Source organism: Mercenaria mercenaria, chromosome 1 (assembly GCF_021730395.1).
Source record: "Mercenaria mercenaria strain notata chromosome 1, MADL_Memer_1, whole genome shotgun sequence".
Taxonomy (NCBI): domain Eukaryota; kingdom Metazoa; phylum Mollusca; class Bivalvia; order Venerida; family Veneridae; genus Mercenaria; species Mercenaria mercenaria.
Genome location: NC_069361.1, coordinates 20,826,872 through 20,898,960, shown reverse-complemented (window position 1 = coordinate 20,898,960; position 72,089 = coordinate 20,826,872). Strand labels below are relative to the sequence as shown.

The following is a 72,089-nucleotide window of genomic DNA, read 5'->3' as shown; positions in this document are numbered from 1 at the left end:
ACACAGGGTATCATGTACTGATAACTTGCAAACAAGCTAAAATGTACAGAGATTGGTAGGAAACCAAATTCACTTTAACCTTGAGACTGTAGATTTATGTGAGGTCATCTTCTGATTCAACTACTGGAATACCGACGAACCTATGGACCGACCGGCACAAGCAAAACACTGTACCTACTTCTTGCAAGCCGACATTGTTCGATAAAGTAAAACATAATTGATAATTCTTCAGCTGATAAAAATACATCGAAAGGTTACAAATATTCAAGCTTTTACTATTTGTTGAAAAATTGATTGAATTTTGGATTATTACGAATTTTGAATAGAATTTCCTACAATAAGTGCTTCTTTTACGAACAGTGCGACTTTATACACATTTTGTTTATTAGCACTATTCAGTAACTCTCAAATCTTATGCATAGATGGCTTTTTTATAATAGTATTTTTCAACATATTGCTTATGATGCAAAGGAAGGATATGTGATATGTAGTATTCTTCTTCTATATCATATAAGGAACAATATGAGCATTTTCTATATTTTCTTGGAATATTGTTTCCAGCATTAACATCCAGTTTGTATACTAGTACGTAGCGGATGAACTGGAAGTCTTAGTCTGCTGAAGTAGCAGAAGTATGTGCAGACAGTGTATCAAATACTTTTCGTAACACAAGTCAACCTATGTTGACTTGAACTGAATTTCTTTCTATCGATCCATGGCATTATTGTATATAATCATTTAGATTTATAACTATATTTTAAAAAATAATTGGAAACATCTAAACATAAAAATTATCACTATCAAATATGTATGCAAATCCTTATTCATTTAATAACTTTTTAAGCTATCCCTATTACAACCAAGCAAACCCTGTTCGTCAAAATATTGTCAAACGTTTTTACTTTACAATAGTTTTTAATCATTCAAACATATCGTAAAGTATACAAAGGGTATCGGCCAAGTTAAACATAAATAAAAATGACCTATTGTGAAATAGATTCTATACAAAAATTAATCAAATTTGACGGTTAGTGATAATGGCATAAAACTTATATCGAAAAAGCAAGAAATGCTCGCATCGCATGTTCTCTTGGACCTCGTGGCACAGGATAAGGAAATGCGTCCACAAATCAAATAGAAATAAAGTAAATACACGGCCTTCCCACATAGATACCATTTTTGAACAGAACTGTATGGTCATGTATAATATCAATTGTTCATGTTCAACCTCAGCCGACGATATAGTTTTACTTTCTTTCTCCAGACGTGGCTTTACAAAACTCATGAAAATATAAAAATATGCTAGAAATATAGATAATAGATATTTTTATAATGCCGATACATCTGCAGTAATTGTTAAACAAACTAACAAGAGCACCGCCTTGCGGGTGCAGACGCTCACCTGATTTGTTTTTGTTTCTGTATAATACACGCCCGGTAATCTCCAGAATCATAACCTTTCGGTTATGTATAAAAATGCTTCTGTTGTGATTTCCGGTTATGATGGTTTTCACGTAAAAACAGTGACACAGGCAAAGAATTCTTACGTTTTCTTTCTAATATTGCTATAAATGAAAAATCGGCTAATGCTATTCGATGCACGATTGAACAATGATTACACACATACAAGATTTTCCGTGCAATGACCAACTGTTTGCTTTCTGTCAACTTTAGAAGTTGTACACATGATGACATTTCAGCATTTCTGTGCCACCTATACCGCTTTTTGCTATTGTTTTCGAACACATACGTTTTCTTGCAGCAAATAGTAACGGTCATGTCTCTAAGAATGACTTATATAAGTTAGAAGTTGCCCAAAGATTCTGTGTAAAATTTATGCAAGGGCTTCCTAGAGCTACTAATAATAACGTGTCATTGCATTTACTTTGGGTTTTACCTAAAGAATCTGAAATTGATAAGAGAAAATTATTTTTTTAAGCCAATTATGTTTCTTGCATCCTTTGAAAACAATGGTTAAAAATAACATCAAAATTGTTTTCAAGACTATTTTTCTTCAGCATATTGAATCAAGGGATTCATTTAACTTTCTTATGGTACATGACATTACAAAATACGATATTTACCTGCAGTGGAGTCTATCTTCTAGTAACCGCTCTTTGTTAAGATAAATGTGAACGTCTTGCGCTGTTCTAAAAGCATTACAGTGTCAATGCCACAGAGTGAACTACAATCTGGCTCAGCATACAGTGCTATTTTATTGTATGAACAACAGGAAAAACGAAAAGGGAAATATTGGAGACAAGTATATTTAATATGGTATGACATGCAATTGCATTCATGCAAATGCAACCTTATGTATTGAACAGTTATCCCATCTTATTACAGTTATGTCACAGCATTTGTCTGAAAACGAATCTCTGGAATGCTTACACATTGTCAGTAAAGCAATTTATTTTATGTATGATGATATAATATAAATGTCACAAATTTACTATACTAGCAATTTGTGAAACTATAATATTGTTTCGTTGCATTGTCGATATATTTAAAGACATGTTTGTATACATTCAAACATTTTTAATCAAAAGGAGCTGTCCGCAGTACATATAATTGTGAAATTTCTTTGTGGGAGGTTTGATCATAGCCCATCTACCTTGTATTTCGTTTCGGCAAGTTATTTGGTCAGTGGTGTATGTTTTCCCCGACTCATTTTGCAAAATTATGCAAGTTAATATTCACAAACTGTTATTGAATATGTTTTTTAATATGATCATGTCATTGTATATTTGTAAATACTCCGATTGCTGAATATCTGTGTAGCTAAAATTGCTGTATACACGGTACTTTAAATAATTACTTAAATGTTAACTGTATATACGCATGTGTAAAATACTATGTACTCGTCATGTGTGGAGGTAATAAAGAATTAATATTTTATCTAATTTCGTGTATTTGATAAAGAACACTGCGCTATAACGCGGATGAAATAAAATCAATACATCTGAGCATTCTCAGCAGTTTGTATGTTTTCTGCGTTTCATTACAGACTGTTCTAGAGCGCGGCATATAGTTGGAATAAATGTATACACTGCATGTGTTTATAAGTGCAACACAATTGGTACACCTAATATAATGAAATGTTTCTGCTATCAACGGTCAGTAAGATATGGAATTTTGGTTTGCATCGCCTTATTCATTGTTCTAAAATGTACAAGAAAAGAAACTATATCTGTCTTATACAAACCTTTCAATACATCAAATACACATGTATTCGGATATAAAGGATACGAAGAAGGTTTGTCATATGATACGAATAACATAAGTGATACTAAAAATGGTGTAAATAGTAACACATATAGTGACAATAATAATGAAATTCTGAATTTAGCAAGAAAAATTAGTTCATATAATAAGACAGTTTTAGTCAGCGTGGTAAATGACGCTTATTTACCATTTGCTTACAGTTGGCTTTGTAACACGAAGACCATGGGAGTTCACAAATCTGTATTAGTCATTACAACGGATAACGAATCTAAATTAAGCTCAGTAGAGACTGGCCTAATGTGTCAGTTGTCCATCTAAAACTTGATATGCCCAATGGTGATCAGGAATATAGTCATGCTGGATATGTCAAAATTATGATTCGTAGGACAGATATTACTGGCAAATATTGACTTGTTTTTACTAGAATTTGATTACGTTTGGTTTTCAAACCCAATACCCGGCTTGCAAAGGCGATCTGGTGTTGATATGTTGGTGAATCCAGTTTCTACTACAAAAGGAACTATTTTCAATGGAGGACTACTTTATCTTTTTGCAACACATCGCACTAAAGCCCTCTGGACTAAGCTAACAGAAATGATGCGTAATCTTGGACGAGATATGAAGAAGAAACCAGATAAAAATACAACATCTCCTGCGGAAAATGACCAAAGATTCTTATCTAAGTTAATTCGTGAAAGGTTAGTGCAGCAGAAAGTCTAACTTTATTTTTACACGATTCCTTTATTATACAAATCGCCCTTAAACTGTATGTGCTATTGAACCGGTCTATACTTCGTTATGGTCTATAGTTTGCTCGTCGGTCCGTAGCTCCCAATTTCCTTACGGGGATCACTTTGCTATCACATTACATGCGCATTATCCGAAGCTTCTCTATAGAAATGGAGGATTATTAAATATTTGTAGGTAATGACATAATTAAGGTCGTGTAGTGTAATTTCGAACAGATTCGAAGGAAACATTCCTGTATGTAATGAGTAATTGAGTAGGTTTTTTGAAAGATTTATATTATGTTTGGGCATATAAAGCTCACATAAGCAATTCAAACAAATCAAAACAAAAATCAGCGTTTAACGTTGATGATATTTGGGGCCTGAAAAAGTTTGATGTTTCCCAGTAATTTCACTTACATTATGCACCACCCCCACCCCCTCCATTCGAAGAAGGTTGGGTATATTGTTTTGCAAGTTTGTCGGTCGATCCGTCTCTCCGTAGACCAATCCGTTTTCGGATGAAAAGTCAAGAACGCTTGGGCCGCCTAGGATCATGAAGGTTAATAGGCAGGTTGATCATGACCATCAGATGACCCTTATTGATTTTAAGGTCAGTAGGTCAGAGGTCAAGGTCAAAGTGACCCGGAACATTTAAACAGTTTCCGGATGACAACTCAAGGACGCTTGGGTCTAGGATCATGAAAGTTGATAGGGGGGGGGGGGGGTTGGTCAGGACCAGCAAATTACTCTTATTGAGGTCAGTAGGTCAAAGGTCAAGATCACAATGACCCGGAACAGTTCAACCGTTTCCGGATAATAACTTGAGAACGCTTGGGCCTAGGATCATGAAAATTGATAGAGATGTTGGTCATGGCCAGCAGATGACCCCTATTCATTTTGAGGTCAAAGGTCAAGGTCACAGTGACCCAGAAATGTTAAACCTTTCTGGATGATAACTTGAGAACGACTGGACTTAAGGTGGAATGCGCCCCAAATTTTTGTGTGCCGAATTCTGTATAAAGTTCAAGATATATGCGATTGAGTTCCGGTTTTACTTTTTCGCCATATTGTTCGTGATTTTTGCTATTGTGTCATGAAAGTTGATAGGGAGGTTGGTCAGGACTAGCAAATTACTCTTACTGAGGTCAGTAGGTCAAAGGTCAAGGTCACATTGACTCAGAACAGTAGAATTTTATTGCAAAATAACTAGAGAATGAGGAGTTTTCTTATGACTGGTAAATGACCCATAATTATTGATTTAAGGTCAGTATGTTAAACGTCCAATGCACTGTGACCAAATAATTTCTATTCCCTGTGCAAATACTGAATGCACCAAGGAGGGCATTTCATATTCTACGAGCTACAGCGTGTGTCTCCCTCTTGACTTCAGGTATGCAAATATCACTATACAATTACTGACCCTAGATGTATACGCTGATGGTATATGGTACAGTATGACTTACGCCCAGAGACAGAAATTACACCCTATTGTTATCAGCAACAACTTTATAATAGGTATTTTTGTTTGTTTGGTTTTCTCAACTTTTCTGTACCTATACATATTTAACTAATTAGGTGTATGAACAATTGTCAGTGTCATGCTTGCATATTTAATCATTTATACCCGTACGTTAAAAAACTAATGTTTTTAAGGACATTGTCTTCTTCATTGATTAGCTTTAAGCTGTTCCCGCCGCAACGTTTCTGATAACTTTGCAACTATTTTCATGTTGTTGTTTTTTTCAGCAAAATTTAAATGGACCTTTATCTTTAAACAAACTGGCTGACATGTGATATTATGATTTAGGTGCGAGAAGTCGCTTTGATGTGAATTGATCAAAAATAGAAATGTGTATAATACGAGACACTTTTCAGATAGTGTTTCATACATTACAAAAAAGATCTAAGGGTAAGGTACTATTATCATCATACGAAAAATGCTTGTTTAACAAGGCTATGACACATTATTTTTCTTTCTAAATGTCAACCTTTATAGTCATTTATCATATACAATTGATCTTTGAAAGTTTAATAGCATATATTTATAAATTCATAAATTGGAAGGACTTTTTTTAGCGGCGGAGTTGTAATATAAAAGACAAACGAATTATCTCGGACATTATTTGATAGCAGCTTCAACGATAATACGGCATATGGACGTAGTGATGATTTGATTAAACTTGGGGACGAGAAACTTATAACAAATTACTATTGAGATAATACATTCTAGGAATATCCATTGGCACTTACTGAAAAAAGAATCTTACTTTTTTCCGGATTGAATAGCAACGTTTTAAAATTTTTGACAATACGTTTTTGCTTTTCTGAAGTGAGAAAACTAAATATTTGTTTAGTTGTTAAACTAACAAGTTACCTGCTATAGGCTATTTTACGATAATATTGATGACTGGTTTCGTATACATGTGCATTCGAAACAAGCGATATTGACTTTCAAAGACCGTAAGAACATGATATATCGTTTTTTTTCCTTCAGGAAACAAGAATAAAATCAACAGAGCAAAAAGATGGAAGCATCTACGTCCTGATAATACATGCGATATGGACACTGTGAAAAAAATTGTGAAGACAGCAGTGTAGTAAAACTATATTGAATAGTTTATGTCAAGGATATCTACAACAATGTCACGTTAGAATTTAGAAATCGGCCACCTAGGTTATGGCATTATAATGAAATTATTACGAATTCAATGCATTTTCTTTTTTTTTTTTTTAATTCTATGTCTGATCTTCGAATACTTTGTCCACACCTTCTTATGAATACTACCCATCAATTATAAATCATGAACCTGCTTGACGATCATGTCAATTTTTTTGATAGATCTAACTGACAGCCTATTTACGGGAATATTCACATTTATGCGTCAGGCCAGTGGTCAGTCAGCATCGGAATATGAGATTATATAAATAGTTTTTATATCCTTTCTGGGTAAAATTTTAGTTTTACAGGACTAGATACATGTATTAAATATGTCGCCTTTTACTTCCGCTCCAATTTCACTTCTTTTGCAAAGTAAATCGAGTATTTTTTTACAGAAGTGTTATCAAAGAGACTATTTTAAAGGACTTGATCAACAAATGTCAGACTTTTATTCAGCTAGACCCGTTTAATTAATGTTAAAGTCATTCTTGTTTTGATATGGAATATGTCTTGATCGTGGTTTTTTAATAACATTAAGTTATAAGTGTTAATCCTCACCCTGCTAAATTTCTATGATGAACTTGTCCATCTTTCAATTTGGACTGTCCCATTAACTGTTAAAAAGGGTGCTTACCAAAAGGATACTGACTGAATGGCGACAGTGCAGATCTTGATCAGGCTGATAGCAGGTGCAGGCTGGTCAAGATCTACACTGGTCGCAAAGGCAGATACAATTGTGTCCAGCTTAATAAAATTATAAGAGTATACATATTTGTTTGTCATATCTAGTCCAATATCTCAGTATTATATGATCCGGAATACTCATATGTTTTATTACTTTTGTCATTCCATAGTTAGCAAGTGTACACACCAAGTGATATTAAATCCATAAAATTACATGCATGTCTTATATAGGTGATCTACATTGTATAATAAATGAACAGAAATGGTATAGGAGTGTATTCTTAAAGTAATCAGGGGTATTTAAAGTACAATAATTTACATAAGTATGGGAATATAATAATGATATATGAATGATATGTGGGATATGTAACACTCTGGTGACATGCATGTTCAGTTACCTTTAGATAATTTTTTCATGTTTATATCGGCAAGGTTCTGTCGAGCTTTTAGGAAACAAACTCATGAACTATACTAGTTTTGGAAGTAACATTACAACCTAATTAAACATATCCAGTTTAAGAAACGGATGTTGTTAAGGCTCTATGTTACATATTCTCCAGTTATGTATAAAGGCTTAAATAGTATTATATATGAAACAAAGTGGCATATCTTGAAAAGCAGGGATGCCACAAAACATGAAAAAATAAACTTGAACGAAAACCATGTATATTTGTCTATCAAAATTCTGTGTTAAGCCAGTTTTTATGGAAAACTGATAAATCTTTTCTTTTTCTGATAAAGAAACATTTTCTTTGACTTTCAAACCTATACTAATCACTATATTATCACTAGTGTTTTCGTTTCGAGTAAGAGTTTAACACATGTGACTAACAAAAGTTATTTACAATAATTTGTTTTTCTAGGTTGCTGACGTAATTGTTATAGTAAGTTATATTCTCATAATTTATAAGAAATAAACGGGTACGCTCACTTTGAGCGTAAAAAAGGAAACAATAAAAGGTTCCATGTTGTAGTTGCAGTAGCCAGTAAACACTGAGGGTATAATATTTTGCATTAGACGCACTTATTTTCACTTAATTTGCTAGGAGGTTCGCTAACAATCATTTATAACGACACGTCGTCCGCGGCAATACATGACAATTGTACCGTGTACAGATCGATAAAACGTTAGATTTAAAGACAACCTGGGTTCTCAACGCATCCTACAACATGTACCTGAATTAAATCAATTGTAAGATCAGTTAATAACAAGGTTTTGCTACTTCAGTCACTAATCAATACCATCGCTAATTGAAAAGACTTGAAACTGGCAATACATACCACTTTATCGTTTTGCTTGATTAGCATAATAGATACTTCTTTTGATGTGAAATGCAATACATGTCGTGACTAGAAGATGCTTCTGTAGAAAGCGCATGTCTCCCCAATGCAAAGTCGTATAGCAAGAAGTCAGTAGGGGACAGGAGCAACAGTCAAAGAGATTAGCTGCAATAGGGATCATATGCTTGGCATGTTCAATCATCCCACTAAGTTTCAATATTCTGGGCCGAGTAGTTCACAAGTCATGAATTGGAAAAAGTTTTCCCTCTTCAGACCCTTGTGACCTTGACCTTTGATCGAGTGACCGCAAAATCAGTAGGGGTCAGCTACTCTACATGTCTAATCATCCTATTAAGTTTCAACATCCTGGGTGGAGTGGTTATCATTTTATTAATTGGGAAGTATTTTCTATGTTCAGGTCCCTGTGACCTTGACCTTAGCTCAAGTGACCCAGCAAACGATAAAGGTCTTCTGCTCTTTAAGTCCTATCATCCTTTGAAGTCTGATTGTTCTGGATCGAATGGTTCTCAAGTTATTTGTCTGTAACCTTATTCCATGTTTTTGTCCCTGTGACCTTGTCTTTGGATCATGTGACCCACAAAGTAATAGGGGTCATCAACTAGATACATGTTTAATCATCCTATGAACTTTCAACATTCTGGGTCAAGTGGTTCTGAAGTTATTGATCAGAAACGGCTTTCCATGTTCAGGACCCTGTGACCTTGACCTTTGATCTACTAAGCACAAAAATAATAGGGGTCATCTTCTCTGTAAGCCTTATCAACCTATGAAAATTGAAGGCTGTATGGTTCTCCGGTAATTGATAGAAAACGAAGTGTGACGGGTGGCCCCTGTGACCTTGACCTTTCATGGAGTGATACCAAAAACAATAGGGGTCATTTATTGTGTAAGTCCTATCATCCTATGAAGTTTGAAGGTTCTAGGTCAAATTTTTCCCAAGTTACTGACCAGAAATGGATTTCCATGTTCTGTCAGCTGTGACATTAACCTTTAATAAATTGACCCCAAAATCAATAGGGATCATCAACTCTGAATGTCCAATCACCCTATGAAGTTTTAACGTTCTTGGTCAGGTGGTTTTCAAGTTATTGATCGGAAATGTGTTTCCATGTTCAGGCCCTGTGACCTTGACCTTTAACAGAGTTACCCCAAAATCAAAGGGGTCATCTACTCTGCATGTCTAATCATCTTATTAAGCTTCAACATTCTTGGTCAAGAGGTTATCATCGTATTAATTGGAAAGAGTTTTCTATGTTCTGGTCCCTATGACCTTGACCTTAGCTTAAGTGACCCTAAAAACGATAAGGGTCATCTACTCTTTGATTTCTATCATCATATGAGCTTTGAATGTTCTAGATCAAATGGATTTCCGTGTTCAGTCAGCTGTGACCTTGACCTTTAATAGTGTGACCCCAAAATCAATAGGGATCATCTACTCTGCATGTCCAATCACCCTATGATGTTTTAACGTTATGGGTCAAGTGGTTCTCAAGTTATTGATCGGAAATTGTTTTCCATGTCCAGGCCATGTGACCCTGACCTTTGACAGATTGACCTCAAAATCAAAAGGGGTCATCTAATGTGCATGCCCAATCATCCTATGAAGTTTCAACATTCTTGGTCGAGTGGTTCTTAAGTTATTGATCGGAAATGGTTTTCCATGTTCAGGCCTCTGTTACCTTGACCTTTGATGGAGTTACCCCCACCCACTCCCAAAAAAAAGGGGGTCGTCTTCTCAATAAGCCCTGCTATCTTATGATATTTGAAGGTTCTCGGTCAAATGGCTCTCCAGTCATTGATTTGATCGTGAATGAAGTGTTACGAACGGACGGACGGAAGGGCAAACACAATATGTCTCCTCTAGTGGGGGAGACATAAATAAGAATCCGCTGACCTATACTTATGGAAGGCCGTCGCGCCATGAAAATTAACTGACAATTAGCAATAAATAATTGGCACTTATCATAAACTATGTTAATGCAAAATGCTTTCGCAAAATGCTCGAAGTCAAATATTGACCGTCAAATGGAAATTGTCAGATGATAAATGCTGAATGTTAATCGTAAAATGAAAATGTGAAACAATAAATGGCAAATGCTTAATTCTAAGGTTTCTTTATAGACCTCAAACTTTATATTTTCATTGCCCTTTGTTACATAATTTATTTTTGAGTATACCTTTATAATATTTGACGATGGATGCCAATTTAACAAACACGACCTTGAACTGATCTGTATCAGATTGTGTATGAGCGGAATAAGCCATTCTACTTAGATAAACATGAATTATACACCATTATATGTCATTGTGGCAACGTTAAATGTCGCAACGCCGCTAAATGTCGCAATCACCGTTAACTGTCGCAACGTTGACGTTAAATGTCGCAACCACCGCTAAATGTCGCAAAATCGTCTGCCGCTAAATGTCGCACCTTTAACGTTAAATGTTGCAAAAATTTGCCCACCGTTATATGTCGCAACACCAACGCTAAATGTCGCACAGCAAAATAAGGTAAGTTAAACAGTCTTTACAACTTAGAGATAAGACTTGGTAATGCATGCTTGATTTGGGAAGGGCTGAATTGACCTTTCATTCTAATCTGCACGTTTGCTTTTCAGTGGTTCTGCATCATACATACGTTATATATTCATATCTAAAAGTTTGAGCACTAACATGGTACTCGCCACAGTACTAGATTTATTTCAGGTCTGAACTATGTAATTCTATGGAGTCCTCTTTAGCTCATGAGACACTAAGCTCGTGCTCCGTATTCATTGGCGCGCGTTGTACCGCATGTCTTTAGTCGACCTGAATTTCGTTACACAACAGGCCGGGGGCCAGAAATTGTTGATGGAGGATGGAGGGGAGAGGGGGGGGGGGGGGGGGGGGGAAGAAGAGGGGCACCAGTTTAAAACAAAAGCATCACAGGCGACGTGCGGTGGGTACGGGGTTCCTCTGTCCGTATTTGTGGGAAAGTTTTTTTATATACAGGTATGAAATGTTGGCCTGTGGTGCATTTTTGTCTATTTTTAGGTACGTACTAGAGGGGCACTCTCCCCTTATTTTAGGTGGTTAGGGTCTTTTCCCGTTGACAATTTTGAAACACAAGTATGGAATGCTGGACTTTTATTGCATTTTTGTTCAAAATTTCGGTGTATGGGAGGGGTTATCCCTGTCATTTTCGAGGGCTCAGGGTCTCTCGCCTGGAAAATTTGAAAAAACAGGTATAAAATGATTGCCTTTGGTGCACTTTTTTTCTTAATTTTAAGGTACTGGAGGGGTACTCTCCCCATTTTAAGGGGTCAATGGTTCTTCCCCCTGGGGAATTTTGAAATATAACTATAAAATGTTCGCCTCTGGGGCGTTCTGGGTCTACATTTTGAAAAAATTTGATTTCCAAAATAGTTGGGTGCAACTTTGATGAGTATAAGTCACTAGTAAGCCAACAAGGGTGGGGTTTGGGGTTGATGGAATCGGCTCAGGCAACAATCCAAGCCTGTTATACAACTGGATATTCAACTACGCGACACGAAAACTTTGTGTTGTACCAGCTGTAGAAAACGAAGATTTTCTATTAATCAGCCATGGGTTCTATTTCTTTGTTTGGAGGTTTACATTTAGAGTCATAAGGTAACTATCAAGCTTCAATTGCAGAGAAAGATCCTATGTGGCCCTCTGTACATTCTTTCAGGTAAAGCGGGAATTTTGATGTTATTTTACGTTAATTTTAAATCTCTTAAAATTGTTCGGTTTAGTCTCATTATCCTACTTTTCCGCCTTCCCACACATAACCCCCTCTCTCTCCCACCGCCCCCACCCTCCCCCACTTCAAAAATGTGAATATTTATATTTTCTATTAATTGTCTTGGTGCTGTGTGTTTGTGTCTTAGATTTCTGTGTCGTTATTCGCCCTGTTCCCCACCCATACCCAACCCCCACAAACATACAACACTATGACCAAATCGTATTTAGTTAGAAGAAACCTCAGAATACTTCTGTCCTAAAACACTGGCCCTATTACAAAATAATTTCACAAATATTTTTCTTGCGTGACTGTTCAAGCAAGGTGTGGAACTCAGGTGAGCGATCTAGGGCCAACAAGGCCCTCTTGTTGCTATACGTAACAACACTTATCATTAAGATAATTATTTGTATTACATAAACCTGTTAATTTTTCTTCCCTCCAAAAAGTAAATGTACACAAGGAATTGATAATCATAGTGGCAGATAGGAAGTGCGACATTTAGCGTTGGTGTTGCGACATATAACGGTGGGCGAATTTTTGCGACATTTAACGTTAAAGGTGCGACATTTAGCGACAGACGACTTTGCGACATTTAGCGGTGGTTGCGACATTTAACGTCAACCTTGCGACATTTAACGGTGGTTGCGACATTTAGCGGCGTTGCGACATTTAACGTTGCCACAGTCATGATGGCCACAGAGAATTCAAATTTGCTTTACACAATGAAGGAAAACAGAGTTGGCATAATTTAGGCCCCTGAGATCCGTAAATATTGACATATTGTGATATTTCTACAAATTAAGGGAAACAACTCAATGAAAGGCTTTTAATGTTTTACTATCTCTAGTTGCTTCGCGTAGTGTAGTCCTAGTCATACCAACAAAAGCGAGGTGGGGAATCAATTCAAGCGGACATAGCTTTTATCTTGCTCCGTGGCTCTATTAGCTTCGGTATACACCTCTTTTTCACTGGTATACTGCTGTCAAAAATCTTTGACTACATCAATAACCCTACTCATGAAAATCTAGATAATGTACTTTTCTTTACTATCTGGACTCCGTTTCAGGTTTATAACTGACTTTATATGGTTTCACTGTCTTCTTTGAGGTTAATGAAATAGTTTAAATAAATAAAACAAATACAATGAGCGTGAAAGTGTGATGGCAAATATAAACTGCATGGAATTGAACAGATTCTTTTTTTCTGTGTAGCGTTCCTTCGAAAGTACATTTTGTATAACAGTAACCTAACTGATTGTGTAAGCTGATGCAACGGCAGTAAGTGTATATCAATAAGATAACGAAGTTAAAACAACTGATAGAACCATAGAACCATCTATAATTATGTATATAGGGAATATGATAGAACCATCTATAATTTTCAAAACAAACTTTATTCATCAACGATATGTACAACTCGTACAGTAACTAAGTGTATGCATTTATTATGCTGGAAAGGACAAAAACGTATCTCAATGGTAATACTACACGTTAAGGGATATGTATTCACATTCAGGCCGTATACGTGACGGCCGTACCTCCAGTGGAATATGATATTTGTATACGGGGAACAAAAAACTACTCATTGCTTAGCCTTTCCTTTAAATATTGTTAAAAAATGAGATACTTTATTAAATATGTTACTAAACTCACCGGATATTTCGTTTTACATTTTAATAAAAAAAAGTCAAATAGGACCCCTTTTAAAAGTTGCAGCACCGTAGCACTGCAAACAAAAATGCATGCTCTTTGTCTGACTTAATATTGCGAACGAAGGAAACCGATAGTCTTTAGACTGCATCAGACAGTCCGCTAGCAACGTCTATGGACAGTTGTCAGAATTAGACCCCCAAGAACATTGTATTACATTAGTAGTACTAAACAGCTGTGAGTACGAAAATGCAAAATAACAAAATTGTTCGTCAGATCTACACAAAAACGTTCATACACAATTTTTAATTATTTTCGTTAATTACTGGTTCTGTTAAATCTTCCCCAGGGTTAACCCCGTGATGGAGAACACCCTCCTTTGCCCATGCCCACGCCATCCTCTCTGTCGTGAAGGACGTGATGTGATCGCCATTACTTCCAAGAACGATAACTCCTCCAAATCCATGAACCCTCTTAGCCATGTTGGCTAAAGCTTTGTCTGCCGCTTCCTGAGCTGATACACCTGCAGATAGGTTATATAAAAACTGAATAAGAAATGCTTTAAACTTCAGCTGATGTTCATCAATGTACGTTTCGAGGAGCAAAAGCAAACGATGTCTAAACGCTCCTTTTAACACTTTTCATATCTCAGTATGCTCCTAAGCATTAACAGGGAAAAGTCATTTTATAGTAAATTTGTCAAGTCATAGAATAAACAATAGTGCATATTTATAGGCAATATATCGGCTAGTGTAACTGATAACTGGGCATGGAAATAATGCAAGCTGAATTTACAAGGCAACTCCGTCCTGAAACGTGTGAAAATAAAACATGATGATAATTTCTGTGACGGAAACATTTCAGAAATTTAATTTCAGATCATGGACTTACCCATTTTCATTTGTGTGATAATCTGGTATGCTAAAACAACTTTGAAGATGGACTCGCCATGCCCTGTACAAGATACAGCGCCGACCTCATTGTCTGCATAACCACCGGCACCTATAATGAAAAGAATAACGGTTAAAATGTAACGGTACCAGTTAACTATATAGTACAATGATTATTTATAATGTTAGCCAAATGCCAGCAATCCCGTCAATAGGATACTAGTTGTTCTCAGAATGTTTGACACCTATCAAGTATTCCCTACCGCAAACTTCTATTCAGCAAAACGACAGAAATATAAAAATGGATATCTATCCCTTGATAACAAGAGAACAAACAGGAGTCTTATTTTGAAAAGCATCAATGATCCATACACGTCCGCCTTCCGAACAAAATTGCGGCTTAAGGTAATTCAAAATAAAGATATCTACCGAAGACAGACAAATAATATCCGAACGATCAATGCATACTCCGCTCGTTTTGAGTCTCAATGTACCTATGACTTTGTTCTTTGACATATGGACCCTAAATTTATACAATGACCAGTACCAAGTAACCGATTTAGTTTGGGAACAGCAATTAACCTATTAAATATGACAACCATTGACAAAGTCGTTCTCAAATTACCGATCACAAATCAATTGTTTTATCAAACAGATATTAGTTGGACATGACTCTGTGACATTCATCTTGAATATTGACAACAAATTAGATTATCATCCAGTCAAGTTTGATAGACATACTGTTTCTGCCGACCATATATTGATTAAAATGTCACTGCGTCGACAACATCATGGACAACTAGAAAAGGTAGATTCTTGATTAACGTTCTCTAGTTAATGGTGTTCGCGGTCAATATCCAGATCAGTATAACATTAACAAAATAACCCGGCACACATGGTACCATATACGGCCATATACTGACCACTTGTCTGTGTTCAGACCCTGTGTTTTGTTCCTGAGGCTACTCAAATTTTGTATAATTATGTCTCTTCTCAAAACACTGTAGATAATCAGAGCCAAGACTGATGAAGTCAGTATATTTAACGGAATATTTTTTCTAAAATAAAAAAGATTATCTAGTCGGTAGCCAGACTAACTGACCACATGCAAACAACCAACCACGAATAACACAGCTGTACAGAAATTGGTCGGAAACCGTTTCCAGACACCACTTGAGACTATAGATTTATCTGAGGACATCTACTGAGGTCATAACGGTCAGCCTAAAGCATATTTTTACTTAGCTAATGGAATACTGACGGACGTATGCACTGATCGGCATGGGCAAAGCACTTTACCCACTTCTTGGAAGTCTATATTTTGAAACTGGCTGATAAAAATATACGAGTATTAACAGGGTAATTACTCTTCGTTGAAACAAGAAATTGTGGGATCACAAGTAGCGAGGTAATAAGCTAAGAGAAATGGATATTTATGACCACTTACCAATGATAGGGCTATCTCCTACACGACCAGGCTTCTTGCATGAGATTCCGCCGGTTGAAGTTCCAAACGCTATATTTCCTTGACTGTCGATTGCAACCGCCCCAACAGTGTCGTGCCCTGTTCCTCTGTAAAAACGATATATCTACATGATTCTCAAAGTTCTCAAAAATGCTTTGACTGATCACATATCGGGGGGGGGGGGGGGGGGGGGGGGGGGGGGGGACTTAGGTGTATTACAGGCGATGTACCAGGCATGTCCAGCAACAGCACAAGATTTATTGAGCTAAAGGGCATTATAGAAAAAGAACTCCATACATACATACATACATACATACATACATACACCCAACATTAAATTGGAAGAAACATTGCAGGATGAAAAGAATGATAAATCATTTGAACAGTTTATGATCAGGATATGTCAACAGGTCATTGTTTTTACCGGTTTCTACCAAACTAACCGAACACTTGCCCCGTAATTCTATAAGCCAAACAAGGCAATAGAAATAAAAGGTTCGGTATCGCCACCATAGAAACTAATGCTTTATCTAAATTAATATCGGCTATGACTGTACTGACTGAGCCATAATGACCGACATCTATTTTCAGTCAGATGCTTGTGCCAACGAAACGTGTCATATCATACTTTGTGCTTGTCTTCCCCTGACCTGTCTTATAATAGGCTCATAACTTTATGCATATACAAACGTGAACTTATTTAACCTACCATTCAGTTAAATATTTAATCCTAACTATAGTTTAAATAGTTAAATATAGTTCAAGGGCTAAGTAGCCTGTTATTTTAAAACCGCACCATGTTTACATTAAATATATATTCAATATTAACTCTTTGCCAAAACAGGTCTTCCCTCTATATAAAGGAGATATACGTGCTCTTTTCGCATGCGAATTTCCATCCTGCACGTGAAAACTGCCACATCCACCGAAACTAAACTAAAGGTATTTACCCAAACGCTATACATATTCATTACAATACTATCTGCAGTAACGTTGTGATGAAACGTGTGCCAACATGTGACTACTCTTCAACAGATATTTTTTCTTGCCAAAAATGATCTAAGTACACTCAATCTGACACAATCTTACTAATATAAGATCTGAGGACAAGATATTCACGCTCATCTGCTTGAAAACATCACTTCATTAACTGTAATAAAATATTTACAGGTCTTCAAGAAGCTTACCGATATTCAAAATTTATATTTTCAAGACTTCATTTATGTATGATTACATCTGCGTTTTTATTGGCTCCATTTAATTTTAATTTGTGCATACATGGTATTTACAGTTTATATGCACTTATATACATTTCAGTGTGGAGTGCGCTGTGGATAATTGTATTCTTCGAATGATAGTCTTTTGTCTAAATGAAAATGCTTTTCCTGGGTTTCAATTAAATATGGGTTTTAGATGTAACATATAATCCTTCTTTCACTTACGAAACTTTGTTTGGCTTAGAGGAATTCCATCGGCTGTCCTAAGATCGTATGCAGATGATTTTAATTAAACTGTTCATTTTTAAGAGCCTTAAGTTTGTGAACTATTTTATAAGTAAACTCAAAATAAACACAAGAAGTAGGGTTCCATTGTCATTGATAATACTACAAATAAGGCAAAGTTTCCTTGACCCCATCAATTATATAGATAAGTGCTAGTGAGTCAATAACTTTGCAAGACCTTGACTATAGTATATTATCTATTACGGCTGCGAACTAATAATGGCAACTATTCTGCAGTTTCATGAAAATCAAATAGAAAATGTGGTCCCTAGGGTGTTATTACATTATTTTAAGTATTTCAACATCCAAGACGACCCAGTTACAAACTTGATCTTGGCTGTACTAAGACAAACATTCTGGTCATATTTCATGACGATCACGTAGGAAATATTTATTTAGTTGTTAATGCAAACAGGTACTTGTTTCACATTTACGTGACAAAACTTTTGCGTTCGAAGTTCGTAAAATATTTCCCACGCCAAACGTACGAAACATTTGCGAAGTTGGTACACTGTCGTACGAATTCAGTGCGAATGTTGACGAAATTAGTTCATACGAACATTTTTACAGAAGGTGACCAGGACTATCCATGTGATAAACCTTTAGACAACCTTTATGCACCTGTCAATATTTTGCCCGCCCGGGGGAGCGGCGGGCATACACGGGACTTTAGACAGAAGGCCATTCCCGACAGGCGGGAATTAGACAAACATTTGATGTACCAACAAGGCTCTAGGGTGGGATTTAGACAAAAAATGTTGTCTCTAGGGTGGGGATTTAGACAACATTTTTTTTGAAATGTCAAATTCCCCTGGGTCAGCCCGCCGCCCTCCTGGGCGGGCAAAATATTGACAGGTGCATTAGTTATCAGGTTACAGCACATGTGACACAGAAGGCACAAATGAAAAAGTATTATACAGGCGATATATCCATGTAAGAAGTGTTCCAAAGAGGGTACGTCTCACGGCTGAAGTGTCCTTTTTAGAAAGTAAATTAGATTTATTCGGTGACTACTATAGATACCCACCAGGATTATGCCGTCTATTTAATTTTTAGCAGTAAGAAACAAACAAAAGTGTTCTCCTTTAAAACAAAAAAAAGATATACAAAATTAACTATGAGTAGATGGAAAAGAAATCGTTTTGTAGTGATACTTTGAACGGTTCGAATTTTGCATCCCTCCAAAACATATTTTCTTTTTATTTTGCATTACACACCTTGTGTAAGTTTTTTCTCCGCTCACACATTCTTTTGTTGTTTTTTTTGTATCAAATCGGCAGAATCTTTACTTAAATTGTTTGTAGTGTAATTAAAACTGAATGTAAAATGTCACTTCTATCGTGCTCACAAGGTAAAAATTAACAAGTTTTTGCTCTTTCAGGGGTCAATCAGGGGCTGTAACTGACGGATTCATCATTGATTCCAAGATCTATTGTTGTTAAAGATATTTTGCAAGTTTGTATCAAATCAAACCATACATGAAGTCTCCGGAACCCATGATAGGATCTGGCCAGTTTTTAAAAGGATCGAGATATTATGCCAATACATGTTGTGTGCAAGTTTGATTAAAATCACTTGTAAAATGCGATCCCTATCGTGTTCACAAGCCAAAGTAGCAAAGCTTTGGCCTTTAAGGGGCCATAACTCTGGGAAACATGATGGGATCTGACCAGTTTTCGAAAGGAACCGATATATTATGCCAATACAAGTGCAAGTTTGAATAAAATCGATAGCAAAATGTGGTCTCTATCGTGTTTACAAGAAATTGTTGACGGACAACGAAGGACGACGGAGGAAGGGCGATCACAAAAGCTCACCTTGTCACTACGTGGCAAGTGAGCTAATACCTATCGTACGAAATTTGTGAAACAGGCCCAAGGTTTCTATTACTAATTATTGGACGATTAGTTTTAATACTCTCGGCATAGTCCGAAAATTTTAAAACTGACAGGGTTTCAAATCAAGATTCGCTTTGTAAAGTAACAAGACTTTAGTATGCATAATGCCCAGAGTTTATTACATACTCATTTGTAAACTCAGTCAAGTTACAGTGGATCCTGAAACGTCAATCTTTTTCCATACTGACGTTCAAATTTCATGTCGGATGCGTGACGTCATTTGTGACGTCAGTTTCATGCATTCCGTCGCGTTTAAAAGTTCTTTAACGACATTATTTTCAATTTTACTTAGACTGAAGAACAAATTGTATCATTTATATAATAGTATAAGTGAAGTATATGTATGTAATAACAAGAGCTGCCACTATTGGAGGCAAATGCTCCCGAAGCGTGCCCAAGAAAGCTACAGTTATCTTCGCAAAAAATCACACATTTTGTGACCTTGACCTAGACCCGAGAGATCCGGGTCATAAACGTGACACACCTTCTCAATATGGTTAATGTTTGTGTCAAATTATTTTCAAATCCCTTGATAAACGGCAGAGTTATGGACCAGAGAAGAAACACCTTTGACTTCTAAGTGTGCCCTTGACCTTGGAGTTAGAGGTCTGGGTCTTGCGCATGACAAGTCATCTCAATATAGGGTATATTTATGCCAAGTAATTTTGAAATCCCTTCATCAATGGCAGAGTTATGGACCGTACAAGAAATAGGCCATGTTAACCTATAAGCTCTAAGTGAACCTTCAACCTCTAAGTGTGACCTTGACCTTAGAGCTAGGGCTCTGGATCTTGCGCATGACACGTCGTCTCATTATGCCAAGTTATTTTAAAATCTCTTCATCAATGGCAGATTTATGGACCGGACACGAAACAGACCCTGTTAACATTTGACCTTTAAGTGTGACTTTGACCTTGGAGCTAGGGGGTCTGGTCTTGTGCAAGACATACTGTCTCATTATGGTAAACATTTATGCCAAGTAATTTCAAAATTGGATGACAGAGATATGGACCAGACACGAAACAGACCTTGTTAACCTTTGACCTCTAAGTGTGAGCTTGACCTTGGAGCTAGGGGTCTGGGTCTTGCGCAAGACACATCGTCTCTTTATGGTGAATATTATGCCAAGTTATTTCAAAATGAGAGTTAGAGCCCGAACAAGAGTTTACACGTACGCACGGACGGACAGTGCTATTTTAATATAGCCACCTTCGGTGGCATAAAAAGATTATTAGATTTGCATCGAGATATTTGCACTCGTGCTTTTGCGGAATGATATTGCGCTCCTAAAGTCACTGCAGAAACTCGTTCATATTTCTCGATACAGATCTAATAACCTATAAATACTGGATAACACGAATCTTTTCGCGCTTACCATTTAACATGTTTAATAACTAGTATGCGAAAACTCGAATCTAAATGGATGTATGTAGGGGGAAACTTAACTGGTGGCACTGGCTTTTATTTGTGTTGAAATATTTATCCTACTTGGAAAAAAAAATCGCAAGCATTAACTAGATGACAAGACAATGTTCTCGATATTTATCTAGATCATATGAGACGGTCTTGGAGAAACCTTACGCAGGAATAAGCCGCCATACTGGTCCGCCTCTTGGCTCCTTTTGCAGACATTACACAAAACCGATGAGTATTTAAATCTAAAACATACTCAGACAGCTCGAGCTCTGAGTAAAAATAAATGAGCAAGAATTCTATTTGGAAGAAGTTAATACCGTTGTCTGAAGAGATCGTCAACTGTGTTCCCGTATACTTTATAACACTCAAGTTCTCGTAAAGCTTCGTCCGACACGAGAGATTCTGTTGGTACCTTTTTGATCCCTACTTCCTCAGCGAATAAATTTGCCCCTGGTCCCACAAGTAAACAGTGGTCTGTCTATGAATAAAAAATGCACATCTATTAGTTTATGAAACAATAGCAAGAGGGCAAATGATAACCTGTTTCGCTGAACATGACATTTCGTACTTTATTTTAACAAAAACATTCTGACAAAGTATCATGGAGAAAATATGGCTTTATGATTTTATTGAAGAAAACATTCTGACCAAGTTTCATTTGGATTCGGCCGAAATTGTGCCCTCTAATGTGTTAACATTAAAACTGTTGGCGAGGGACACAGTGTGATCAAAACTGCTCACCTTGCGTACTTTATGCTCAGCTCAGGTGAGCTAAAAATTGATCACGTTCAACTAACAGAAAGGGCTCCATACAATAAGTTTGATTAATTGCTGAGGCTACAACTGGTCTATATCATACTATTAACAGAAGATGGAATGGACTTATTGATTTAAACATGGTTCTTTAGATTAATTATTCATTGTTTGTCTGTCTATATCACAATCCCTGGATACCTACCAGGATATACTTCCCGTAAATGTTTTTTAGCCTTATATACATGTTTCATAAAGAAGTTTGGGTCTACATTACATTCAAGTAGATTTTTTATCCACATGACCAGTATTTATGAATTAAAAATGTTTGCCTTTGATCTTTATTCAAGTTCACTAAGGATTTAGATAAAATCCACATGAATTTACATGTACATCTAAAAGGAACGCTATTAAAATGCGAAAATTGTACTGGGATAATGTTATAATACATGTATATAAAATTGAACGGCATTTAAGAAATCTTTAATTATAATTCCACTTAAAACTTATCAAGTATCAAAATCAAAAGTTACCATACCTTTTCCATTACCTCCCTTGCTAGGTTAATTGGATTTTGTATATTATGAACACAGGCCACGCCTCCAGACTTCAACGTCTTTCCGTCCATTATAACGGCGTCCATTTCTACGTCACCATTTGCTGTTAATACCGACCCTGTTCCTGTAAGTGAGGTAAACCTTAAATGTTAGTGAACAGTGAACACGATTGCTAGTATTTTCGCCCCCGCCAAAGAAAAGGGCAGGTTAGGCATTTCTTGTCCATAAACTGACTTGAACAATCAAAGCCTTGAGATGTCTGGTGGTTGCGGGATTAGGTAGATTTATTTTCTGTTTAAATGTCACTCTATAAATATACATGAATGAGAAACAAATACATATGTGCCTCATATCTAAGACTGATTAACTCTGCCTGACCTAGCTAGTGATGTAACCATGGGCTGGAAAACCTTATCATTGATAGATCTGGTCAGTGTAAATGGATACAGGTTGAATCAGAACTGCTTGATCATTGATAATTTATCCGCATTGTTCATGAATGGGACTATTTTTTGTAGCGCATGAACATCCTTTGGATGCGATTTGGAATAAAATAAAGATGCTATATGATTGTCAGAAAAACATGTAACTTTGGTAGCAGGAGAGTAAACCCGCAACCAAAAACAACATGAAAAAGTTTCGTCAGGCAGACAGACATAAAAATAACAAATATATATCAAAGCTTGTCATGCTTAGGCAACTGTCCTTGAACAGTTTCATCCTCGCCATGATGCCCTCGGTAATATCATCAAAACATAACCACACTTCCCCTTTTTGCTTTGCGACAACAATCCTGCTAGCAATTCAGCTCTATCCATATATACGTATATTCTAGCAAACGGTACCATGTACATGTGCTTCTCATTCGGAAGGCCGTTGGTACTATTCGCTGGATAGTAAAAGATACAGAAGACGTCTCAATTTCAGAAGCTTTCCTTATTCTTTATCCTGCCAGGTATGAAACACGCCTACATAATGTTTGTATTTTCAGCTGGAGGAGCGGGGACTCGAACGCACGAGCTTGGACTATTGCGTCCGCTCTCAACTCATAATCAAAGCTTGCAGTATTTATTCTATATGACTCCGTTAACTTTGATGGATTTTAACCATAGTCAGTATTAGGATTTTCATTATACCTCCAGACACTTGATCTAGCGGATATATTTGGGGTTATGCGGGTTTTTGTTTTATATGTGCCATTTCTGAAGATTCAGTGAATTAACTTGTGCTTGATAAAAAGAAAGAAAATAAAAGATCTGCAGAATTTAACCGGCGTGTGTAAAATACATGTCCCGTCTTCGCGTCCATACATAATAATCGTTCAAACAGTGCGTGTTTAAACCAGGCAAATAAAAGAAGTATGAAACGTTAACCCATAAAATATGTTATTGCAGTTGCACACCGATACACTCTATCAATAAAATACAAAATAAAGTTAAATTTATTGCCTGATGTAGTTCAAATAAGTTTTTGGCACTCTGAATTACGGTCACTCGGTATATAAAACAATAATTGTTACTATTTGGAGGCGGAAATCTATACAGCGGGAAACTATGTAATACTAATGGAGGAGTGCCAAGAATGAAAAAAAGTTTCATCATCATACAGAATGAGTGCATTTTACTTTCGGTTCCTCGTAATGAAATAGAAATAGATACACGTATTAAAATTGTCTCATCACATTTTATTGTATTTGTTCTGAAAATTGTTAAGCGTCCAAGTTGTGCGAGTTATACATGTATAAAGTATTATAATTTACTCTTATTGAATAACTTGCCGGTCAGTAGTCAAAACTATTGTCCGTGGTCAGAATGTTCGAGGGCCAAAAGTTTTGAATTTCGACCCGGGTTTTTCAATAAGGCGTGCATATCTAGTTTCGGTGATATTATCTAAAACGGATAGAAACAAGCTGTACTAAACCAAAAAAGTCAAAGTAACATTTTCATGCTAATTAGACTAGCTCATAGACTATGATATACCGTATCATTTTTTTATAAATCAGTGGTTCAGTGTAGTGATTTAAGCCAGTCTATTATGCTCAATAACACATTCTAACTTTCTCATCGCTCTCTTCAACAGACTAGCCTTTGACCCTATGGATTGGAATAAGACGAAATAAATTTAGAATATGTAGATAAAGTTGTATAATCTAGGCTAATGAAACAGGCTATTCATGAGAAACCGGTTCTCTATCAATTTTTCTTGTTTTTAGCACAAGCAAGTGAAAGGTTAGGGTAGATTTCTCGGAAGCACAGAGCATCCATAACATGGAACTCATGAAAACTTGACTGATAATTGAAAATCAAAATGTAGCGAGATAAAAAATGTACTCACCAGCGTCAAATGTTGGGTCATTCTCCAGTTCGAGAACTGCGGCTTGTACAGCGTCCAAGGCCGATCCTCCACTGTCTAAAACGGCATAACCGGCTCGTGCAGCACATTTCGTACCGTCACGTGACGGCTGAACGAGATTGTCTGGAATAGTCCAAGCGCCTCCGTGTACTATGATAACTGGTGTTGCCATTTAATAAAATGAAAATTTCCGCCTTTCACAAGTGATATCCTCTAATATATTTTGAAGGACGAATAATGCCGTGTGAGTCGCTGATTTTCTATCACTAAATATATCAGACAGCAACAGCGAGCGAATGTTTAGCATACATGTAATTCCCAATAACCGATAGATCCAAGCCGGTTCACTCCGGTCTTTTATCGTTTTACTAACTTATGGCTTCTTCGATCTATGTACATGAATGGCTTGGTGACCTTAACTGGTGACGTCAGGATTAAGGAGGATGAATTAGAATCTGAAACAGAAAATAGAATGAAGTGGTTACACACGTGCTTTGTGGTTATGATGAAATGCACTCCCAGCTTACAGCAGATTTGTACAATATATCGATCCGAGTACATGACTACGAGCATGTTCGCTAATCATGAAAATACAATCTCATCTGAACAGAAACTTATACAATCGCTCAGGATTCAGTCTTAATCTTTTAGTGAAATGAAAATTTAATCCGTTAAATTAAATGACGAAATAAAATACAGTCAGAATTAAAACATATCAGAATTTCAGATTATTGTTCGAAACGCAGCCTTTATAATCTAAAAAAAAAAAATAAAAAAAAATATCAATCTGGTAACTATATATTAATACATAAAATAAATACAAAAAGCACGAGACACAAATCGCTTTACATTTATTTGCCTTAGGCAAAGAAGGCCAGTCTTTTGTAAAATAACAAAACATGGTAAGTATTATGTAACTTTTAGTAGAAGTTCGGGTCAGGTCAGTTTAGTATTTTACAAAGTACACGACCGATTTTAATATTATTTAACAAATACACTGTCTGGTTCGTAAAGGTTGTAAAATGTAATCACATACCAGTTTCTGCTTCAATTATCCTGTACTAGTGTAAACAAACGCGCACACCTCCACCTATATACCGAAACGATTGGTAGACAAGCGCACACCTTCGAATTTGATTGGTTAAAAGTGGAACACCTCACACAAATCCACTACGGAAGCGGATATAACCCATATTCCGGAAGAGCTACTTCAATTATTCGCTCCAAAAGTTATTCATTTTATTTATGTAATTTTAACATACAGTTAAGATTTTGAGTAATATTCAACTACCACCAATCTCCAGGACCGTTTCTCATATATTTAGATTTATCATCTGTATATACATGTACTATGCTATTTAAGACTTGTTATCAATTGCTGCTGCTGATGATGATGGCGATTACAGCGATAGCCTGGTTTGTTGTTACTGCAGCTGATGATGACGGTTAAAGCGATAGCCTGGTTTGTTGTTGCTGCTGATGTTAATAATGATTACAGCGATAGCCTGGTTTATTCTTGCTGCTGCTGATGATGACGATTATGGCTTTAGTCAGTTTTGTATTTTGTGATGATAAGATGACAATTATAGCGAAAGCATGATTTGTTGTTGTTGCTGATGGCGATAATGATAATAGCGATAGCCTGGTTGATTGTTGCTGAAACTGAAACTGAATAATTTGATTAAACGCCTATTTTTATACAATAACATATTCAATGGCGTTGTACCTAATACTACTACTACTACTACTAATAATAATAATAACAATAATAGCAGCTTTATTTTAACAATAGTCATGACCGCAACCCTCCCCTTGAGGTCATTTTACCCTTATTGCGAATACCAGTGCTTAAAGCATCACATGGTACGCCCAGACGGGCTGCATATAGAGGTTCAAATCCCCCGGTTAATTGTGCCATCATATACTATTTAAGAAAGAAATACTACACACTTTCCTACCCATAGAGCCTGTACCAACAAGTGCGTTTAATGATACAAACCTTGGAAATATAAATGTGATTATGGTTTGTTGTTGCTGCTGCTGATGATAATGATTAAAGCGATAGTCTGGTGTGTTGTTGCTGCTGAGGAAGATGACGATTTCAGCGATAGCATTGTTTTTTGTTGAACCTTCTGATGATGACGGTTACTAGTATAGCGATAGCCTGGTTTTTTGTTGAACCTTCTGATGATGACGGTTATAGCGATAGCCTGGTTTTTTGTTGAACCTTCTGATGATGACTGTTATAGCGATAGCCTGGTTTGTTGTTGCTGTAGCTGGTGATAACGACTACAGCAATAGCGTGATTTGTGGTTTCTGCAGACTGTGGTGATGTTTACAGCGATAACGATGGTTTATTGTTGTTGAATGACGATCGATTATAGCGATACTGTTGTTGTGCGTAGCTGTGATACATACGAATAGCGATTTGGTTTCGACACTGATAATAGTTACGCGATAGATGGTTTTGTTTTGCTATGAGATGACGATTTAGCTAACTGGTTTGTTGTTGCTGCTGTGAACATGGCGATTTCAGCGATAGTCTGGGTTTTTGTTGCTGCGGATAAGATGACGATTATAACGATAGCCTGTTTTGATGTACTGCTGCTGATAATGATGCTTATAGCGAGAGCCTGGTTTGCTGTTCCTGATGATGATGATAATATTTATAGCGAAAGCTATTGTTGCTTCTGATGAAGATGACGATAATAGCATTAGCGATTGCCTTTGTTTTTGCTGACGAAGATGGCGATTATAGAGATAGCCTGATTTTATACTTGCTGACAGACTGTTTGTTGTTCTGCTGAGGTATGTAACGGTAGCTGGTTGTTGTTGCTGTTGATGGTATAGGTTATGCGATACTTGGGTCTGATGAGTTGGATGATTATCGATAGTAGGTGTTATTGCTGCTGACGGTGTTGGCGACTATAGCTATAGCCTGGTTTATTGTTGCTGCTGATGGTAGTAATGGTTATAGCAATAGCCAGGTTGGTTGTTGCAGATGATGATGGTAATGATTATAGCGATAGCCTGGTTGGTTTTTGCTACTGATGGTAGTAATGATTATAGCGACAGCCTGGTTGGTTGTTGCTGCTGATGATGGATCTGGTTATAGCGATAGCCTGGTTGGTAGTTGCTGTTGATGTTGGTAATAATTATAGCGATAATCTGGTTGTAGTTGCTGCTGCCGATAATTATAGCGATAGCCTGGTTATTTGTTGCTCCTGATGATGGTAATTATACAGCCATAGCCTGGTTTGTTGTTGTTGCTGATGATGGTAATGATTATAGCGATGACCTGTTTGGTTGCTGCTGCTGATGTTGGTAATAATTGTAGCGATAACCTGGTTTGTAGTTGCTGCTGATGATGGTAATTATACAGCCATAGCCTGGTTGGTTGTTACTGCTGACGATGGATCTGGTTATAGCGATAGCCTGGTTGGTAGTTGCTACTGATGTTGTAATAATTATAGCGATAATCTGGTTTGTAGATGCTGCTGCCGATAATTATAGCGATAGCCTGGATGTTGTTGTTCCTGATGATGGTAATTATACAGCCATAGCCTGGTTTGTTGTTGCTGCTGATGTTGGTAATAATTATAGCGATAACCTGGTTTGTAGTTGCTGCTGATGGTAGTAATGATTATAACGATAATCTGGTTTGTTGTTGCTGCTGATGATGGTAATGTTAATAGCGATAGCCTGGTTTGTAGTTGCTGCTGATGGTAGTAATGATTATAGCGATAATCTTATTTTATTTATCTTATCTGGGTTTTACGGCGCACCAACACAATATAGATTATATGGCGCCAAACAGGACTACACATTTTGGTTTCACATAGCGATAATCTGGTGTGTTGTTGCTGATGATGATGGTAATGATTATAGCGATAACCCGGTTTGTAGTTGCTGCTGATGGTAGTAATGATTATAGCGATAATCTGGTTTGTTGTTGCTGCTGATGATGGTAATGATTATAGCGATAACCTGGTTTGTAGTTGCTGCTGATGGTAGTAATGATTATAGCGATAGCCTGTTTGGTTGCTGCTGCTGATGTTGGTAATAATTAGAGCGATAACCTGGTTTGTAGTTGCTGCTGCTGATAATTATAGCGATAGCCTGGTTTGTTGTTGCTCCTGATAATGGTAATGATAATAGCAATGACCTGGTTTGTAGTTGCTGCTGATGATAGTTATAGCGTTAGCCTGGTTTGTTGTTGCTCCTGAGGATGGTAATGATTATAGCGATAGCCTCGTTTGTTGTTGCTGCTGCTGATGATTATAGCGATAGCCTGGTTTATTGTTTCTCCTGAAGATGGTAATTATATAGCGAAAATAATATAACACCAGTTAATTACAAACTTGGTATTTTTAGTACATTTGTATGTATGACATTACTATGTTATTGTCTCTAACGCTTTTTTATAATTATATTACACTTTTGTATTGCACTTTAAATTCTAGTCATGTTTGTAAGATAACTCTAACAGATTCAGATAACTGTGGTAAAATGTGTAGTCTCCCGTTAATAAATATATTGAAATTATAATGGCCCTTATTCGTGCTTGCAATGCTAAAGTTTTTGGCATAGTCATATAGATCTTTTGAACATGTTAAATCGAATAGGTTCTAATTTCCATCGTGCATTGATTTGTATGAATCTTTTGGATATGTTACAATATTTCAATATCAAATTCTTTCAAGTATGAAAATAAGCAGACATATGTCAATATGAGACTGTAAAACATAATTATTAGTTATAAAGACTGAAATCTAAAGACTGCTCATTTATAAAGACGTGTATTCTAATGCTAAATCCGACTAAAGGATTTAAAGTCGAATTCTTAATGTGAACTTTTCTTTTGATAAAAACCTGTCCACAAATATATAAACGGCTGTCAATATCAAAATTACTTGTTTGGTAAATAATGTTATTATTAATCAAACGGATCGAGTGAATGAGTGAATAATTTTGAAATATTCAAAATTGTTTTGTTTTTGTAGTTTTAATTGAGGGAGGACGCACTATCATGTTTCAGTTGAAGTCGGGTGATGTATGTGAAATTTGTATTTATGATGTTGTTTTGTTATACTAACACACTCTTATGTCTTTTATATAGACTTCAAAATACAATATTATCATTGGCTATTGACATCTGTTTTGTTACTTTGATAGACTTTTGACGCCGCTTTAGATTTTTTTTTTTTACTGTAATTATAAATTATTTGAATAACCGTGTGTACTTAAAAAGAGCTCGCAAGTATATCAAATACGTCAGTAAAGAGTTCAACTCCACATTTCTATTGTAACTTACATGTTGATAAGAACAAACAAAGCGATTAAGATCACGTATAAACCGCTATTCATATAAACAATTGTAAATTACTAAAAAAACTTAAATCGTTTCACTTTACCATACGAACCAGGTCAAAGGGGAAAAAAGGAAAAATAATTTTAAGAGAAAGATTTAATGGACTATCGTATGTTTTTATTCATAGTACACATGCAGTGCATTTTTTATACTGGAATTAAATAGCATGTGCGTTTGAGATACATGCTTGTTTGTATCTAAAGTAGTGATGCCAATTTGTGTATAGTTTTATTTGTTATAAATATCAAGGATACTTTTTCAGCCTATGGACATGGAGCAATGTGGGATGGACGCGGAGGAATGCGGCATGTATGACCCCAATGAGGATTATGAGCAAGATGATGCTCCGCCGGGAGAACTGACACAGTGTCAAAAAGACAGTAAGATTTAATATTTGCAAAAACATGTGGTAGATACATAATGTTTCAACGGACACGTCATGACAGTATGTTAGCTTAAATCGTTGTTAGAAAAAGAAATCTTATCTTATAGCAAAATAAGGAGGCATGAAATAAAATAAAGAGAAAATTATCAGAGTAAAAAGTTCAGACGATCTGTTCTCAATTGTTACGATTAGCTAGTACAATGAAAATTCTTCCTTTTTTTCATGTTTTATTTTAGTGGTGTTTTATCACTGCTATGTTATTTTACTGTTTTATTTTTTAATACAAAAAAAAAAAAAAAAAAAAATAAGCATCATAGACCATTATGCATTTCGTAAAAAGCTTTTCTTAGTTATTAATTAAACGTTGTGACTGTCTAGTGTAATTTATTGTTACCTTCCTTATTTTTTAATGATACGGAATGGTTTCGCGATTGCAATCAAACTCGCATTTTTTTAATTGAAATAGCTTAACTATTTTCAATAGAATCATTTTTATGTTGATGCTTTTATTTTAGACATAAAAGACCTATATGACTTGTACGACATAGACAAGTCTGGTACACTTTCATTTAAAGAGCTAAGAAAATGTCTACAGGTGCTTGGATTGAATCCCACCGTGTCAGATGTCAAAAAAATAATGAAGACACATGATGTTGGACCGGGATCTAAAGGCAAAAGTAAGCATAACTCTATTTGATTTTATTATATACCTATTTTCTGTCTTAAATACAAAATGTTTTACACTCACGGATACAAAATCCTGTATTCAACGATCGGATGCGGAAAAATATTCAATTGCGGGACTAATTACTTTAGTTGTGACGTCAAATAATACGTCAGAAATGACGTAAACATGACAGCTAGACGTTTCATACGTCAAAAACTTCACTGTTTCAAACGGGTTTCAGTCTTATTTGTCTAAATTTTGCAGCAGTTTGGCTCATATAACAATACAAATGGGTAAAGTACACAATACAAGTGTCATTAAAACAGTATTCTAGTATTTAGTTCATGTATAAAGAGCCATATTCAAATTGGCACCTGCCTTCATCTGCAAAAAGCATCGTGTTTTCGCGTGTCGTACTACCGGCCCTTCAATGTATGAGCGATATAACGAAAGAACGACTGTGTTTATGTCGTAATTTGATGTTGATAACAAGATTGAGCGATATTACGAAAGTACGACAGTGTTAATATTGTAATTTGAAGTTGATGCTAACATTGTAATTTCACCCTTAAACCGAGAAGCGATATTGTGATGATTTGATGGAGAAAAACGAAAACACGACGCGAAAGTAAGTATTATCGTTGCGTTTTCGCACCGTATTATCGCGCCAACGTTTCTTCGTGTGATTAAGCTAGGACTGGGACGGTTTCAAAATTTCGAAACTGGATAATCGCTTATCTGAAATCGAGTCCAACCGGTTAATCGGCCTCCATTATGAAAACACTGTGTTCTTCTCTGATGACCGTATCTAGGAACTTTAGGCAGCTGACTTCATTAAAAACTTACATACCTTATTGTTTGTTAGCTGTCATAAGTCATATTTTACTGAATTTTATCATTCAGCTTCGTTAAAATATCACGACATGCAAATCAGGGATTATTCATGTAAAAATTAAAGTCATTGATTATACATTGTACGAGGCCGATTTTCGGTTTTGCGAAATTGAAACCGGTTTCACCCAGTAATCGAATTAGATCCGATTAACCGAGTAATCATCCCAGTCCTAATCTCAATGAAAGTTTACAAATCACAACAGAGCAAAGGGGCGAAACTACGTTGGCCTTAACAGAAAACATTTGTATATAGCCAGGGAGCTATTCGTACGAATACTGATCCCCAAGAATAAGACCGTGAACTTGTTTTAAGGTTTTAAAGGAAACGAACATTTACTCCTTACAAGTGGCAAAAGAATGAAAAACAAGCTCTTGATCTTTATTTCATTTATCTTTGTAGAGAAGGTCACATATGAAGTATTCGAGCAGATAATGAAGGAAGAATTGTTAAGCCATACCAGTAATGAATTCGATCTCCTGGAGGCCTTTAAGTACGTATGTTTGATTAAAAGTAGCGGATCTGTAATTACAATCGTCATATTACCAGGGAATACATTATTCCTGATATTACGTATTGTTCGTATGTGATTTCGGCATTCTTCAGATTTTACGGAAAGACATATGAGCGTTAAGCTACATTGACGTCCGAAGAATATCGAATTACCCACCGGGAGTACGTAATTACACGGAAAATGCCGAACGTCATTACGAGTACTAAAGTTATAAACGTGTTCTCTACTAAGCATTTGGTTTGTTGCTGTCAATTGTTAATTGTATTTAGCTAAACGTTTAAGGAGAATTTCAATTAATTAAAATATACTTTCTTGTTGAAAAATTTACTTTACATGACTATTATTCAGCTCGTATTTTGTGAAATTTGCGTAAAAAAAGCCATCGTAATTATTGTACACACTTAACAAAACCGGAGAAATGGTCGTGGCCACAAACTAAGGGCTCCAATTTTCATATGAAATTTGTTCTTTCAGAATTTTTGACCGTGACAAAAATGGTACATTAGATAGGGATGAATTAAAAAGATGCCTAACATGTCTTGGTGAATGCTTAACGGATGCCGAGGTTGACGACTTATTTGATCAATTAGATACTGATAAAAGTGGAACATTGAGTGTCATGGGTAAGTTAAACAAGTAAATTAAATAAACCAACCAACTTAGCGCAATAGGGAGAGCACAGATCCATGCTGTGCTACGAGATTGATCCCCGGGTGAGTACTTTGTTTGAAATCATCCGCACTCCACATCAGATTCACGTGGAGAAGTTGGCAGTTACTTGCGGATGACATGTTAGTACTGGTACAGAATTTGATTAGACCACTGATTAGACCCACCATTTCATGATGACATTCCGTTAGAAACCGGTGCTCGTTCTTTGCTATGATATTGACAGATATTGTTTGTAAATAAAGACAAATTATCATATTTCCATTGTAGAAAATGTAAGTTCAGCTTAAACAAGGAAAAGAAGATATTCACTGAATGGATAGAAAAGGTTTTTTTTACTAAACCATGACTGTTTTAAGTTGATCAGAGAAGCAATAAGATCACGATGAATTTCATTTTTAAAACACAATTAAAATCTTCATACTTAGTCGCTTGTGCACATACGTAGAAAAATTTTGTACTTAAATTATGGAAGTATGAAATTTCTATTTGCAAAATGGGCATTTATCAAAAATGACTCTTTTCCCTTTCGTTTTCTATTGTGGGACTAGGGAATGATAGTATCTATTTTATAACGAGTAGGGACACATTACGGTACTATCAAATCACAAAACATCTTTATAATGATGAAAGATTAAAGTTTGTGCACATATGCCGATAGCGTATTTTAAAGGGAGACAAATTTATTGATGTCAGCGCTTTGGTTATGAAAGTTGGCAATGTGGACACTTGTAACTACAATGGAAACAATACTGATCAATAATCGATTGTTCTTTGATATGCGTAGATTGTTTTTAGTCTGTTTATGCAGGTTCATATAAGCAACATGTACAATACATACCATGATGTACATTATTAACAATTTGTCTGAATCAGTTAGCAAATATCTATCGATTCCCGGAATTCGGAAAATTTACCGAACTATACTTGAATAATTTCTTAAAAATGCATGCCATACATATCTTATCAACAGTTAAGGTAGAAATGTCACATGTAGGCCCTCATATTTGATATGAACGCACCGGTCACTGTAAAAAACATTTTATTCTCTTCTCTCCTCTTCGCTTATAAATAGCCAAACACTATTTAAATATCTTTTGTAATCATCTAACGGTCATGCTAATGTTTGCTTTATAATCCCTTTTCACACAGTTACTACTAATAAATACCCAGACAGACGCTATTTAAATAATAATTCGCAAGTGTCTTTTGTAATTCTTACGGTCAGGTTAAGATTAGTTTTATAATCCTTTTTTCATACAGTTACTAATCAAAACTTTGTAGCTTAATGTAAATGCTTTAAACTGGCTTCTGTAATAAATGGGTCAGAGTTAGTAAGTGTTTGCATAAGTACATGGATTGATTACACGGCAGATTTTAAGTGACCGTGTTAACATTTGTGTGTAAAAAAACAATTTCTATATGTTGCATATTATGCTACAGATTCGTCTTTTCTTACGAATTCTATAATAAATATTCAGTATAGAATCTTTGACGTAAAAGTAAATGCCCTATAAGGTTAAGATATGATTTGACTGTTAATTTCTAATTTCCTATGCTTGTATATAAAGATGTTATTACACACATTAACTGCCTTGTATAATGATAATGTTTTGTATCATATTTAGGATTTTGACTTAAAGAATTTTATCTTATTTTCAGAGGCATCAAAGATTCTTGCGTGAGAGTCAGTAGAGTGTTAATGACAAAGAACAAAAGGATGTTTTTCTGACAAGACTAAGGACTTCTGACTTACATGTGTAACAGTGTTACGATATTTATCATTATGCATTGAAACGAAGATATGATGATGTCATATGAAGCTCATCATTAGAATTTTTCTGTGATAACTGCATTTATTTTATGATATAAGCCATACTGCATAAATGGCACACTCGTTTGGTGCGCTTTGCGTTCTTGTATACGAAATATTTCTCAATCATTTGATTCTTTTGTTGTAGTTCATGTATTATCGGAACATTTAAACGTTTTCTTTCTTAGAGTTTTGAGGTTCGGTCTACAAGTAACTGTACTTTTAGCTTGTGATGATACCGAGATATTAAATTATTTTTATACTGTTACATACTGTTGATGGCATTAAGGGCTGGTCTGTTCATAATCATGATTTTCACTTCTCTTTCTATCATCATGACCTTTTTAGCATAGAAATATAAAATCATGTCAGAGGACGATATGTTAGACTGACTATAGACAAACGATGTTATCCTCGTTAAATAAAGTTATGATGATGATGATCATCATTATTATTGTTATTATATCATACCGCATCAAATAATAGTGTAAGAAAAAAAATCAATTTTCGTTCTTCATAAGAAGCTGTTATATAGAATATAAATAATTATTTTTGGCAGACTTATTTAGCATTTTTCCCGTAGTTCTGATAAAATCAAAGTGGAACCCCAGTCATACATGTCAATGTATGACCAGAAAGTGTTTAAATTATAGTCTGCACAGAAACGTCGACAGTTTTGAATCGGAGCTTGCTCGTTTTCCAATACCAACTCGACGTTCACCACAAATAACTTTGAATCGTTTCATAGATCACCTTCTTTCTTATTTTTGATCTTTAGTCATTGATGTAAGCGCCAGAACACCTCGAGGGAGTTTGTAATTCAACTATGGTGAAAGTGGCATATTAAAAAGCCTCATCGGCTGACTTGCTTTGGTGGTGTGGCAGATCTTTAAAACTTCAATACCAATACAATTGATAGTAAGAGGAAACAACTGTGTTCACCAGTATGGATTTATTTATTCAAAGTTTCCTCCCTTTGAATTGCAGGGGTATTTTATACCTCCTTGCACTGTCAAACTACCTTATTAAGTGACAGATGCCAGTTTCGACAGAACTAAGTATTCCCATGAACGAGTAATTGTGTAAAACCAATCTTTTATAGATGTTTGGATCGAATTTGGACACGGTCGTGTCTAAAATCTTACCTTAGGTATCGAACGCAAACGGTCATCCACCTATAAAGATTCAACTCAAATTTGCGAAAAAGGTAAATGATTATGAGATATGTTTTTCCCCACCATACTTTTTGTTTGGTCACATGGTGTAGAAATATGCAATCTGGGCCATTTTTGCTTCGAAATTTATTATCCTTCGACCAAAGTTTTACTCATTTTTACTCGTTTTTATTATAAAAACAACAGAATCGGCAGGCTGAAAATGTTACATGATGAAGTAATATATACTTTCCGCGCCTGTAACGTTATGAAACGTATTAGCGTCTGGCGGCCCATTCACGCTTCCGTTAAATCAACATTTATTACACGAAATTAATTTTGAAACTATGTCTGAAATGTCTAGGTCTGCAGTTCTCAATTACAGATATCTAACATTCCAGGCATACGCTGACACTTTCACACAGCGTCAAAAAGGACCCTTTGATCGATTTGACGTAATTGAAGTTCCCAAAATCTCTATATACCATTGCTCCGTTACGGACTCCTGTGGGATTTGTGTTTATTCCGAGGTCAAACATGTTTTTGTAGATGAAAAGCTGACATGTTGTGCTAAAGCCCAAGTATTTTCAAATCGTGAGAAAATGCTGAATTTGACTCCCCATTAGCAAAAAAAAAAAAAAAAAAAAAAAAAAAAAAAAAAAAAAAAAAGAAAAAATACACGCACATACGTTTAGACGGGATGACCCCTGCGCGTGACCCCTGGCTATATAAACTTTTCGTTTCCACGTTTAGCCTGTTTACTTTCATTTTCTTCACTTCCGGAAAAAGCTGAAGATCGCCTGACGTCATTTTCTGTGCTGTCAAAAACATACGTATGCCTGGCGAGATTGCATAAAAATCAGCCCGCCCTCCTAAGGATATGCAACATATTGGCTTTACTTTTCCATGATATTTTAAAATTGTATTTTTTAATTATTTTTTTCGCGCTGGAATCAACGCAAACTTTTGGAATTTTCAAATTTACTGTCCCCTGCACCATTAGAGATGATGCAGCAGTAAAAAAAGTAAAAATCTACACCCAGTAGGTATTCTAGACAATAATGGGAATAAATCCAAAACTGTAGAAGTACCAAAAGTGCTAAAATTCATAATCATTATGTATAGAAATGCGGTCTTTTTCTTTATCTTTACGACGATAAATGTAACGTAAGTAAGATAAAAATTCAAATAATTATATTTCCAAGGACGGTGAAAAAGTGCGTGCTATCAATTTTCAGCTTTACAATTCAAGAGTGATGAACATAAAAACTGATCCGAGTATAACAAGAGCACCGCAATGAGGAGCAATATACACCCGGAGGTATGATATTTGACCACTACGTGTGACCTTGGCCTTGAAGCGTGTCATCCGAAACATGCGCTCTGCAAGTGGTCTCGATGTGGTTAACATTTGTGCCAAGTGGTTCAATAGTTACAGAGCGGACACGAAACAAAGTCATATGACCTTTGACCCCTACGTGTGTCCTTGACCTTGAAGCGAGCCATCCAGTAGCGGAATGATGGACAGACGGACGGACGGACGGACACCGGCGTCATAACATAATACGTCCCTTCGGGCGTATAAAAAGGACTTTATTTTCTTACAAAGTCTTAGTAAGACTTACGGCTTTTGACCTACACCCTCACTTAACAGCATTGAAGAAATGTATAAAGATTCAAGGCTACACCTTAGATAAAATTTAAAAATTGAACATAAACAAGAGCTGTCACAGGCGACTAAGTGAAATAGGGCACATATGAGGAAGCTAGAGGTATCACTGGAGTGTTGAATGACTCCAATATGTATGACTGTAGTTTAAGTCTGAGTCAAATGTAATAAATTCGGATGACAGAGATTAGGTAAAAGTATATCAAAACATTAACTTGGTGGAATATGTTTGCAAGAGTAATGCACCGTGTGTCATATCACGTGGCTAATTATGTGATGATGTGAAACAACTATTTTAAGTTTGAATCAAATCTAGTTAGTAATAACTGAGGTAGAATTAAAGTGTATCAACACTTACCTGAAAAAGTCTAAGTTAAAAGAGCGGATAATTAATTAAATACTGATGCAAGAGGAACAACTATTTGAGCCGTGCCATGGGAAAGCCAACACAGTGGCTTTGCGACCAGCATGGATCCAGACCAGTCTGCGCTTCCGCAGTCGCGCAGTCTGGTCAGGATCCATGCTGTTCGCTAACAGTTTCTCTAATACCAATAGGCTTTGAAAGCGGACAGCATGGATCCTGACTAGACTGCGCGGGTGCGCAGGCTGGTCTGGATCCATGCTGGTCGCAAAGACACTATGTTGGTTTTCTCATGGCGCGGCTCATTTCAAGTTTGAAACAAATCAAAGTGATAACAGACATAATGTTAAAGTGCATCAAAACTTTAACTAAGGCGTATACGCGAAACGGACGCCGACACGGACGCGGATGACGACGCCGGGTCTAGTAGGAATGCTCCCAATATACTTCGTATAGTTGAGCTAAAATCAACAAAAGAGATCAACAAAAGCGATAAACATGTTTTTTCCTTCTGACCGTAAGCAAATGAACAGGATATAGCTCATATATACTGTATTGAAGGAAAATGATATCTTAATCAAATATAAAAGCAAGAACAATTGATTTTCGCATTTTTTTTTAAAAGGCGAAGAGAACGAAAAAGTAATGGTTATTGACCTACTACCTTAACTCGTATGCCATACTGTTTTCAGGAAAAGTGCACACAAAAATACCAACGCCTACTCCGACGATCACGTGACGCCAGTGCTCCGTAGATTTTACGGGCTTGAAATAAAGAGCTAACAATTTCTAACACAGTTTATTAAATTACGTGTATGTGTAGTATAGAAAAACATATCTCATAAAATATATGTCTCAGTAGTAAATTGCACATATTAGAAAATCTACTCTAATACTGGGCAACCTGACGGTTTCAGTAACTTAGTATAGATAATATACATGTAATATCAATATAATATTGGGATGGTATTTGTTTTTTTCTGGTTCTTATGCATATATTAAGTGCATAAAAACAGAAAAAGGAAACAAATCCATCTAAATCCAAAGAAAAATAAAAAAAATCTACTATATCTGTTTATGGAACGGTACACTGCAGTCAGACACTATATTATAATAAATCTAAGCAACTTGGTTTGGAATGTACAGCCGGTGAATTTGAACTTTGCTGGTGAAAGGAACAGAGCGTGTATTTATAAGAATTTATGTAAACTTTGCTGTAGACATAGAATCTAGTCTGTTTGATTTGTATATCAATACATGGTTAGCATAAAGTTTTATACTACACATTTGCCAAACTGTAAGAGTTCTTTGAATTCGTCACGTCTGTAAACCAAGCTGGTTTTCGTTCATGTAATAGCAAGAGCTCTCTGTTGGGCGCGCTCGACTATTCGAAGCATTGATGGAAGTATGGGGTCAAAAATATTACCAGAGATTTTCAGACAAAAGGAAATTAACAGATAAGACGAACAATGTACCTGTATTTGTGGATTTGGATAAGTTTTGCGCCATATGGCAATGTGTGACCATGATGGTAAGTGTTCAAAGTTTCAAAGCCATATATCAAATAGTTTAATCAAAATATGAAAAGGTATGGAAAGCTTAACTAATTTCTATGTCAAAAAAGGGCCTTAACTGAGCTAAGTCTTTGTCCTAGTTATGTAGTCTTGCCTACTTACGTAGACTATGATGGTAAACAAGTGGTCAAAGTTTCAAAGCCATATAACGAATAGGTTAGGCAACATATGGACTGGTATGAAAATTCTAACTGATTTCCAAGTCCAAAACGGGCCATAATTCAGCCAAAATAGTTGACAGAGTTATGTACTCGTGCCTACAGATGGAAACCATAATGATAAACAAGTGTTCACAGTTTCAAAGCCACATGCAAATAGTTTTGACAAAACACTGACATGTACGTAAACTGAACCAATTTCCAAGTCCAAAAAGGGTCATAATTCAGCCAAAATAGTTGACAGAGTTATGTACTCTTGCATACTGATGGAAATCTTGATGATAAAAAAGTGTTCCAAGTTTCAAAGCCACATGTCAAATAGTTTTGACAAAACGCTGACTTGTATGAAAATTGTACCAATTTTAAAGTTTAAAAAGGGCCAAAATCCAGCCCAAATAGTGTACAGAGTTTGTGTTATCTATCTCACACAAATGTGTGCTATAATATACTTATTTGCTCAAAGTATTTCTTAATATGAACAAAGAGGCCATTTGAGGAATCAGAAATATACATTGTACATATGATGTACAAAACAAACATTAACGATTAGTGGATTGTAGTACTCTCGGACAACCAACGTAGGTAACTCCTGTTTTTAACGATATTCAAGAGAACGGTGAATAATTTCTAAATGTGTAACATTAACAGCTAGGATACTCAAAGAATATCCTTCTCCGGGCAAAGAAGACTAAAGCGATACGTGAAGACTGCTTTCAGAAAAGAGAAACGAATAATTTCTTCATCACAAAGGTACACACATAAATTGTTTTTTCTGTTGTGATCTTTGATGTTGATACAGTGACGGTTCCTCCGATAAACATGATTAATTATTCATTTTGAAATGATCGATTTTTTTCTAGATCATAAAACACTAAAACATCACTAAACGTCATACAGAGTGTAGTATTGCTATAGTTACTGCTTCTATGATTCCAGATATAGTGTACCATGATCTCAAGTATCGTCACTTCATACCTTTCAGGAACATTTTAGTGAATTCTGAAATGAAAGTAAAAAGAAACTGCTCAATTAATAACATCTTTTTTCATCTCAGATGGATATATACGAAAAACAATAATTGACCCAAGTCTACATATTCCCTCTTACACTCTAAAAAATTAGAGAGGGTCCAAGTCAATTGTAATTCAAGCGTTGGTCAAGACATTAATTTGAAACAGAAATATTTACCTTTATATTGAATTAACCCATCTTTATTTATGTCTGCTTCACGGAACATTTGATCAACCTCAGCGTCTGTTAATTTGTCACCAATGCTTGTGAGCACCTTTTTCAATTCCCCCTTTTCCACTGTTCCATTTCCATTTTTATCAAATATTTTGAAAGCGTTGCTTAGTCTTTTTTCTTCCGAGTCCTGGTCGAGTTCATTCTCATAATATTTTTCAACACACTTTTTAAACTTTTCGAAATCAATATCTTGGCCTACAAAATAGATACGAATAATTACACAATGAAAAATGAAATTAGATGTTTTAAAACTTCCGTCGTTGTTGAATTACATTACCTAAATTTTGATACTACCACTAGCATGTTTCCTGTTATTAGTCGCCTACAACAGAAAACTGATTTTATGTAGGATTTGAGCATAACTGCTTATCCACACAACAAAATGTCAGTATAAAATCAAGATTTATTACAATAAGTAAATCAAATACATTTCATTAATGATAAAAATAGTAATAACATAATGATATCATCCGCATTATACTGGAGGGTGATTTTGCTAAGAAGTGATTTTAATTGTCGGTAATCATCCGCCTCGCGCTACGTTCCTTATAAGAGTATAACATGTAAACATTTTAGTAAAACTATTATAATATTTCCTGTATTATGTAGTAAGTTACAAACAATATCAGCAGAAATTACTTTTATCTTCAGTTCACAAGTTAGAAAGCATACAAAGTTATAAAGAACTTGACGAGTATCAAAAGAAAGCAACTGAATAATTTTATACTATAGACTATAGTATATTTTACAGAAGAAAATAGGTAAGGGTAGATGTCTCGGAAGCAAAGCGGCCTTAGAGCCACGCATTTGCAAAACAGGCCGACAATAAAAAGAAGCTGTGTCCATTTTGTAAAATGTTTCAGTGCTTGAGACCTTGTATGTTTCTTTAAAATGCATTTGATAAATATTATCACCACATAGTAAAAAAGTTACCTGATAGAATATATGTGTCAAACAAACGCTATATCATTAACAACATCTAAAAATTCATTAAAATTCCTGTTCATGTACATACCTCGTTTTACATTCATTTCTTTTAAAAGATTGTCTATCTCCTTTGCTGTAGGATTGTTCCCATCCCACTGAAGTCCCTTTTCAAGCTCATATGTTGAAACTACACCATTATTATTCTTGTCGAAAAAATGAAACAATTCTTTCATTTCTGAAATTTAATATGATTAAGAGTGATATCAACATTATTCAACACATGTTTCTCCGGAAAATGTCTGACAGAATTATATGATCAAGTTCAAAAAGGGAGATTATTCAAAAAAGTTCCCTGAACTTGAAACACCTGATAATATGTGCATGTCCACTCGTCGATGATAATGATGTTTACTCAGTTTCATTTGAATTGGCTGTACAGGATTGGAGGAGTGGGGTACAGAAGGAACAAATGAGCCGCATCATGAGAAAACCAACATAGTGCATTTGCGACCAGCATGGATCCAGACCAGCCTGCACATCCGCGCAGTCTGGTCAGAATCCAAGCTGTTCGCTAACGGTTTCTCTAACTGCAGTAGGCTTTGAAATCGAACAGCATGTATCCTGACCTGACTGCGCGGATGCGCAGGCTGGTCTGGATCCATGCTGGTTGCAAATGCACTATGTTGGTTTTCTCATGGTGCGGCTCAAATGAAGTTGTAATATGGGCAAACCCAAAACATGGAAGTCCCGACAATATACATATGTTACCAAGTACCATTTGAATTGGATGGAAAGTTCAAACTGTACGAGGAGTTGAGCACCCGAGGTTCAAATGAAGTTTTAGTATTTTAAATAAAATCTGGAAAGTAGATCCCTCGGAAGCACCGAGAACAAGGCAAGGAGTGAAAATTGCAGACTCGGTTTGAGTCTGTTCATGAGCAGTAATGGAAAATTCAACACTGCCCATGCCCCCTAGCACCGGCTTAAGCAGTATTCAATCTTCAAATCTAACTGAGTTGAAATAAATGAACCCGAAGGATCAGAAAATATAACACCGAGAGTCATAAAGGGCTATAACTCATGGAAAATATTCGACATTGTTTAAACTTACTTATTCATCTATATGATATCTCGTATAATAGTTTTACACACAATAGTCAAATAAACTGAACTGAAAGCTTAAGCTGACAGAATTTCTATCCACTGCATATTTAATATTTGTACAAGATATGGCCATCTAACAAAATAGTTTGATGGAACTGTTTCTGCCTCATATATTAAAAAATATGAAAACAGAGGATACATTTATATATGCGCAAATTCGCTTAATACTGATGTTGTATACAAAGTTTCATTTGAATTAGCTGAAAACTGCATGAGGAGGTAAGTTCAAACAAAGTTATAATAGTTCAAAGACAAAAAAGGGCCATAGCTCACGAAAAAAAAACCGATATGAAAATCCTAACAACCCATGAATTGATGATGTAATCAAAATTTCATTTCATTTGGATGAAAACGGTAAGAGACTGAGTACACATGGATGTGTGATGGACGGACGGACTAACAGTTCTAACGCTGTATATGCCTCTCATGTCTAGGGGTGTGCGTGGTTGGCCTTACTGCTTACGAAATATTCATATTTTCTCGCAACATTAAATAAATATACTTACCCCTCAACCTATCTTGGTCCGACATTCGCTTCTTCTGGGCCTAAAACAAATGAAAGAACAAACAAACGTTACGTTACAGCTGATCTCTTCCGATAACACAGGCAAAACTTTCAAACAACCGGAAAAAAATCCTTTCTAAACACTTTGAATTTCATTGAGAGGAGGTTATTACTTTTATTTTTTAGCTTCATTGCCTTTTAATGTGTGCTTAACCAATATCAATGAAAATAGTGAAAATCTGATGTTGTACCACTATAGTAAATTAAGCACGAAAGGCAAAGAATAAACACGCTTTATTTGATTTGTTTTGTTTGATTATAACACAACGATTTTCGTATAATTTGTATTTGTTTACATTGAATATTTCTAATTTTGTAACCTACGACATGTGTAATAAAAATGTCTTCCTAGCCAGTGGGGATCAAATGCCTTAAAAGGGAAAGCATGCTGACCTTTGTGTAAGATTCCTCCAGTTTTGGTCTTAAGTTGGGCGTGTAGTCCCAGCAGTCAACCTTGACATTAAGGTTAAAAATATTCAAAGGAGCAATAATATTTAATCGGATAAGTACTGGAGATTTTACGTTCAGGTTCATTAACCTGGAATCGCAAGGTTGAAATAACCTATATTAAGACTGAATTTAATAATATAACATATTTGTAGTGTCGGATGGTCTAAGATGTTTACCAGGTGAAGCTCATGCCTAAATACTGTTCAAAAGGGTGGGATGGGGGCTTGCGTCATTCTCAACCATCAAAACCAGGAAAGTAACCATAGGACCTGCCTGCAATGTGGCTTTGTGACTTAAAGTCCAACACTATTAACCATCTTTCATTTTGCTAGGGACAACAAATATGATTACATGAGGTTTAAAATTGAGTTATAAATTATTCGTTATCATTCACGAAATAAGATTGTTTAAGGTAGTTTCACCATGAGATAAACTCAGATATGAATACACGTAACATGAACGCATATTTATTAAAATCGTTGCGGTTACTTAGCTTTATTACAAACAAAGTTGCATACAAATTTCCACGAACGCTGAGGTATTTTTCCTCATACAAACTTTTATTTTTAATCCGGTGTCAAACATTACAACACAACCAATGAACAACGATTGGCCGTCTCAAGATTTGAAGCGTGTAAATCTACCTCCATATATTACCTGCTAAGGTACTGATATACGTTTTTGTGTGCCTATTGGCAGGAAGGTCCTTCCATCGACGCAAAGTGTGCCTAAAACATTATCTTATGCTATGATAAATGTCATATCCTGTTTCACTTCATTAAAGATTTATTGCTGATTGTCTGGAGGGACGAGACTTCTATATGAAAAATACGTGCTTTTGAACAACATTGGCGTTTCTTCATACCATACATACCTTGTTTAGAAGCAGCATAAGCAGAAAACCTCTATTTCTTTTGCTAATGTTAGCTATTCAAGTAAAAAAATTGAAAAGTGGACGAGTTTGTGAAATTTGAAAAGAGCTTGGATATAATAAAGCAACGATTAAACTGTAAATTAATTTGTTCTACTACCGCTTTTGGTTGCTATAGTGTTCAATTTGTTTAATAACAACGTAAAATACGATATGCAACGGGTATAAGAAGATTAAACCACTTACCATTTTGCTTTATAATCCGGTACTTTTATCTATAAAATGATCATTTTTCCATCTCTACACAAACGACATTGAAAACAAATTGAAAATGATCAATACTGACTACCCGTATCTATAGAACAACCACGCGAGGCCTGATATGTTTACGATATTTCATACTATATATATCTTTGGGCCAAAAGGAAATCCCAATACACAAGATATGAATAAGTAAATAAGTTATCGACCTATCGATTTTGAATAAAACAGGTTAATGAACATGTCGTAGCGGGATTATAGCATTTTTACGTATTGACAGCTTAAATCGGTATAAAATTAAAACGAACTCTTTGATGAATAATGGATAACGCGGTATCATAATTAGTGTACCGCATTAATAACCGTTTTAAGTATTTTATTGATTTCGTAGAAAACACATGTCAACAGTGAAACGAACCAAATGTTTCCGAATGTAGTCAAGTGTAGGGCGACCACTTCGACTACCCAACAAAACAACAGTATGAGTTAAATAAAATACACTTACAATTTGTAAGAAGTATTTAAGTCTTCAATAATGTGTGTGTATCCCTTCTTTGTAAAAATGTTAATAAGTTCATCTTTCAGCTATAACTCCTTTCTTGTAAGTAAAACAGTGTGGATTTCAATTAAGCCCACAACCCTCCCTCAAATGGAACGGCATTACTGCATTCAATGATTATGTTTACCAATTTATACGGGTATTTTCTGTTACTTGCAGTATAAGCCAGTCTTAAAGCTATACTATCTAACTTCTAAGTACTACTTTTTTGCCACCACCGTCCCTTACGAACAAACTTCGGAGGGAATTGCTTTGCATCGGTCGGTAGGTCTGCCGGTAGAGCGAAAGGTTTCCGCTCATTAACTAAGAACATTCAAATTGGTACCATGGGCTTATAAAGTGAAAGACTCTTATAAAGTATATGGAATCAGTAGGTTAAAGGTCAAGGTCAAAGGGTTCCGTTCATGAAGTTGAGAACCATTTGACTCAGAATCTTCAAACATGACATCGGGATTGGGCTTAAAAAGAGCTGAACATAATTGTTTTGATGGTCAGTAAGTCAAAGATCAAGGTCACAGGGCCCTTAAACTTGAAAACGGTTTCCGCTCAATAATTGAAGGACCACATTACTCGTAAGATTCAAAGTTTGTAGCCTAGTTAGGCATATAAAGTAAAATGACACCTTTTTGCAGGTCATAAATCAAGGTCACAGGGGATTGAAACTTGACAATAACTTGAGAACCACATGGCACAGAACTTTCGAACTTGATATAATGATTGGGTTTATGAAGTAGTTGACATTAGTGTTTTTAGGGGATCAGTAAATCAAAGGTCAATTTCACAGGGGCCTGAGCTGTTTCTGCCGATTGGTAGATGACCCCTTATGTTTTGCTGGGGATTGGTAGGTCAATGTCATAGTTATCACGGGACTGAATATCGGATAACCTATCATGGGGGCATACGTGTTGTTTCAATGTCAAACCTTCAATTATCTTAAGTTTGACGCATATAATTGCATTACTGTTTGTGGAAAGCGATATGTCTGGAGTCTTTACATAATTATACTGGCACACAAAGTAAGTGCCATGCCACAGTTTAATCATTTTCACGAGAACTGGTTTTTCCCGGTCGTCCGTCACATGACCGAAGTACCATATTTAAGAATATATTGACTGACGAAAAGTTCATTCACAAATAATGTCTAAGATGAAGACACAAACAAATCATTCGTGAGTTGCAGAACCACGAGAATGACGGTTGTGCTTCATATTAAACTTAAAATAAAAAAAAAGAAACAATTCCCTTTTTTACTTTTATTTGGTTTCAGTACATACTAAGAGATCAGAGTCTGTATGGTGGCGTATGCCAGCAGTTTCATTTTTAATGCTTTTTGCCCTGTCATGTAACTGTCAAGGTCGCAAAAACATGGTCTACATTTTATAGCTTAGGTTTGTTCGTTTGTTTTGTTTTTTGTTTTGTTTCGATTGCGTGGGTATTAAATGGTATTTTTCTATCCGCTATTCGTCGAGTGTTCAAATTGATATGGATCAATGACTGGAATACAAACATACTAATCGTTTCAATAGAATCTGAGACAACGATCTCATTCGGTTGAGTTAAACATAATAATAACCCACCACTTTATATACATAGTAGAATGCAAGTAAATAAGTTGAAGGTTATTGTGCGAAGTACACTTTATATATTCGTCTAGTCACCTATTAGTACTTAAGTGAAAAAAACAACCTTTTCTTGCAGGTAAAGGTATGCGGTTAACCAAAGAATTTCGGTAACTAGCGTGAATATTACTCGTATTATATATTATCCACAATTACGATCTATTTAAAGGTCCAATACTAAGGAAAGTGAACATTTTAATTTCTTTTAAAAAGCACAGAAACTATTTCATTTTATTGGAAAATGAAAGTTGGTATGTAGAAATTCGAAATAAATCGAAGTATATGTACAGTTATTTTTCTATGAAGTATGAAGAAAGTTAAAAAGACCTGGGGGGTCATTCTGTCGATTCATTGAAATTTCAACATAATACACATACATTTCTTTAAGTTCCAAAGACCTTCTGTAAATTTTGACCTGCCAATCTTCATTATTTAGTGTCTTGCAGAAGTCTATGCACTTGCTATGAAAAAAATTGCCAACTCACTTTCCCTTAGTAATGGACCTTTAAATGTTGAGGTCAAAAGGCTAGGTAAATTAGTTTCTTTTCTAGACTGGGGAATGATTATGGAAGTAGTCAACTATCATTTAAAACCACATATATAATTTCCCAATGTGTTTTCTCTGAAGAAGCTGATATACAGGTCATGTAAACCGTGTGACTCGAAGCCGGAACTGGCTTTTGTTGCTTATGTATATCACTTCGTTTTACGAAAAAAGTATATTAATTGATATGCAGTTAGCATAATGATAGGAAATTCAGTGCACGGCATTCTTAAAACAGACCGTTGTGTTTGATAACCTTAGGACGGCCAGCACATATTTATGCAATCTCGCCAGGCATATGTATGTTTTTGACACCACAGTAAATGACGTCACTCGACCTTCAGCTATTTCCGGAAGTAAATAAAATGAAAGTAGAAATGTTAAACTTGAAAACGAAAGCTGCATTTTGATTCTTAGATAGTCAGGGGTCACGCGCAGGGGTCACTCCGTCTAAATGTATGCGCGTGGACTTCTTTTTTTTTTTTGCTATTGGGGAGCCAATTTTCAGCACTTTATTACAAATTGAAATTACCTGGGCTTTAGTACAGCATGTCAGCTTTTAATCTATGAAAAAATATTTTAGCTCTTGATAAACACAAATCCCACAGGGGTCCGTAACGGACCAAGGGTACACTGATAATTTTGGAACTTCATCAAATCGCTCAAAATGTCATTTTTGATGTTGTCTGAGAGTGTCAGTATATGCCTCAGGTGTAAGATATATCCGTATTTGAGAGCTGCAGACCTAGACATTTCAGAAATATTTTCAAATTAAGTTTCGTAAAATAAATGTTGTTTCTACGAAAGCGTGAAAGGGCCATCAGACGCTAATACGTTTTAGTACGTTAAGGCTGTGGAAAGGATATCAAGGTGGAAACTGCATAACCGCAAGTTATTCTTTTATTTTAACAACCACTTTTTCATATAAATAATGTAGAAGATTCGGAAAAAATGGTACAATATCTGAGGCAAATACTTCGTGATCCTCTGAGCAAAAGCTGACCGAAACTTCGAAAGCTCCGATATAATATGTCTGATTGCCATGCCATTATTTGATTCAAAGGGACAATGGTCCAGAGTCCGGCCACCGTCATCAATCGTCCTGTGTCAACATTTTGACTGAAACATCTTCTCTGAAACCATGACGGAAGATGATGTAACGTTGCCTGGATTTTCCTCGGCTGGTCACTTATCAGTGGTATTAAGTTTTATTCTGTCTTACTTTAAATCAATGTTAAATAAATACACTTTTTTTTTTGTAATTAAAGTAGTGTCTTCACTACAATACCAAGGAAGGGACACAGTCACTTTACAGATAATCAGTTACTTGCTGATAAGATTGATTTATGATTTATACATAGCTAGGGAACTAACATTCTTTAAGATAAAAACACAATAATATAATAAGAACATCAAATTGATAATTCTTTTAATGTAAATATCACATGTTATATTCATAACCTTCTGTCAATAGCCCAAACGCATAATAAATACAATGGATGTATACACTCCTTGAAATCTGTATTACAGATGAATAACTGAACCTACCCAAATCATCCAGTTACGATAAAAGCTATTTGCTCTATACATCAATGTCTGTGGTACAAAAGGTTCGGCAACTGAACTTCATAATTAAATCTTTTCAAGATTTGAGAACATAAAAAGTATTTCGAAGTGTTAACCCGCTATTGAAATCATTTTAATACGTCTTACTTTTCGCGCATGTTCTTTCATCTAAGTAATGTCGTGCAGCTTCAGAAAAGCGAAAGCAGAAACTATGTCTGCACCTGAAGCAACTGTCACAGTTTCTGAAGCACCGATGTAGAATATCTAATGGTCGTGACATTATATGATTAACATATGGTTAATAACTGAAACGGGACATGGATCAATCGTAATATCCGGTTATTAGCAAAGAAAGCTACATTTCAATAACCGTTTATTGTTTACATTCATGTTTTTGGTATTGGGTACAAAATATCTGTAGCAATGCAAGTAATAATATACACTTATAAAACGAACATGGTGTGCATTTAGTGGTTATTTGTGTGAATAAGCCAATAATTGCACGAGGGCACAGCCCTATTGATAATCTAGATTTAAAAATGCTTATAACCACTGAAAACACAATTATTGCCGTTAAATGGGTTGTTTATGTATACATTTAACCTTTAAGCCAGCTAAATTTCTATAATGAAATGTCCATCATTCAATTTGGACAATACCATTTATTATTCAAAGGGGTGTTCAAAGGCACAATAGGCTAAAGGTTAAGTTAAATGTTATGTGGCCTGCCGATAAACGGCTATTGTGCACAACTCCGGATAGTGGAATGAGTTACTGGATTCTGGCCAGCAAATTTGTTAGTTTTGACAATTAAATGGTAAAACATCAAGAAATTAGGCAAATGCCACAAACAAGTTATTTTGTTTCTTACACGATATGTTAAATGACCTTAGCGGATGGCACACAGAAGCACTTGGAAAGGTTTTGTTTCGGAAAATTCAAAAAGACATCTTGATCATTTTCTCTGCTAACAATAGAGCGGTTCAATCGACGTTGCTTTTAGTCAAACACAAGCACACTACAGCTTTCGCATACACCATATATAACTTTTGCTCTACAATAGGGAATATTCATACATATGCGATGCTGTTAAACCACACGGAAGGGAACCTGAGGTCTTCCTCCACCATCAAAGCTGGAAAGTCGCCATATGACCTGAATTGTGTCGATGCGACGTTAAGCCCAACAACAACAAAAATACTTTAAGCCATCGATGAAATTAAAATAGAAATAAAAGAATGATAAACGAAATGGAATTAGTAATATGTTCGTTCAACAGGTCTGATTCTGTCACCATTTTCAACGACAGATTTCTTGATGGACTTTGCAAGGCTCGTCCACATTTCTGACACATTCCGTCTGTTCCTATAGAACATATCATTACTGTCATTATATAGGTGTGTGGGTGTCATCACCCAACTGTCAAAGTATTCTTTGTCTATTTTCTCTGGTTTCGGTTTTCGGGGTGGCCTCCAGGGCCTTCTTTCCTTCTTCTCCGGAGTCTTTTCATCCTCTCTCATTTCTTGCTTGCCATTTTTCTTTAAACTTTCCTAAAAAATAAATAGTTTGAAGAATAATCCTATTTACATCACTAATTGTATATTGGTACCTTTTTAAAACATCTTTTTAGATATTTCAGCTGTATGTATTTTGATTAGATTTAAAATCCGTCTCCAACAGAATAGCGAAATGTATCCCTCTTGGATATTAGAATTGTTTTTTAAACAATCAACATACGTATTAGTTGCTTTGAGTTATATTAGCAATCATATTACAGATAAAATATCTATTTCAGTATAAGATACTTTTTGAATCAGTTTGCCATTGGACCGAATGTAGCAAACAACGAAAAATGCCTTACTTCCTCCCAGTAAATAGATAATTTGTGTAACGACTTTCAACACCTGAATGCATTATAATATACATTATTTTACACAGATGCAATTGTCAATATTTTTATAATCTGCAATCAATATATTTTCTCTGATGTAATTCAAAGTTATTTGTTATTTACAATACTTGTCACAGACATAAGACACTTCTGTCAATTTATTTGTCAGTCCTAATCTAATCAGCTGTTATACAGATAATGTGCCACTACTCCAGCAAGGGACACAAAACACATTATCGTTATTGTCTCCCTTAACATCAACTTACTGCATCCTCATTTCTCCAGTAGCTATCTTTTCCTCTTACGGCTTCATATCTATCTTTATAACCCTCTGATTTGCTTCTGAAAAAAAACCCCATAAAACTAAATACATCGTTGTCTTTCATCAAAATATTGATATGTATAAATCTGATATAATCATTTAGAAATGAATTTTGGAACAATTTTCTTAAAAAACCAATATGGCGGCCTTAACAACGACTAATGTCAGTTTGTATTTAAGCACATTAAGTCTTTGTAATAAATCAGTCATAAATTCTAAAACATTGACATGAATGGACTTAATCGACACAGAATATTTTGCCTTCTTTTGCTAGTATGATAACTGAAATTAAGCTATTGGGATCTTTAGAAATTTCAACAAACCTTTCATGGTGATGATGATGGTCTTTCTTGACATTAATGACAACTACTTGACCTCTTTGCTTCAGCTCAACTACTGGAGTCTCGTGACGAGGTGATAAACTTTTGTTATAGTAAGGATCGAATGCTCGACTTTGCTGAAACAACAACAAAATTTAAATATAATACCAACGAAAATAAGAAAATATCGAGAATTAAAGCCAAAGAAATGAAATTACCAGGCAAAATTGTATGTAAATATCGTTCGTACAATATGTATTTTTCAAAGCACTGATATAAGTTAATTATTATTGTTATGCATATAGCCGTGTTCATGTGATAATATTTCGCAAATCTGGCCTAACTGCACTAGTATTTGTTAACCGTTTAATGTAATAAGAATACCATTCGCTGGAGATTTTTCCTACGTTCCTTAGTTTGAAACTGCCATAATTGCGTCGTCGTTCAGTACGTCCTCAAATGGTCCGTAAGATATTTTTGCGTCTTTTGTTATAACATTACAAGTGTGAGGGTTAACCTAGCGTAATGTAACTTTAGAACATGGTTACACAATGTACCTGCTAAACCATTAACTGGTTTAATCCTACTGCATTCCTTTGTTTTTGTTTGTCCTATTTGTGTTTTTGTTCTACCTCAAAATACGTATTTTTGTTCTTGTTTTTTAAACTTAAAAATACATACTTATATTTATCCGGAAATATTACTTACAACATGTGCTAAAGATTTAGGCAGCCTTGCTTTGAAATTATGGTTTGTATTCATGGCTTCCCGTTCTTCTGTAGGAATTGGTGGGACCTTTTTCTTGAAGTACTTAGGATCTAAGGCACGAGACTCCTGAAAACAGACAATGTTCATCCTGTGATATCAATTTTTTTTAAACATTTAGAGCAGAAGGCCAAAAATGAATAAGATATACAAGTTAAAATGTATGAATATTTAAAAATCATATATACAACTACAGATGAATCAACAAATGTATATCCAGTCTACTCTTACGACTTTAATGACGCGCAAATAAACCTAATTGGTAAGTGTTTAAGACATTTGTTACTAACATGTATATTCAGTTAAGATGTATTCTGTATACATTAAAGAAGTTAAATGATTGCTTATACAAGTAATGTATCTATCTCTCACCACGTGTTGGAGACTTTTTGGAAGCCTGGCTTTGAAATTGTGATCTATATTGTCCTCTTCAGTTTCATATACATACTCTGGTCGAGGCTCATAAAATGCAGGATCTAGTATTCGACTTCCCTAAAGATTATAACACCGTCATTACGGAATGTCTAGACAATATCTCAATTTTGACTCCTGCTAGTATATTTGTAGGTAAAAATTAGTACGTAGCACTACGTGTATTTAACTAAAATAACAAAGATGTTTGAAAAGAACTACATGTATAACAAAATTAACAGATAGCAATGAGACCCCGGTCCTACACCAGTGTCAGAACAAATCGAATGCAAAACTCTTTTGGAATTAATAGACACTTGATTCACATACTTGCTTCTCCCTATAAATAAATGTGAACAGAAACTCACCACTTGTTCGAGGTGCTTAGGTGGTTTTGCTCTGAACGAAGGTAAAGACACAGTTTCGGCTTCTTCAGAAGCAGGCCTCTGCTTTTTTGGCTCAAGGATACGACTTTGCTAAAACATACAATAGACTGATAATCTTACAAAATTACACATTTGACCTGATTTTAAAACTGATGTACAAAATGATGAATAAGAGTATATCTTTTATATGAAAAAAGCGAATGGACAATTTGTCCCTTTGGTAATGAGGAAAGACACATACATTTTCAAGAAATACGAGCTGTCATTGTATAATTGTGATATCGAATATCTGCCTTAGATAAATAAATGAATGCAGAAAAAGAACGAAGAAACAAGAGGCAACAAACACACTTACAACATGTTCTAGTTTCTTTGGAAGCCTTGCTTTAAATTCATTGTCATATTTTTCTTCTTCCGGCGGCTGCTTCTCTTGGTAATATTTTGGATCCATTATCTTACTTTGCTGAAAAATATACATTTCATATAACAATGATGGCTTGTCTGGTTAGTATTTTGTTGAGTTTTGCGTCACACCGACACAATTATATGTCATATGGTGATTTTCCAGATTTTGATGGCGGAGGAAAATCCCAGGTGCCCCTTCGGGCATTATTTCTTCACGGTCGGGCACCTTGGTTGGACCACCGCCCTTCTGTAAGCCTGCTTAATGACTTCCTCACATGAAGAATTTAACGCCGCAAACGAGGCTCGTACCCACATTGTAGATGGGTAAGTGACTTGAAGTCGGCGACCTTAACCACCCGGCCATGGAGGCACCCTTTGCTTGGTAGGATACAATTATGTTGCAAATTGGTGTCAGTCAATGCATTTGGATAGACAATTTTATAAGGAATCTATCATAATAAATCATGCTGTCTGTGGGCATGGTTTAGTTTTGGCATTGCCACATTGACATGTCAACCAGCTATAAATATGTCAGTCTTAACTGAAATGCCATGAATCCTAACTGTGTCTGTTTTAACCCTTAATAATTGCAATATCCTTACTCATACTTTTATCATAATTATACTCCTCTATAACGGATGAATGCAATAAAAAGCAGATAATGTTATTTTACTGTGTTTTAGTAAGCTTATCTTTAAAAAAAGAAACAACATCTGAAATTAACGAGCCCTAATGTTCTGATTTTATCCCTAACTAGTAGAATTCCCTGTTTGAAAACTTGCCATTTTATTGAGTAGTATCTTCTTTAAAAATACTGGACACTTCTGTCAAAAAGCCAGAACAGCCCTGTATATATTCTCTCCTAACTTAGGGGTAGTTTCTGTCAAAAAACTTGACAAGTCTTACGTTCTATTCTAATTTAGTGGCATTGTGTGCCAGAATACAGGACCAGCCTTATATTCTATCCTATTTTATTAGCCAGAATACTGAACTAGTTCTATCTTCTATCCTAATTAAATAGCACCTTGTGCCAGAATATTGGACCAGCCTTATATTCTTCCAAAATTTAGTGCATTGTCTGTCAGAATTATTATACCAGCCTTATATCTACCCCAATTTTGTGGCACTGTCTTTGAGAATACTGGGTCTGTCGTATATTCCACCCTAATTTAGTGCACAGTCTGTCAGGACTATTAGACCAGCCTTATATTCTACCCCAGTTTAGTGCACCGCCTGTCAGTATATTGGATCAGCCTTATCTTCTAATCCAATTTACGAGCACTGTATGTCAAAATTATTGGACCAGCCATAAATTCTATCCCAATTCAGTGGCACTGTCTGTCAGAATACTGGACCAGCCGTATATTCTATCCTAATTTAGTAGCACTGTGTTTTAGAATTATTGGACCAGCCTTATATTCTACTCCTATTGAATAGCACTGTCTGTCAGAATTATTTGACATGCCTTGTATTCTACTCCTATTGAATAGCACTGTCTGTCAGAATTATTTGACAAGCCTTGTATTCTACTCTTATTGTGTAGCACTGTCTGTCAGAATTATCGGACCAGCCATATATTCTATCCCATTTTAGTGGCATTGTCTGTCATAATTATTGGATCAGCCTTATATTCTATCTGTAAGAAGTACTGGACCAGCCTCATATTCTATCCCAGTTTAACAGCGAACGTTAAAATCACTTGGAACGAAATGATTCAATCTACATATGCGCTAGCCCTTTTATCAGATTTTAAGGCATCTAACAATTATGTCAAAGTAGTCTTGGGTCTATATAAAATATATGTTGTTTGATTCTATAAGCTCACTTACAACATGTTCAAGTTTCTTTGGAAGTCTTGCTCTAAATTCATTGTCGTATATTTCTTCTTCCTGCTGAGGTTGTTTTTCTTCGAAGTATTTCGGATCCAATATCTTACTTTGCTGAAAAAGGTAGGGATATATGGTGTTAATAGTTAATATAGTGAAGGAATCAAAGTTAAAAATGTGGCAGTTCTGATAAAGCAAGTAAATCCTTTATTAACAGAATTTCGCTTAGTCCGGTGCTGTACATTTGAGCCGTGCCATGAGAAAACCAACATAGTGGCTTTGCGACCAGCATGGATCCAGACCAGCCTGCGCATCCGCGCAGTCTGGTCAGGATCCATGCTGTTCGCTAACAGTTTATCTAATTCCAATAGGCTTTGGGGGCGAACAGCATGGATCCTGACCAGATGCGCAGGCTAGTCTGGAACCGTGCTGGTCGCACTGCAATATGTTGGTTTTCTCATGGCGCGGCTCATTTTATGATTCAACAAATAATATTCCCTGTTCTATCGTTATTGATGTGCTATTTCTACGTTCATTGCTTTGTTTGTCTTTAGCGGTATAAATATTACAATTTAAACAACTAATGTCTATCAGCAATTAATATATACAAAATATGGTTTACAAATTTTACAAGCTTGTTTATCGTAATAAGCGTATTAAAGAAATCCCGAAACATTTATTAAATCTGATTTTACTTGCTTGATTAACTGTCTAAATGTGACGTTATAGGCTTTCAACTAAAAAACGGATCAAAGGATTATCAAATTAGGGATTAAAACACAAAAAGGCAATGTCAAATAACATAGAAATAGAACAAATAATAAAAAAATATTTTTTGCAAACAGAATTATATTTTGGATAAATCTTACACAAAAAATGCAAGCAAGACGAAACAAACACGTAGAAATTGACTTACCACGTGTTCAAACTTCTTGGGAGGCCTTGAAACAAAATTATTCTGCATGACTTCTTCATTCCCACCGTCTTGTGCCTGCCTCTTTTTCTGGTATTCAGGACTTAAATGACGACTTTGCTGTAAATAAAGACGAAACCAATATTATATGTTTAGATACAGATTTTTCACACTGTGATTTCGATTATACTTCAAATTTTTTGTTTAATGTCGGCGGCATTAAAACATATATAATCGTTTATTTGAAGATTGACATTTTGTTTACAATAAACATACTAGACGAATGCATAAAGTCTGTTGAACATCTGGATTTTACATTAATGACCACTTTTCAGCAGTCATGTTGTTTTTTTTTCTTGTTCCTTTCCCGAACAGCTAACAAATACTCTTCGATTTTAATATATTAATATACCTACCACATGCTCCAGATTTTTGGGTGGCTTTGATTTAAACTGTGGAGCAGGTTCTTCATCAGTTTCCAGAACATATTCTCCTCTTGGCTCAAAATACGTGGCATCCATATGACGGCTTTTCTAATGAAATCAGAGAGTACATTGTAAATATTTTCGACATGCTTAAGATTCAAGGTATATAACAAATGTGTAAGCGATTAGTACTTAACACTTTGCCTTCTTCAAAAAGACAGTACTCAATACAGAGAAGTAGTGAATCATAGAAATAAATTCATTATACAACAGAGATATAATACAAAGGTATCTATCATTTCCCTGTACTCATTTACTGAATTTTGATATGGCATTTAGGCCAGCCAAAACTTTTGGTTTTGAACACCATAAATAAAATGGGTATTTATGAAAGTTTGCGGGATTTTTTTGGGGCAAGCTGTATTATTTTTTTTACAAAATCGGCCTTTGTATTGTCGATGCATTGTACAACTACATAAATGTATTGTGATTGTATTCCCATGGACGCCTCGAAAAACGTTCAACTTTATAAAATGACCATTTCATGGAGAGAGATGCGACTTGTGCCTTATTTCCGTATGTTGAGTTTTCCTAAACATTCGAGAATTCATTTACAACAAACAAAGATCATTAAATTTATCATTGCAACGGTTCATCTACGCTTTTTGAGACAGTCCATTAAAACTGTGGATGGATGTTAAATTCCAATCATTTACCAAACCACTCACAATATGAATTTGCATCGAAAGGACAAATACTTATAAACACAATTAAGTTTAAAAATGAACACTGCTTCAGACAATAAAAAACAAAAAAAAAAACAAAAACAACAAACATCACTTATATTGCCTGTAAAAAATGAAGTGCGGGTTGTAAAATCTACATTTGTTATACAGTTAAAACTCGGTATCTAAAATTCCAAGGGATCGATCGTTTTTCTTCGAGATAACCCAAATTCGACTTAAAATGTGATATTTTGTACATAATTATGCTTTCAGGACAGGACTTGGAAATGTCTTCGAGATAGCCTACTTTTGAGATAAGCGGGTTGAAGATAAAGAGTTTGAACTATATATGATGACTGACAATTGTAATGTTTCTTTTTTAAGAAGAATCATTTGAGCCGTGTCATGGAAAAACCAACATAGTGGGTTTGCGACCAACATGGATCCAGACCAGCCTGCGCTTCCGCGCGGATGCGCAGGCTGGTCTGGATCCATGCTGGTCGCAAACCCACTATGTTGGTTTTCTAATGGCGCGGCTCATTTAGTGTAGCAACACAATATTTGTTTCACAACAGTGTCCACCACACCAGATCGGCGAAAAAGTTGGTGCCCGGTTAATTTTAGGTACATTTTGTAATTCGAAGACTTAATAATTGAGCCGCGCTATGAGAAAACCAACATAGTGGCTTTGCGGCCAGCATGGATCTAGACCAGCCTGCGCATTCGCGCAGTCTAGTCAGGATCCATGCTGTTTGCTAACAGTTTCTCTAATTGCTATAGGTTTTGAAAGCGAACAGCATGGATCCTGACCAGACTGCGCGGATGCGCAGGCTGGTCTGGATCCATGCTGGTCGCAAACCCACTATGTTGGTTTTCTCATGGCGCGGCTCAATTATTAATTGACTACTAAAATGTGATAAATACATTCATATTGTTTAATCCTTCGTTCTTTATCTGTATTTTCATGGTATTAAGTATTCTCTCTTTGAAAGTAGACAAGATTTATGTCCAAATATTAAAGTATAATAATAAGATGCACTTAGCCGAGGTCAAGTTGGCGATATCTCTCATATATTACGTTATCGTTCTAGAATTCACGCAAAACGTTTTACTGAACACTCATGTTGTCAAAGGAGAGCAATTTTAATTTCCCTTAGCTACGCCACTTAAAGATTGTTTTTCAGTTATAACATTAATCCATAGATACATTGAATCAATATTTTTGAAAAGTTAATATATTATCAGGTAAATCTCAATAACATTTAATTGTCGATATTATTTCTTTTTAAGACCAGGCTTCAGTAAATTCGCCAGTTTAATAAATTATGCCTTCTAAACTGACTAACCACGTGTTCTAGCTGTTTCGGAGGCCGGGATTTAAATTCCCGCACATAAACAGGTTCAGGCTCAGTCGGAACACTTCGGTTCTTTCTGTAGTCTGGATCGTACAATCTCTCCTGCAATGAAGAAAGGTTTTACAAATTAAGAATTAATGTTAAGGTAGTTATGCACATCAAATCAAATTCAAATTCGAATATTCAATTTTCTGAAAATAAATAACACGAACCTATACTTTTTATCTGACCACTTGATAACAGGTAAATTTACTTTGAGAAAGAAACTACATTCAAATAAACCTCCGTTATATTACGTCATTAAGATTGTGATTTTTGCTTACACTCCTATTAAGGAGGTAGGTTACCTTCATATTTGTATGTGCGCATGTCCAACCGGAAGCTAAAGTGACGGTTTACGACGAGGTTTACGACAAACTAAATGTGTTTGTATATTCATTCTTCTGAAAACAAGTCATGAACCTGTCTTCGATCTGATGCTTTATGGTTTAATAATGCCGAAATAATGAATAAATTGCCGCAGAAACGCTTCAAAACAATGTTGCCTTAAAATGACGTCAGTGACGTCATGACGTTACGTGTGAGTTACCGCGCAAAATTAATAGCTTTTATCTTGAAAGTACATAATTCTGTGCATTTTCTTTATTTTAACTATTATCAAATAACCATTATTTGCTGAAATATTTTTTATGAGTCTTTTGCTCTGAATAATAATCAATATTTTGCTTCTTTTATGTAGTTATATTGAAATGTTATGCGGAATGTAAGAAAATGGATGATGGTAACCAATGTTATTTGGAATATAGCTGGGTGAAAGGTTACTTGTTACGGCCATTTTCAAATAAAAATCTAGCAGTTTGATCTGTAATACCTATTTTTCAGGTTCCGTTGATAATTTGAAACTTACATACTAAAACTACGATCTAAAATTGTTCAAATTTCAGTAGAAAATTGTGGTTTCTTGAATTGAATTGATGTTACCATGGAAACGAAGCCCGTGACCTATGTATCTAAATGTAAAATTAAAAAAAGTTGACATTGGTCTATTTAAGTAACACAGCTTCGGCTTTTTATTTTCATTTCAACAATATCCATGAGAATAATAGCAGCATGCTGAAAGATTTTTTCATGAAAATGCCAGACGAGGGGTACTGCTGTAAGTATTCTAAGATGTGAAATTTGTTTGAATAAATGCAGATAACACGAAAATATAACTTACGTTAGAAATTATATGTTTTAAAGCTACATTAACTAGAAAGATAATCTTATTCAATATTTTTATAAGAAATTACGACAAAAAGTAAGATATAAGCGATTTTAAACATCCCTGTTGCCATGGTTACTTTAAACTTTAAGAAAAATAGGGTACCATGTAAAGCGCTTGGTATTTTACTAATAATATTACCCAAATATTCCATGTTGGTCATTAACAGAATGGCACTGAAGCCTTCAAAAACCCCTATTTTTATACATAGTTGGTTAAAAATAAGAGAAAATGCGTTACCATGGAAACACGAGCCCCGCGACATATACATTTTAAACTCACATTAGAAAGCTTACGTGCATACTAGTAAAATTATCAATTATGCAGACGTCTACGGATATCAATGAAACTAAAATACACTGAAAAGTGTTAAATATCCGTATTTTCCTTCTTCTTTCAATATGAAATACCTTTGGATGGTCATGTTCTTCAAACCTGGATAAAAATTGAACTTAAAGGGATAGAGACACACGACATTGAGATTGTAGCAGTTAAAACTTCATATTACACGAAATACAAAAAATTGCTGCGGTTCAACTAATTTGAATTTACCCTTGTAACAAGGTAACCTACCTCCTTAAGAAAACTTGCTAGAGGTCTTTTTCCGAAATCAGGCAATAAAAAAATAAAGCTCACGACTCTTTCATTTTCTTTGTTGAACTTAGTACGTCATGGTGCTTTAAAAATTCATGTTTTATTAAAATTTTACATTAAAGAAATAGTTTTGATCCGAATGTGTAGAATCACCTTAAAACATGTCAGCATTGTAACAATCGATTTGATACTCCTTTTCCAACCTAATCTGAGCAAATATACACAAAACAGTATCTTAATCCAGTGTAAACAGAAGAAATACAAAAAACCCGGGTCGTACAACTGAAATAATAGACAAATAAAAATGCAAACATGTAGCATGGAATAAAAATGAAACTTACGGCGCAGCTAACAACACACAGCAAATTCTAATATACAAGATCGAAAGCGTAAAAATAACCCTGACAACGTATATGTCTTATGATACCCTTGAACGATTGAATTATCAGAACTTCCTTTTTGATTGGAAGATTTTACAAACACAATACAGATCATGTGGCACCAAATAGGAGTAACTAAATTGGCTTCACATCTCATTTGCATCGAAATAAAATATGACGTATAATGGAACGTCTAACTAAAAGTAATATGTTTACATTTTCTTATATGATTTGTAAAATAAAATTTTGAATAAACCAATTTCATACAGTTGATATTTCAATGTATCTCAAGATAATAGAATAGATTATTTTCAACAATATACTAACATGTACTGTCATTTTTCTCGATGAAGTAGGACTGTTCTGGTTTGAAGCTCCATACTTGGCATCTATTGGAGGTAGGTGAGTATCATTCTGGCTTCCCTGTAATACATTGGAACAGCTTAACACTTGTTTATAAATGTAAGGATCTAAACATTTCCATAACATGTTCAAAGGCGAAACTGCACTTGCTGCAAATGTAGGAATCTACATTTCCATAATAATAATAATAATGGTAAGAAGAAGAAGAATAGGGAATCGATCCTACCGATTTTCGCCGCGAAGAGCGACGAAAATCGGGACTGATCCCTCTACAGTAACATGCGATATACCGAATGAGATATATACTATCGAATTAAAAATTGTGCCCTTCCGGCAAGTGCACAGAGCGTCTGACTTCTGATTTTTTGGAAGAACACGCCTTTTCCTTGCGTCCACATAATTTTTCCGAACCGCAACGTCTTGCATATCAGTACAAATATGGGAAGTGTTGTTTTTATTCAAAATCTAACTTTGAATTGACAGGGAATCGATCCCACGCGAAGCGACGAAAATCGGTATCGATCCCTCTACGGTCATATGCGATATACCGAATGTGATATTTACTATCGAATTAAAATGTGTCATTCCGTGCTGTCATTAGACAGTTCTTTACAAATGTTATGGAATGCGTTGAAGTCGGATCGATTCCCGACTGAGGCAGTGCTTTATTTCATATCTATAATAATAATTATAATAACTTTATTTAAAGAGGATAACCAGTCCAAAATATGATCCTCTAATATATAATTTAAAAATTCTGTACTTAGTATATAAGATAAAACCACTCATGTCCTAGAGATTTCTGTTACACATTCGCAGTTGAACTGCTCTTGCTGCAAACGCAAGGACCTTGAAATTTCTGTTACATTTTTGCAATAAAACTGCCCTTGCTGCCATTGTAAGAACCTAGAGATTTCCTTTACATTTTCGCAGTAAAACTGGCATTTTTGCAAATGTAAGGACCTAGAGATTTCCGTTACATGTTCGCAGTAAAACTGTCCTTGCTGCCAATGTAAGGACCTAGAGACTTCCGTTACATGTTCGCAGTAAAACTGCCCTTGCTGCCAATGTATACTGCTGCCCTTGATTCAAATGTAAGAACCTAGACATTTCTGATACATTTTCGCAGTAAAACTGCCCTTGCTGCAAATGTAAGGACCTAGAGATTTCCGTTACATGTTCGCAGTAAAACTGTCCTTGCGGCAAATGTAAGAACCTAGACATTTCCGTTACATGTTCGCACTAAAACTGTCCTTGCTGCAAATGTAAGGATCTAGAGATTTCCGTTACATGTTCGCAGTAAAACTGTCCTTGCGGCAAATGTAAGAACCTAGACATTTCCGTTACATGTTCGCAGTAAAACTGTCCTTGCTGCAAATTTAAGGACCTAGAGATTTCCGTTACATGTTCGCAGTAAAACTGCCCTTGCTGCAAATGTAAGGACCTAGAGATTTCCGTTACATGTTCGTAGTAAAACTGTCCTTGCTGCAAATGTAACTTCAGCTACATGTTCGCAGTACAACTCGCAGTAAAACTGCCCTTGCTGCAAATGTAAGAACCTAAATATTTCCGTTACATGTTCGCAATAAAACTGCCCTTGCTGCAAATGTAAGAACCTAGATATTTCCGTTACATGTTGGCAATAAAACTGCCCTTGCTGCAAATGTAAGAACCTAAATATTTCCGTTACATGTTCGCAATAAAACTGCCCTTGCTGCAAATGTAAGAACCTAAATATTTCCGTTACATGTTCGCAATAAAACTGCCCTTGCTGCAAATGTAAGAACCTAAATATTTCCGTTACATGTTCGCAGTAAAACTGCCCTTGTTGGTGCTGCAAATGGAAGGATCTACATTTCACAGACACAATGTAAAACTCAAAACGTGCAGTGGTAGAACTGGCATGGTTCGTTACAATACTATCATGCATTTATGAACATCAAAACATAAAGTACAAAATCATCAATATTCATTAGAATATTTATAAAGTTTGTATTTGAAAAGGAAATCAAGTTTGTTTACCCTGTCCTTTGATCGTCTCAGCGTTGTGAGAACCTGACTTTATAATGGGACAGAAAATTTAAAATGTCTGAGGTTAATAACTAAGTAGAGGACACTAAAGGTGGAATCACTTTTGAAGTAATTAGGCATCAGCAAATTGAACGTTACATGGGAAGTCTCAAACCTATTCGAAATCTTATATTAGATTTTTACATTTCAATCAATATTTGTGAAAAATAATACACTGAAAAACTAGCTTATTCAGAAGACAAAGCTGTTTGCAAGTCACCTAGAGCTGAATGCAAGAAACTATTCAACACGTCTTAGTTCTTGGAAAGGCTCATACATGCGATCGCATGGTGCACATTCTCAATATTTATGAACGTACGAAGCAGTCCGACTGGCTTTCTATACTGGATTTTCTCAATAATCACTCAAGTTAATTATCAATAAATAATATTAATAAACATTCGATTAACATTACACCGTTGATCAATACTGTTGTATTTCCTGTCTGTAACAAGCATTATCTAAATTTCCTGCTCCATTGACAACAGCAGAGAAAGGCTTAATTTTCTCGTTCGATTTTTCAAGAGTCTTTTCATATTTTCTTTTGTTTGAGTTGGGACCAGAGAACGTTCTTATCAATTTCGAAGAATAAATATAAAACAATTATTAAAATTTCCAGGAGGGAGGAGAATTTGACGATGGGCAGAAAAGTTTATTCTAACGACCCGTTCAATCATAACAGAGTAAAAAGTGGTAAGGATATAAATAACGTGAATAAAAATGTCAAAAAGCACTTTTCCAGCAAATAAAGCAAATAAACATGTAGAATGAAATAAAGCTGTATTTCAGATTAGTCTTTTATACGATAGTGGAACATTTAACAAAAGATGGTTGCAAAGTAGTAAAAAGACAACGAAAACTGATTTAAACAGAATGTTGGACAGAATATTATGAGTAACAATTCTATCTCATTTAATATAAGTCTTCTATTCCTTAATATCAATATAACAACAGCCAAGCAGAAAGTCAGTTTACATACAGACGCTAAGATGGTGCTAAAAACTGAATCGGTGAATCAAAACGTTCTGGGAAAAATAATTCAGTCAAAGTACTAATCAAAATCACGAGTAAACTATCCAAAAAGCAATTACCAATTTTGGTTTGGCTTTAATCCTCTTACTCATTTATCCCTTTAATGTTCGCACATTATCGTTAATGCAAATTTAAACCACAAAAACCCAATAAGATCTCCATGAAAGTATATCTTTACTATGACACCGGGAAATGAGAAACCAGTTAACTGCACAGTAAATATCTTGTGTCAATATTTCTCTAGGAGCGTCGTATAAATAAAAGGAATTTGAAAAGCATTAGAGAAAGTTTAATCGACCTGTACGAAGAATGACCATAGCGTTTGTTTGTCGTTTCTATTTTTATAAATCTTTGGTTAGTATAAAATTATAGTTTGAAGTACGGAAGTCTCCATGTTTGAGGACACATTTGTCATAAAAGTTGTCAAAACAGATTGAGAAATGGGCTTAATTTCAGTTTTGTTTGAAGTAAATCTTCGTATCTATTTAAATAAGAAAATACGGTCACCAAGATGAGAAAGTTCGCATCGCGCACTCAAATAGTTTTCATTTATCTAGAGTTGTTGAGTTTTTCGTTTATTTGTAAGTGACAAAAATATTTCCTTTTAGTAGCATTTGGTAGCATCAACGCAACCAAATTTGGCTTCACTGAATCTGTTCAAGAGAGGTACTGAAATGTCCAACACCTCACACGCCCCCTTCAGAACATTGAATAGACTCGCAAATTTCAAAAGACCTGTACATTAACAACATTAAGTCATGTACTATACGAAGGGACCAAATTATGCGTTTCACCATTAATAATTAATATTCCATGTTGACATGTTGTTTCACTTAACATCATTTCTTATACATGATGTTTTGATTGATGCACGTATTCATGTAAACGGTGTGCTGTATTTGATAAAGTGGGTAGATTGCAGACATGATCGATTTAGCACAAATCTTGAAACAAACGAGAGATAAATAGTTTACGTATTGTAAATTAGCCTCTTGAAATAGTGTACAGTGTTTGTTTTAACTCCACTTAAACTTTATCTTGTAAATCAAAAAGCATACATGACTTGGCATTTCAGTGGTTCAGATTGCCAAGCGTTCTCAACCTGCATGGCCATAGAAGTTAATGAGACTAAAAGTTTAAGAAATAACTCAAAGTGAAGCAAAATCAATACTACTGCATTGCTTTCTTTTACCTAAACATACAAGTATAAGTTACATACAAGTATAAGTAAATGAAACTTAAACTTGTCATTCATCAAGAACATGTTCACATTTATCATTATTATGCATACTGATAATAAAATACTGGCCGCATTTAAGTGTAACGATCCTGAGAATAGAAGGTTTTTCAGCTGTCTGTCAAAGACGTACAATCTTAAAATAAATAGTATCAGAGTTCGTGTACTGTATTTATTTGACTTATTACATTGGGCCTAAGCAGTGCGGAGACAACGTATTTTTAACATTTGCCCGGCTAAATTTCTAAAATGGACTGGTCTGTCATGCAATTTAGGCAGTACCATTTGTTATTCGAAGGAGTGTTCGCAGAAAATGACTGACAGAATAGCGAATAGCGCAGACCAAGATCAGACTGCACGGACGTGCTGCACTGGTCGCAAAGCCACCAGCAGAGTAAAGGTTAAATGAAAGCAGTCCGGAGGAAACAACAATACTGGTATATTAATACATAATTATGAGACTGTCTCTATGAAGATACCCGACTGTATCCTGGAAATGGGACAGGCTGTAAGATAATGATTAATGCGCATCATTTGTTGGATGGTCTCTTAATAATTACTTTTCTCTATATATAATAAACTCTTTTAAACAAATGAAACAGAAACACAACCTCAATCAAATTCTAATCTAGGAGATGAGAGATGCTGTATCTGACTCTTACCTGGTATTCACGAGTTGTGTCGTACCCGTCGTCTGCCATGTAATCTCCGCCACTTTGATTATTCAACGTTCGATGGCTCATTCTGCTATCTTTTCCTTCCTCTTCCAATATCTGAGATTCTTGATACTTTTCTTTCCGTGATTTTCTCTGCACTTTATTTGCTTTATTTCCATACACTACAGAATCTGACAGAGTACTTCTTCTACCGTTTGGTATGTCTTGTTCATCGTCGGTCAAATATTCTCGTTTTTCACTGTTAAGTTTATTTTTCTGCTTATTTGATAATCCCGGTTTTTTCAAAACTCGGACTTTATCTCTTTCTCTTGTTGTTAGGGACCCTTGTTCATCATCAGAAAACAACTCAGTTTGTTTTGGTTTTAGTTTGCCTTTTTCTCTTAATGTTAATCCTGGTTTCTTCAAAATTCGTGTTTTCTCATTTCTCCAAGATTCTTCCTCATTATCCGTTAAAACATCGTCCTTTTCAGGTTTATGTTCTATTTTCTCTTTTATGGATAACCCTGGCTTTTTCGAAATTCGAACTTTATGTCTTTCTTTTACTGCAGAGCTTTGTTCATCATCAGAAAGCAATTCACTATGTTTTGGTTTAAGTTTGCCCTTTTCTCTCAGTGTTAATCCAGGCTTCTTTAAGATTCTTACCTTCTCGTTTCTAGGAGATTCTTCTTCATCATCCGCTGAAAAATCGTCTTTTACCGGTTCAAGTTCTATTTTCTCTTTTATAGACAAACCCGGCTTTTTGAGTACTTTAACTTTTTCTGGTGATACTTGTAGACTTAGTTTATTAAATCTGTCAATATTTTTAGCTTCTTGTTTTGTTAATTTTGTACCTGGTAACTTTTTTATTCTCGGCTTTTCAACAATTTTAGTCCTTTTGAACTTCGGCAATGGTATCCTTTTCTTACGCCATTCCCACTCTTTCTGTAATTGAGAAGTCTATATCTAATGAAATATGAAAAAAATGTCATTCAGAAAAATCCGTCTTTCTGATTTGTGTTTTCGTCTGTTTATCTACAATCAACTTTGTTTCAATAGGAAACCATTAAATAATTTCAAACAGACCACCTCGCTTAAAATTTTACATGAACTTAAATGTTTAATAGTCCAAAATATTAACATTTTAGATCAAATTTCACTAATATCTCTTCCCTTTATGAATAGGTAGCCTTGAAAAGTAAAAATTTTCTACATACTTGTTTTAAACAGTAATTTTAACGTTACAGTCGTACTTCATTTATTTCACTTTTGATCACAATAACCGGGTGTTAGGGTGATTTAAAATGTAAAAATCGAACTTATTATTCAACCTAAAGAAAAGAAAAGGATTATACTATACCCGTTGGACACAATATATAAATTGGCTAATTCTTCCTACTAATCCCACAAAACAGATCCACTTCAGAAAGAAACAATTTAATTAATCCTTAAATCAAACCTACGTTTGTGGCAGAATTTTAAATATTTCTTTGATTAATGGTTCGACATTTTCTTTCTTTTTATATTTTATGAAATATTTTGATAATATTTAAAATCATTAAGCATGCCGTATTGTATTGGCATTTAAACAATCGGTTTGAAGTCAAATCGTACAAATACCTTCACTTTTACGTCAGTTGTAGATTTTTTGAATGCATGTTTTTAACAAATCATTAATTACTGCATGACCATAATACGGGTCAAATGTCTGAAAAATTGTGTATTGGAAATAATTATCCGTGCAGTTTATGACCTTGTCTTTTCTATTTACTTTTAAAGTTAAAAACTAAATAGCTTAGTCATAAACAATTGGTTACAAACAACAATTTAATCTGAAGGTGTATGGATCAAGAAATTAATCAAATCAAGGAGGAATTAAGGAATTAAGACTCGGTCGTAAGGCTTCTCAGGACTATTGAGCTAATTCTTGCACTATCATGTTTTTCAGTACACCTAACAATTTTTTAAGTATCAAGTGAAAACAAAACAAAACGTTTTCAGTTTTTTTTTTCTAAATATTTTATTCTAAACAGTGCCATGCACATTATCAGTAGCTAAAAAGGCTTAGGACATTTTCTTTTCATTTGAGTTGGGTATTCAAATTAACCATGACGAATATCCAGCCAGAGGTAAATACACAGCTAGCTCTGAGTTGGGTATTCACGCCACATAAGAAAAATGAATACACAGCCAGGATTGAATACCCAGCTAACTCTGATTTAGGTATTTAAATTATCCAACCAGAGATGAATACCCAGCTAGCTCTGAGTTTGGGTTTTTAAATGCACATAAGAAAAATGAATACACAAGCTAGATGGAAAACCAAGCCAGCTCCGAGTTAGGTATTCAATTTGCCTATCATGATTATCCAGCCAGAGGTGAATGCACAGCTAGCTCTGAGTTGGATATTCACGACCAATAAGAAAAACTGTATACACAGCCAGGATTGAATACACAGCTAGCTCTGAGTTGGGTATTCAAATATATAAGACGAATATCCAGCCCTAGGTAAATACACAGCTAGTTATGAGTTGGGTATTCACGCCACATAAGAAAAATAAATACACATCCATTATTGAATACCCAGTAACTCTGAGTTGGGTATTCAAATATATAAGACACATATCCAACCAGAGGTGAATACACAGCTAACTCTGAGTTGGATATTTACGTCACATAAGAAAACTTAATACACAGCCAGGATTGAATACCCAGTTAGCTCTGAGTTGGGTATTCAAATCACCAAAGACGAATAGCTAGCCAGAGGTGAATACGCAACTAGCTTTGAGTTGGGTATTAAAATATATAAGACGAATATCAAACCAGACGTGAATACACAGCTAGCTCTGAGTTGGGTATTCAAATTACTTATGACGAATATCCAGCCAGAGGTGAATATACAGCGAGCTCTGAGTTGGGTATTCAAATTACTTATGACGAATATCCTGCCAGACGTGAATACCCAGTTAGCTCTGAATTGGATATTCAAATTACCAAAGACGAATATCCAGCCAGAGGTGAATACACAGCTAACAATGAGTTGGGTATTCGCGCCACATAAGAAAAATGATTACCCAGTAGGGATCGAATGCCAAGCTAGCTCCGAGTTAGGTATTTAAATCATCTAAGACGAATATCCAACCAGAGATGAATACCCAGCTAGCTCTGAGTTTGGATTTGCAATGCACATAAGAAAATGAATACACAGGCTGGATGGAAATCCAAGCTAGCTCTGAGTTGGGTATTCAAATAACCTAACCCGAATATTCAGCCAGAGCTCAATATACAGATAGCTCTGAAATCAGTATCGGACTGTTTAATACCATGCATCAGGTCCCTGTCGTACTTCCAGATTGTTGTAATACATGGTTGGTCCGGTGATCTAGTAGTAACACGCTTGATTGTCAATCCAGAGGTCCGGGGTTCGAATCCCGGTCCAGGGAATTTTTTGAGATGCTCTTGAGTGTCTCTCACCTCACTAAGAAGCCTGTACTGGTTCTTCCCAGGAAAGACGGCTTCGCATGTATCGGTGCTATATTTCGGGCACGTTAAGTGTTAGGTCCATGTTTCGGAGAAGAAAGTTCGAACATTACCAAATCATAGAAAGAAACAATTATTTTAAATGGAAATTGAACAGCATATAAAACATCTATGTTATCTTAAAAAAAAAAACATTGCCAATTTACTCATATATTATTGAATTTCGGAAAGGACCTGCAAGAAGGGGCCACACTTCTGGACAGTTCAACGCCTTTAAAAAGTCTTCGTTTTGATGCATTTGCAACAATGTACGAGTGTTAAACTTTACATAACTAGGTTAAACGTCGTTTTTGACAATTGTTTACTTTTATTTCTTTTTTAAAGGGGGGGGGGGGGGGCAATTCTTTTATAATATTTTAAGTATCCGGAACCGAACGGTAAACATGTATTGGACAGATTGGTTGTTTATAAAGATGTTGTTTGTTTACTAAACATTTCTGTGATATACTGCTAAACCTTAAAGAACCAGATTGTCTATTCGCAAAGAGCTAGGCTAATTCAGCCGGACAGGCCTGTATCTAAAATAAGGATTTCTCTCTTTCTGTTTTGGGGGCCTTTTCTCACTCTGTGCCTCTGGTCAGATCGCTCTGTGTCTGTACTAGTAGAGGATGAATTTCGCGCCCTGTGTGACTGCGTTTTTGCTATGTTAAAGCGCCTTTGAACGCGTTTATCATGAAAAGGGCGCTGTAGAAATGTGGTATATAATAATAATAATAATAATAATAATAATGATAATAATACCACAGCACGTCAGCAAATTTCGAATATTGCCATGACTTGGATTTTGGTATTGAAATTGTATCAAAGCGATTATGCACACCAGACTGTTTATATAATCATTACGTTGTTAACGTCAATGATAGTTAATTCTGCTAATATTACGTGGCGTTTATTTTTCTACCAGCCTTTAAGATGATAATCATAATCGGGTTTGATTGTAGGTGGGGCAATATATGCAGCTTGAGCTGACATTGGACCGCAGGTATCATTAACAGGTGTTTTAGGGGTCAGAGTCATTTTTCATCCCATCAGTATTAGATGAAATACAAGGAGTAAGAAATCCATGTATTTATTTGAATGTCATTAAAGTGACCTGTTACCACAAATGGGACAACGTTTGCAATATTTCCGAAATTATGTTTCTCTATTACTAGGTAATTTGAATACCCAACTTATTGTGGTAATTCAGAACCAGATCCTCTGTTATCACAAATGGGCAACGTTTGCAGCAGTTATTCACGTAATTTATGTTGTCAATTACACTAGGTTTTGAATACCCAACTCAGAGCTTGCTGGGTATTCGATTCTGGCTGTGTGTTCATTTTGCTTATGTGGTATGAATAATACCCAACTCATAGCTTGCTGTGTATTCACCAATGACTGGAT

At 35.4% G+C, this 72,089-nt stretch overlaps 4 protein-coding genes across 5 annotated transcripts; 1 reads left to right on the top strand and 3 right to left on the bottom strand.

The window, feature by feature from the left end:
- Positions 1-13,720: 13,720 nt before the first annotated feature.
- LOC123544486 (isoaspartyl peptidase/L-asparaginase-like) lies at positions 13,721-25,988 on the bottom strand. Its single transcript, XM_045330560.2, has 7 exons — positions 25,865-25,988; positions 24,811-25,283; positions 22,458-22,600; positions 21,484-21,644; positions 16,333-16,457; positions 14,887-14,997; positions 13,721-14,518 (listed from the first exon to the last, which is right to left on the bottom strand). The coding sequence occupies exons 2-7, from the start codon at positions 24,998-25,000 to the stop codon at positions 14,301-14,303; spliced, it is 948 nt and encodes a 315-aa protein (XP_045186495.2). The 5' UTR covers positions 25,001-25,283; positions 25,865-25,988; the 3' UTR covers positions 13,721-14,300.
- Positions 25,989-29,560: 3,572 nt separating this feature from the next.
- On the top strand, positions 29,561-35,699 carry LOC123544523 (neo-calmodulin-like). Of its 2 annotated transcripts, none has more exons than XM_045330605.2 (6): positions 29,561-29,748; positions 30,462-30,579; positions 31,100-31,261; positions 32,546-32,636; positions 33,132-33,280; positions 34,989-35,699. In XM_045330605.2, the coding sequence occupies exons 2-6, from the start codon at positions 30,465-30,467 to the stop codon at positions 35,009-35,011; spliced, it is 540 nt and encodes a 179-aa protein (XP_045186540.2). In that variant the 5' UTR covers positions 29,561-29,748; positions 30,462-30,464; the 3' UTR covers positions 35,012-35,699. The 2 variants fall into 2 exon arrangements, with proteins under 2 accessions (XP_045186540.2, XP_045186533.2); XM_045330598.2 differs by having other exon boundaries at positions 29,563-29,881.
- A 3,410-nt stretch (positions 35,700-39,109) lies between these two features.
- Positions 39,110-45,700, bottom strand: LOC123544554 (calmodulin-A-like). The gene is made up of 5 exons (XM_045330634.2): positions 45,524-45,700; positions 43,898-43,937; positions 42,316-42,462; positions 41,244-41,495; positions 39,110-41,054 (listed from the first exon to the last, which is right to left on the bottom strand). The coding sequence occupies exons 1-5, from the start codon at positions 45,524-45,526 to the stop codon at positions 41,020-41,022; spliced, it is 477 nt and encodes a 158-aa protein (XP_045186569.2). The 5' UTR covers positions 45,527-45,700; the 3' UTR covers positions 39,110-41,019.
- Positions 45,701-49,672: 3,972 nt separating this feature from the next.
- On the bottom strand, positions 49,673-68,397 carry LOC123544496 (eukaryotic translation initiation factor 3 subunit A-like). Its single transcript, XM_045330576.2, has 14 exons — positions 68,381-68,397; positions 67,173-68,108; positions 62,136-62,231; positions 59,562-59,672; positions 57,482-57,598; positions 57,069-57,185; positions 56,156-56,266; positions 54,277-54,384; positions 53,904-54,011; positions 53,497-53,616; positions 53,068-53,193; positions 52,363-52,496; positions 51,984-52,059; positions 49,673-51,376 (listed from the first exon to the last, which is right to left on the bottom strand). The coding sequence occupies exons 2-14, from the start codon at positions 67,251-67,253 to the stop codon at positions 51,083-51,085; spliced, it is 1,599 nt and encodes a 532-aa protein (XP_045186511.1). The 5' UTR covers positions 67,254-68,108; positions 68,381-68,397; the 3' UTR covers positions 49,673-51,082.
- Positions 68,398-72,089: the final 3,692 nt, after the last annotated feature.

Coding starts and splice junctions, on each gene's coding strand:
- LOC123544486 (XM_045330560.2), bottom strand. CDS start 25,000: ATGGCAACACCAGTTATCATAGTACACGGAGGCGCTTGGACTATTCCA. Junction 22,601..24,810: donor TGACCCAACATTTGACGCTG/GTGAGTACATTT, acceptor CCTCACTTACAG/GAACAGGGTCGGTATTAACA. Junction 21,645..22,457: donor CAAGGGAGGTAATGGAAAAG/GTATGGTAACTT, acceptor TTTTATTCATAG/ACAGACCACTGTTTACTTGT.
- LOC123544523 (XM_045330598.2), top strand. CDS start 29,858: ATGTTTCAGTTGAAGTCGGGTGAT. Junction 32,637..33,131: donor GATCTCCTGGAGGCCTTTAA/GTACGTATGTTT, acceptor TTGTTCTTTCAG/AATTTTTGACCGTGACAAAA. Junction 33,281..34,988: donor TGGAACATTGAGTGTCATGG/GTAAGTTAAACA, acceptor TCTTATTTTCAG/AGGCATCAAAGATTCTTGCG.
- LOC123544554 (XM_045330634.2), bottom strand. Junction 42,463..43,897: donor GGACCAAGATAGGTTGAGGG/GTAAGTATATTT, acceptor ATTAAATTTCAG/AAATGAAAGAATTGTTTCAT. Junction 41,496..42,315: donor AGAAATGAATGTAAAACGAG/GTATGTACATGA, acceptor TCTATTTTGTAG/GCCAAGATATTGATTTCGAA.
- LOC123544496 (XM_045330576.2), bottom strand. CDS start 67,253: ATGAGCCATCGAACGTTGAATAATCAAAGTGGCGGAGATTACATGGCA. Junction 59,673..62,135: donor CGAGAAAAATGACAGTACAT/GTTAGTATATTG, acceptor TCTTCATTGCAG/GAGAGATTGTACGATCCAGA. Junction 56,267..57,068: donor CCAAGAAGTTTGAACACGTG/GTAAGTCAATTT, acceptor TACCTTTTTCAG/CAAAGTAAGATATTGGATCC.